The sequence below is a fragment of the Lagenorhynchus albirostris genome, unplaced genomic scaffold (assembly GCF_949774975.1).
Source record: "Lagenorhynchus albirostris unplaced genomic scaffold, mLagAlb1.1 scaffold_238, whole genome shotgun sequence".
NCBI classification, from domain to species: Eukaryota; Metazoa; Chordata; class Mammalia; order Artiodactyla; family Delphinidae; genus Lagenorhynchus; species Lagenorhynchus albirostris.
The window spans coordinates 9600-81688 of NW_026783627.1; the positions used below are offsets into that span (position 1 = coordinate 9600).

The 72089-nt window shown below is 43.3% G+C and overlaps 1 long non-coding RNA gene and 2 pseudogenes across 3 annotated transcripts; 1 reads left to right on the forward strand and 2 right to left on the reverse strand.

Annotated features, from left to right (window-relative positions):
* Positions 1-3075: 3075 nt before the first annotated feature.
* Positions 3076-3181, forward strand: LOC132514371 (U2 spliceosomal RNA; annotated as a pseudogene).
* Positions 3182-10024: 6843 nt separating this feature from the next.
* Positions 10025-17996, reverse strand: LOC132514368 (uncharacterized). Of its 3 annotated transcripts, XR_009538762.1 has the most exons (3): positions 17925-17996; positions 11337-11686; positions 10025-10279 (listed from the first exon to the last, which is right to left on the reverse strand). It is a non-coding gene; the product is annotated as an uncharacterized LOC132514368 (long non-coding RNA). The 3 variants fall into 3 exon arrangements; XR_009538763.1 differs by lacking the exon at positions 17925-17996 and having other exon boundaries at positions 11425-11914; XR_009538761.1 differs by lacking the exon at positions 17925-17996 and having other exon boundaries at positions 11337-11914.
* Positions 17997-19328: 1332 nt separating this feature from the next.
* Positions 19329-50833, reverse strand: LOC132514367 (UDP-N-acetylglucosamine--peptide N-acetylglucosaminyltransferase 110 kDa subunit-like; annotated as a pseudogene).
* Positions 50834-72089: the final 21256 nt, after the last annotated feature.

Below are 72089 nucleotides of genomic sequence, written 5' to 3' on the forward strand. Positions count from 1 at the left end.
GGCGGCACTGGAGGGGAGCCGCTAAGAACGGAAGTGCCCACACCATCCAGATCCTGCTGGGGTGACACCTGAAGTGGTGGCCAGGGCTGGCTGAGAGGGCCATACTTACCATATGGCCCAAAAACCCACTCCTAGGCAATTAACCAAGAGAAAAACTTTTCACAAAACACATATGTGAATGTTTTAGCTGTCTTGTCCACAATTCCTAAATATAGGACTATTGAGGTTATCCAATTTTCTTGAGTTTGTCATTTTTTAATTGTTCTTGGAATAACACTATGTATACGTATTGTTTCACAGTCTAGAGTTAATATTTTACCAATTAAATAAAATTCAGCAGGCTTACATCCATATAGATTCTTTTACCTTCCACTCTTTGTTATAGCTGTCAGACGTGTCACCTTTATATGACGTCAACGCCACCCTCTGAGACTGTGGTATCCTTTTTTCATACATATACAGGGAATTCCCTGGCGGTCCAGTGGTTAGGACTCAGCACTTTCACTGCTGGGGCCCCGGGTTCAGACCCTGGTAGGGGAACTAAGACTCCTTAAACTTAACCCCACTCTGGGGCAATGTCCCAGCCAGGCAGAAACTGCAGGTGGAGCTGGAGACCTTGAAGAGTTTGGCTATACTTCCAGCTCAGCCCAAAGCCCAAGGATGATTCTGGACTTTCATTCTGACTCGTGCATTTCAGATCTTTCTGGGTTTGGACCTGGTATATATGTCCCTCCCAGCCCGCCCTGCCTGCCCCTTCAGTTGTCACCCCAGCAGGATCTGGTTGGCTTGGGCACTTCTGGGGTTTTTTGTTTGTTTGTTTGTTTTTTGCACTTCTGTTCTTAGCGGCTCTCTCCTCCAATGTTACCAGGTGGGAGGGCAGGCGGACGCACAGGCGCTGATGCCAAATCTGCCACCTCGGGCGGCGGCTGCTGAGCCAGGTACCCTGCTCTCCAGCTTTCCTGCTCTGGTGGCCGGGGACCCATCCTGTACAGTTAGAGCCGGCCGGGGGAGAAGGGGCAGCTGCCCTGCCAAGAAGCTCATCACCCTCAAGGCAAACACCTCCAGCCCTCAGACCCCCGGGGAGATTCAGAAGCGCTAGACGGTCCAGGGGCGCGCATCCTCACCTGTGCGCCCCAGGGCCTGACGTGTACTCTGCGCATGCGCCACCCCTCCCTAAACTTTTGCGCCCCGCCAACGCACGCCCATTGTTCGCTCACAGGTTCCGGAGCTGCATCCCAGCAACAGGCCAAAGAGAGCGCACTCCGCTTTTGGCCGAGTTGGCGGCTGAAGGAGAGTGCTCGGAGCCCAGCTCTCTATCCAAGGACCGACCTCACCCAAGTTCTCTAGGGTCAGTTACTTAGGTAGGCCCTGCCCTTCACCCCCGCCCGGGCACTGGGGGACCAGCACCTGCCAGGAGGTTTCGGCTGCCCCCAGCCCGCTCCCCGCACCCACCGACTTCCCGTGGCTGGCCCGGGTAACCCAGCTGTCTATGGCCGGCTATCCACTCGCAGGCCAGCCCACAAGTGTCCAGTGACTCTGCATCTGCACTTTGCCACAGAGTCTCTGAGACCCCATTCTACCATCCCGCAGACGCTGCACTCCTTATGGGGATCCTTATCTCCATCTTCAGGCGAGGCCATCGGAAGAAGGCAGTGATGGGTGCTCGCACCTCCACCACGTCCCGCAGCTCAGTGTCCGCAGTGGACACAGTCACTCTCAGTGTGGCACGGGGGCAGCAGGTGCCGGCCACGACACCCAGCTGTGTCCTGAACTACAGCACAGAGAAGACGGTGTTGAGGGCCCTGGGAGAGAGCGGGCAAGGGATGGCCGAGCAGGAGGAAGTCCCCACAGTCACAGGGAGGAACGAAGACCAGAGAAGCGGCCCCGATGACACCGGGGGCGCACGATCTGCATTTAGGCCCCTGGGGGGCTCTTTCTTCGTGCCCAGGCCTGGACCTCTGCAGAGAGACCTCCACGCCAAGAGGGCAGAAGACAGATCCACCAGGAGACCGCAGACCACTTGTATGAGCTCCTGCTTCCAAAGAAACGCCATCACGAACTCATATATCTCCACCCGAGGTTTCCTACCAGTGAAGAGAAGGAGGAGTCCCGCCATACCGGAAGGGCTGCTCGAAATGTCTGCAAAGAAAGGGAGCAAGGAGGGCCCTCCGTCGCCCTCTGCAGCTCCGGTGGTTTCCCAGAGGAAAAGCCAGCCTGACAAAGATGTAGAGGCAACAAGAGGGCAGAAAGGGCCCTGGAGGAAGGGCTCCCGCACATCTGACAGTCCCAGGCCCCGAAAACGCAGGATTCCTCTGCTGCCGCACCGGCAAGGGGAGCCTCTGAGGCTGCCCCCAGGCCCTGAGCTGGGTTTCCCTGTCGCCACTGAAGACCTAGACTCCGAGAAGGAAGCAGTGTTCCGGCGCATCAGCAGTGAGCTGCAGGGTGAGACCTAGGCCATTGGGGGCCTGGGCACCATGCAGCCTTCCTGTCCCTTTCTGCTGCCTGCCACAGGGGCTGCTTCTCCGCAGAAAATGTTTCATAGTTATTTCTATTTTAATATGATCATGGTACATTAAAATGTATTAGTGCTTGCCTGTGAACACTAAGGTCACTTGTAATTTTCTATATTGTTCTATATTTTTGTGACTAAAGGCATTACTTGGGGGAATTAAAAGAATATCTTGAAGCGATTTTGGCTTTTGATCTGCCACTAATTGCTATTTAACCTTAATTCAGGGGTCGGATTCTTTGACCCAAGGAAACAGAATAGTATAAAAAGAAAGAATGTGAGTGTCAGATGGTGGCAGTGATTAAGTATAGCAAGAGACGCCTTTGCAAAAGTTACTGTTGGTCCCAGAAGACTCTCACTTAGCTGTGTGACCCTGGGCAAGTCACTTCACCTAAATCTCTGAATTATAGGGCTGTGCTGATGATTTAAAAGTGACTGAGCACGGTGGACACTCGGAAATCCTGGGTTCTCAATAAAGCCACTGCCCTGCTCTTTGGTCCTTTGGAATTACTAGATTAGTAAAATTTATACTTGACAGTAATTTTAGCTTAAAGCTTATTTTGTCTATTTCATCTCAGCCTTTCGGCTAAGATCAAGTGTAGTACCTGTTCTTGTCAATTTAAATAGCAAGAGAAAAGAAAGGAAAATAACGGGCATGCCCCCACACTCTTCAGACTATAGGAGCCTCTTAACCTGTTCCTTTGTCCAGAGACACAGGCCATTTCTCAGTGAAGGCCTCTGCCATCACTGAGGTTGCAGGGGAGATGTGGTAACTGGGGAGAAAAAGACCAATGGGGATGACCCCCTCACTCCTCAACATCCAAGCCCCCCACTTTCTCACTTGTCTGGCTAGAAATAAAAGGTTGATCCCATGGTTTTAACTTTCAGCTGTTGCTGGACTTTGCATGCCTTGCCTAAGCTGGGAGACAGAGGCAGGAAAAAAAACCCACCATAATCACCCTGTTACGGGCTGTTATTCAACTTTGGACTTCCAGGCCCCATCTGCCTGTTAGCGTTCACTTCTTAGAGTTTCAAGTGCATGCTGTTTGTCCTCTATCTTGCCCCACGCGGCTCTCAAGCCTTCGTAATATGACCACATTTCTCGTGCCACATGTAAACATTCTAACACTTTGCAGATACTGAATTAAAAATCTATTATTTACATTGACTTCACCATTTTCATTTTCCTGGTGTGTTCAGTAGAAAATTCAAAATTACATATGTGCCTGGCATTATGTATTTTTTGGTGAGCAGTGATCCAGAGGATGGAAATGTATGCCTCCTTCGACTCCTTAGTAAAAAAATTAGTAAATACAAACCTTAAACTTAACCTCACTCTGGGGCAATGTCCCAGCCAGGCAGAAACTGCAGTGTGTCTTGGAGAAGGTCTTTTGCATTGAGATAGTAGGATGCTCTTTTAGCTTCAAGAACGTGGATGTTGTTGAGTTTAACCTGGTATAAGTTCAAATTAGAGTGTTTTAATTTTAGGATGTTAAAGGTAATCCCCATGGTAAACACAAAGAAAATAGCTATAGAATAGTCCCAAAAGGAAGTGAGAAAGTAATTTAAATATTTTATTGTAAGAAATCAGCTAAACACACACAATGAAAGATAGGAATGCAGGAAATGAGGGGCAAAAAAGCTTTGGGCAGATGGAAAAGAAACAGCACAATAGCAGAAATAAATCTTTTTTTTGTCAGCAATTACTTTAAATGTAAATGCATTAAACTCTCCAATCAAAATACAGAGATTGGCGGAATAGGTAAAAACATATGACCCAACTATATGCTGTCTACAAGAGACTTACTTGAGATCAAAAGAATCAAGCAGGTTGAAAGTTAAAGGATAGAAAAGGGAATTCCAAACTCAGTGAGAAAACTCAAATAGTAACCAAGAGAGCAGAAGTGTCTATACCAATATCAGACAAAATAGACTTTGAATTTAAAAATGGATCAGAGTTAAATATAAGAGCTAAACTATACAAATTTCTGAAGAAAAAAAGGGATAAATCTTCATAGTCTTGGATTTGGCAATGAACTCTTAAATATGATAGCAAAAGCACAGGCAACAAAAGGAAAAAGAAATTGGACTTTATCAAAATTAAAATCCTTTGTGTTTCAAAGAACACCATCAAGAAAGACATAATACAACCTTCAGAATGAAGGAAAATGTTTGCAAGTCATATATCTGATAAAGCCTAGTATTCAGAATATGTAAAGAACACTGGCAACTCAACAATAAAATGTCAAATAACCAAATTTTAAAAATGAGAAAAAGAATCTGCATAGATACTGCTCCAAAGAAGATACAAATTGCCAATAAGCACATGAAAACATGTCCAAAATTATTAGTCAAAATTATGCAAACTGAAACCACAGTGAGATACCACTTCATACCCACTATTGTGCCATATAATTTTTTTAAAAACAAGGGTTGGCAATGATGTGGGGAAATTGGCACTTTCAAGCATCACTGGTGCAAATATGAAAAAGAAAATAGTTTGGCCCTTCCTCAAAAAGTTCAACACAGAGATACAGTATGGCCCAGGAACTCCACTCCCAGGTATATGTCCAGGAGAAATAAAAAACATATGTTCACACGAAAACTTGTACATGAGTGTTATATTGTCATATCATTATTCATAATAGCCAAAAAGTGGAAACAACCCAACTATTCGCCAACTGAGGAATGGAAAAATAAAATGTGTTATATCCATACGATGAATATTATTCAGCCATTAAAAGGGTGAAGGACAGATACATGCTACAACCTGGATGCACCTTGAATACATTTTGCTTACTGCAAAAGTCAGACACAGAAGTCCGCACATTGTGTGGTTCTATTCATATGAAAGGTCCAGCATAGGAAAATCAATAGAGACAGAAAGACCCAGGGCTGGGGTGAAAGGGGAGGACAGAATGAGAATGACTGATACTAGGTATGAGGTTTCTCTTGGGGATGATGAAAATGTACTGGAATTAGAGATGTTGATTGCAAAACCTGAGTACACTAAAAGCAGCTGAATCACACAGTTAAAAAAAATGTGCATTGATGGAATGTGAATTATATCTCAATCAAAGGATAATATGACAACATTTTTATAGTCATTACTCTTGATCAGTTTCAGGATGGAATTCTCACAGTGACTTCAGTGGAGTGGCTTGTATGGGATGATAGTTGAGGCTCAACCCTTTGGGACTAGATGTTCATTTTGAGCTGTTGAATGACGGTGGGGGCCAGCCAGTATATTTTCTTCACGGAGGATCAATCCCCATATGTATCCTTGGTTTGAATCCTTGTCTTTTTCTTTTCATATTCCTGAAACAAGTTCCTAGGAAATACATTCACAATAGTGAGAGGTGTTGACATCTTCCTGGCAAAAGTCTTAACTTATTCACAGGTCAAACTTCAGAGCTCCTTATTACTAGCTGCCCGGGGAGTCCCCTGAATCAAAGTAGGGCTTATGAAGATGGATCTTGCATTTTAGCGTGCACTTAAAATACCCAACAGGCTGATCACGTGGGGAAAATAACTTTATTTACATGAGACAAGTACAAAGTCAGCACAACACAATGAGGGAGAGTATGGGTGCTGGTGCCTGATGGCCTGAAATCAAATCCTATTTGAACACCACGTGTACCTGGGAAGGTTAGTTACTTAGCCCTTCTGTTTCTCAGTTCCCTGGCCAAGGATATGGAAATATTAGTAGGACCTGCTTATTCGTATTATGTTCTGAGGCTAAAAATTAGTAAATACAAAGCCTGAAGAAAAATGATGGGTACTTCATAAGTGCTACCTACATAAACGTTCAAGTATTAAATGCCTGGAAGAATAAGTAGGTCGTCTCCAGAAAGGGCACCTAGGAGGCTACAAACAGGAGGATAGAGCCTACTTTTTCACATTGATGACATGAGTAAGAAGTTTTAGAGTCATGGAAAGAATATTATTTCTTGTGATGCACTGTGGGGTGGGCAGAGTAGGGGCTGTGACCCATATTTTATGGTTCAGGGCACTGAAATTTAGACAGATTGAGTAACTTGCCCAGAGTCACAACACTGATGAGTGATGGGTCTGAGGCAGGGGAGGGATAGAGATTCCTGAACACATGGACATGAGATCATGCCCTGGATACACAAACCAAGAGCTCTCCTCACTCCCTTTCCCACATCCTCCTGCCCCAAGGATGCTGCAGGGAGACAGCTGGTACTCGGAGGAGGTGCCTGGCCCAAGAGAATGGCTCAAATCTGGACCTACCTCCTGGCTCTACGTTTCAATCCCTGACCCCAAATACAATGTCTTTCCCCCAAATGCAGACCCCCTGATGGACCGGGGTATCCAAATGTGTGTGCATCTTCCCTCCCTTCCCCCTCAGCACTTGATTCTGGCAGCTGATTTGCAGTGAGACTTCCTGGTGGTCAGGTGACCACCCTGAATGACCAGTAGTCTACTTGACTCCCTAACTGACTCAAAACCCAGGACAGTCCAAACCAACTGCCCACATGACAGTTGCACAGAGAATTAGCATCATCTTCAACTGATCAAACCTGGATGATGAGCAGTTAATATTCATTAGCTGGGAACAGGGTCTACTGGGCTGGTGTTTTGGTGGCTTAACAGATGAAGTTTACAGGCCCCCAGGGGCTCACTGACTAGAAACTGACCAATCATCTGAGCAGCTTGGACTAAGGCCTGGCTAAGAGCGGGCAGTGGCTGCATGGGCTCTGAGTGGGCACCTTCCCTGCCCAATCCTCCCTCAGCCAGATCCAGGCTCTGCTGTACAAACTACAGCCATTCTCCTGAATCTACTTGCTGGTATTATTTCCACAGTACCTTCAATGGAGTGGTTAGTGGGGGTGCTATTTGTGTCCCTACCCTGTTGTTTGGCCAGATGCTGATTCTGATGTGCCTGAACCACCGCTGCGGATGGCCAGCAGATTATCTTGATCGCAGATGATATTCTTGTGCATCCTGTGTTTGACTCCTTTATAATCTTCCTTTTCTGCTTGGTACCCGAGTCATGATCCAGGAAAACACAACAAAAACTGAGAGAACTATTGATATGTTGCTGGGAGAAGACCATGCAGAGGTGTCAATTCATTCGCAGGTCACACGTCTGTTCTCTTTGTTCACCAGCCTCCTAGGGGAGTCTAGGGGAGTCAAGTGAATCGAAGCTGGGCTGAGAAGAGGGTGTTGCAATGTGGTGTGCACTTAAAATAGCCAGCAGGCTGACTGCACGGAGACATGACTTTATTTAGTGAGATAATACAGAAAGGGAGCACAGCACAGTGACCGACAGAGTGGGAGCTGGTGCCTGATGGTCTGGATTCAAATCATACCAGAAGCCACATGAACCTGGGAAAGTTATGCAGACCCTCTGTCCTCAGTTCCTTGTTCTGTGATAATGGAAATGTCAATAGGGCCCACTTATTAGTATTACATGATGAAGCTTAATACAGCAAATCAGGTAGACCCTGATGAAAAATGATGGTTACTTCATAAGTGCTACCTAAGTGTGCAAATATTAAATGTCTGGAAGAATAAGCAAGAAATGTGGTAGTGCTGCCTCCAGAGAGGGGACCTGGATGCCACAGGGCAGGGGAGTGGGGAAGGTTATGGGTGTGATGCTTTAGAGCTTGTGAAGAATATCTGTTATCATCTCCTGTGATCCCCACATCAGCCCCGTGGGGAACTCATGGCAGGTGCTGTGAACCGTATTTTATGGTACATGGCACGAAAATGTTGAGATTGTAAGTGACTTTCCCGGAATCGCAAAGCTGATGACAGATGGATGTGGGACAGGAATGTAGTTGGTTCCCTGGGACAGAAATCCCTGAACCCCTGAATCCTCTAGATGGTGCTCTAGACCCCTGAGCCCAGGGCTCCCCTCCCTCCATCCCCCCAATCCTCCTGCCTGCCCCATGGTTGCTCCAAGGACAGGAGGGGTCTGAGCCAACAGGAGGGCCCATGCCTGACCTGCTGCCCCCCTTACATGTTGATCCCTGACCCCACAGCTCTTAAATATCCCTGAAAGAAGGTCCCTTGAAGGATCAGAGGGTCCCATCTACGTCCCTCCTCCCTCAGCGTCTTCACACACTGGGTGAGCCTCCTGGTGGTCTGACCAGTGGTCGGCTTGTCTCCACGTGGCTCAGAGCCCTGGTCTCTCCAAGCCAGTTGCCCACATGGCACGTCTCTAACAAATTAGCTTGGTCTTCAACAACCAGCCCTGGATGCACAGGTAGTGCTGATTAATGAGGACAGTGGCCTGCTGGGCTGTGCTTGGTGGTTTAGTGGGTGAAGCTGGCGTGATCGCCTATTGATGTGAGCAATTGTCTGAGTAGCCTGGGCTACGGCCTGGCTGGGAAGGGGCCGTTGCTGCACTGGCTCTGAGGGTGCACCTTCCCTGCTCATCCTTCCTCATCAAAATCCAGCCCCTACAAACTCCTCATCCATCCCTAGACCCTGCAGTGGCACAGGAGAGAGGCCCATGCCCTTCTAGAGGGACCCCTCCATAGCCACAGCCTAGAGACCCCATCCCAGGACTGTCTCTGAGGATGACCCAGGCCCTCCTAATCTCTGTCACCAAATGTTCATTCCACTAACCCGATGGCATTGTCCCTTCTCTCCACGTTCCCAGGCAGCGCCCAAACACCCAGTGATCCTGTTCACATCAACCACTGGAAATACCGCCACGAAATCCCAGTTTCCTTCCTTTCTGAAAACCTCTAGATTTAGACTGCTAATATTTGCTTTTGGATTTTGACATCGACATTCAGAAGTGTTTAGCCTGTAATTTCTCCTGTCCTGTAATATCTGCTGCTGGTATGACATCAGTATTCTCCTGGTCCGATGAAAGCAGTGTGGGTGTGTTCCCTCTGTATCTGTTCTCTGGAAGAGTGTGTAGGAGACGGGCATCGTTTCTGTCTTAAATGTTTGGTAGAAATCAGAGGAAGCCACCGGGCCCTGAAGTTTGTTTTGTGGGGAAATTTTTTTGGCCTCTCTTTCTAATTGAAGTTTCCTTGGTGTATTGTACAGGGCACAGATCTTAAGCGTAGAGCTTTATGGTTGCTTGTAAATATAAACACATCTGTTACCAACACCCAGTTCAATATACAGGACGTCCCCAGCACCCTGGCTGCCCCCTGTAGAAGGGGAGAAGAATAAGTGCTAACTTATTCAGTTATAAGAATGAAAATCAGTTACTCCACGTATATTCCAAGTGCAGTGATTTACACACAAATAACTCAAAATGAGTGTGGCAGCACAATCAGAAACTAGTGGAGGGTGCTGGAGGGCTGGGAGAATCCAGTCCCTTTGGGATTTCCGCTGTGGAGGTCGGGCCAGAGTAAGGAAGCTGAGAAGCTTCTCAGAAGCATCTGGGCTTTTACAGAGGGAAAAACTACTGCTCCCCAGAGTGGAGCGCCCACTGTAATTCACTGAGCCCTCCCTTTGCGGAGGGTGCTTTTCTATACTTGTGTGTTATCTTACATAGAAATGTTTAAAAGAAAAAGAGATCAATTTTGCTTGATGTAACAGCCTTTCACTGTTAAAAGTAAGACCTATATCTAAAATTTATGCTAAATCTGTACAGCTCCGACAGGAAGTAACCGGCACTCACTAGCTGACTCAGGAGCGGAGGGGGAGCAGAGAGGCGGCCCTCCTTCCTTGGCTTCGTGTCTCATTTAAGCTGCCAGACGCTGCACAGGCTCCATCCCCTCTGAGTCTCAGGCTGAGGCCTCCAGGTCACAGTCCTCACAGGTGTCAGACCAGAACCTGCCACACAAAGGCAGGGACTGGAGTCAGTGGGGAGGTGGGCTTCCTGGGGTCGGTGTGTGGGACCCAGGGGGCTACTCAGACCCTGCAAGTGACTTTGGGCCCTGACATCCCCCAGGGCTCACATCCCCAGGGCACTGGGGCCTCTTTGCTGCTCTTTGCCAAGTGTGTTCTGGTAGCAGAGAGACCTGTCCTACAGGGGCGATTTAACCTGGGCATTTGGCCGGGCGGCGTTCAAGTGATTGGTCCCCTGAACAGTGAAAGTGATGCAGAGGAAAGGGGAGGCTCTGGGGCTCCAGGGTGAAAAGTGTGGGTCCCTCCCACCTGGGCGCTGTGAGGAGTGGGAGGTCTGATGACACAGGTGGGAGTAGTGACCCTGTCCCTCCAGCCCACACGCAACACGGCCCATCATGAGACCAGCACAGTGGAAGTGGGCAGAGAACCGCAATGTTCCCTTTTCCCCTAATAATCATTTTTCTTTAACATCCCAGCCAAACTTGCCTGTGCTTTTTAATTTAAAAATATCCTGATGCTGTGGTCATAGAATCATAAATTCTATAGCTTTGCTGTATCCCAACATGAAAAGTTTGTAGAAGACACTGCTTTTCAGCGTGTAATAAAACCAGATGTATTTGTTATCTAATTTTAAGGTCATAATTAACTTGGAATCCTGGCCCTTTAACTCATCCTAAATTAGCATTGCTTTGAATTGCCTTCATTTTGTGTGTGTGTTGTATTCAATTTTTACACATCTATGAAAAATCTATAGAACCTCAGGTTGAGAAATGGTGCCATGAGGTGACCCAGGCCCTTCAGTGGGGCTCCACAGAGGCTGCGGGGTCCCCAGGGGGTGGGCAAATCCCAGCCAGGTGTGGATCCTGCAGTGTCCCCTACCGGATGCCAGGGCTACCGCGTGCCCACAGGGATGCAGCAGCGCTGGGCCAGGTGAGCTGTCTGCTTGCGTGAGAAGAAGCCCCGGTGCCTCTGTCCTCCTCACCCTTTCCCCAGGACGCCTGAACTGGGGGGTACCAGGGCCACTCCAGATATCTCACCACACCTGGTGATTAACTGGGGATGTTGCCTGCTGACCTCGGCGGGTTGGGAGGGCAAGGCTGGGTCCTGCAGAGGGAGATGTGGAACCTCACCAGGGACACTCTTTACAAAGAGTGAACAACACCTCCAGGAGTGATGTATGTGGTGACCCCACAGACGCCTTCGGCCCCCCCATCTAAACATAAGAGCCTGGCATCTTCAGGGGTTCTATGGAACAGGGACTGTTCCCTGGCGAGATGCACTCAGGTCACCCTCCAGTTGCCTGCGCAGATTACCACCATTCTCTTCTCTCCACCTTTTTGTTCACATGCAGTGGTGACCACCTCCGTGCTCTTCTCTGGCTTTTGGGTTTTCCTGAAGCGCAAAAAAAAAAAAAAAAAAAAAAAGTCAGGGATGGCAAGGGAAGCACATACACTTATTTGCCTTCTGCTCTTCCTCCTACCCTCTCCACGCTCACATTTCCTCTTCTTGTTCTTCCTCATCCTTTTACTTCATCCATTCTCTTGAATCCAGGACAAGAGAATTTCTTTTTTTTTTTTAATTGGATGAGTCAGTCTTCTTTTCCTTATTTATTTATTTTTAATGTCCTTATTGGAGTATAATTGCTTTACAATGGTGTGTTAGTTTCTGCTATATAACAAAGTGAATCAGCTATACATATACATACATCCCCATAACCCCTCCCTCTTTTGTCTCCCTCCCACCCTCCCTATCCCACCCATCCAGGTGGTCACAAAGCACCGAGCTGATCTCCCTGTGCTAAGCGGCTGCTTCCCACTAGCTATCTATTTCATGTTTGGTAGTGTATATATGTCCATGCCACTCTCTCACTTTGTCACAGCTTAACCTTCCCCCTCCCCATATCCTCAAACCCATACCGTTTTTATGCTAAGTTATATTCTACATGTTCCTGGAAAAATGTTAAAAAGATTTTTAAAGAACTGCGCATCTATTTTTGAAGCTGATTTGCCTGTTCAAGGCTTGCTAGCACTTTATCCATCTCAGTGCTATTTCACTTAGTAAACAAATGCAGTTGCCATGATTGCTGCATATGTGTCTGTGTTCCCTTCTAGGTTATATGTTTTTGAAGTTAGAAACTATATTTATATCACAGCCCCTATGTATAGCACAATATCCATTGCTAATTCAGATTGTGCTTTAAGATATGAGACAAAATTTAAGACTTTTATTATAGTCATAAACATCTAGCAAACCAACCAGAAAATAAAATGAATTTTCAATGGGTTGGCCAAGAACAAAAAAGAGAGGAATACCTAGTGCAAAATCATATCTCTAATAACTACTGTTGGATTTAGAGCACACACATGCTAAACTTATTTTAAAATATCTTCTCATCAAAGATTTGAGGTTGGACCTGAAAAAATTATATCAGATGTGAAAATAATTATGTGGTCTGACCAGCGTGGATCACACAAAGTAAGTGTATACTATGTATAAAGTAGATAAACTACGAGGTCCTGCTGTATAGCACAGGCAACTATATTCAATACCTTGTAATAACCTATAAAGGAAACGGATCTGAAAAAGAAATATATATATCTGAATCTCTTGGCTGTACACCTGAAACACAACATTGTCAATCAACTACACTTCAAGTAAAACAAGACAAAACAAAACAAAACAAAGTAACTGTAAAGGGAAGTATAGTTTTATAAATTCACCTCTGATATCCAACAGACCAGCTGAAAGACAACAGAAAGTACAACTTTCTAGGAGACAGGACATGGCCAGCAAACAAGGCCATTACCCTCGGTAACGGTCATACCTGCCAAAAGATATACAGACTAGCCTGCATTCATGAATACATAAGAATTCTTCATTTATCTGGCATTGTTAGGCAATGAGGTATTGTATGTTAGGAGAAGTTCTTTTAAATGACAAATTGAAGAGCAGTTATTTTAACCTTCACTCGGTAATTTTTTTCTAAAATTAAGAAATGTATCGACTGGTGTATCTAATGTTTCCGTGATAACTCGGGGTCATCAGTTCAATCAAGGTTTGCATGAATAATGCAAATGGAAACAAGACAAGCATGCTTACTGAAACTGAAAATGACATGGCACTGGCTGGAATAACTGATGAGTAAGAAAAAAGCAAAAATGAAAACAAACAGTGATCAAGAAACAATCAGTCAAGTTCTGACTTTCTGTACTTAGTTTCAAAAAGAGATACCACAAATCCCAGCGAGAGACTCCAGCATCAATAGCTGTCTTTCTCCTTTGTTTCCACCTTCCTTTCCTTTTCCTTCTACCCTAGATTGTTCCAGGCAGTGCTTATAGCTGCTTGCAAGACAAATTCTCATACTTGCTTTCTCTCACACAAACTTCACAATATGTCCATGTGATAAATAGTGTGGAGGTAAAAGACAATTCATCACAGGCACATCTCCTATGAAAATAAAATTAGAAACTAGCTTCTAAACATGCAGAGAGAAGGGCGTGGTGTCAGGCACTAATTTCCTTGCGAATTCCTCTCCATTTCTAATAGACGTTCTTCTTTACCAAGATCCCTTTTTATTGGTGTCCCGTTCCAGACTGCTCCACTCCGCCCATCCTCATCCTGTAAAACACATTCACACTCTTTTGTGACCCTACTTATTTGCCCATTAAATAATCAATCATAGAACTGTCGGAATTAAATACAGAGTGAAATTAAAATACTGGAGTCACTTGGAGGGTTTAAGCAGCTCCACCAGAAAATACTGGGCATGGACTTAAAAGAGGCTGCGTGGGACTTGCTCTTGTCCAAGTTCTTTCTCAAGAAGTATCTGAAATAAGCCTAAATTCAGAGTTAATCAGACTGGCCTGCTTTCTCAGGTGGACTGGAACTCATTGCTCTTTCCCCTCAACTCCCTGATGTCAGTGGCACTTTCCGGAGATAGGGTGGACTTCTCTGCCTACTGCAGAAGCTCAGTTCCCCCAGGAACCACTCCCCATCTGAATCCCACACTGGAGGCCAGATGCCAGCCTTCCCAGAACATTCGTGGTCTCATTTCAGGTTTTGACCTGCTCAGATTGAGTCCCTGTAGACTCTTTCTCAGCTTGAAACCTGATCTTCAACCCCTTTCCCTGACCTCGATGGTTACCTGCCTACTTTAGGCCTCAGGTGCTTTAGCTATAAAATGATATATTTGTCCTTAATTCTAAAGTCTTCTTTCTAAGGCTCTATAATGTGGTGGCTCCTTGAAAATGTTTCTCTTTGCTGGTTTTAATTTTGTAGAGAATTAAAACCCCAGCCACTCTAAAAGACAGTAAGTTGCATTGGATAAGGAAAGTGTGCTCTTGTAGTTAGATTAACAGGGATGGAAGACGACTTAGTATGTTTTAAGATACTCATGATCCATTCTCGTGAGAGTCAGGGGAAGAGAGTTAATAAAATACCAAACGATTGTGACAAATTAAGTTCACCAAGATGTAGCTGATTAGTTACTACTTGAATAAGCCACACAAATCCAATTCAAGTTGTCCTTTATTTTTCTAAGAAGGATCCCAGTGAACTGAGTCCCATGTTCAGTAACTCCACGTTCAATGGCTTAGTCTTTAAAAACTGTTATCTTGCTGGAAGAAGAAATATTGCCCATCAGTCCTAATTGATGTCTACCTATCACGCACATTTGAAATAAATTTATTACTTTGACTGATCTCAGTGTAATACATTCCAAAGGGGCAACGAGCACACGAAAAGTTATGAAGTCTCCATCTTCTACACTGAAGTGTGCAATAAATTACGTATTATTTGGCCGTGAAATTCACAAGCCATAGAAACCACGCCATTAGCAATGTATACAGTGGTAAAGAGCAGGTAATGAGAATGATATAAAACAAAATAAGACTGTGTATGTTGGCATTGCTGCCAATAAAGCAATTATTAAATGCATTCATATGCATCTACGCTAGATAAGCTCTTTGAGGGCAACTGCTATGAATTCTACATACCTGACAGGATACTATATATAGCCCACTTTCTATGGCCTTTATTCAAAGACGCTGAGAAAGGGTTACTCTGGGTAAATTCAGACCTTTTCTCAATATAGAATTTGGTCAACATGCATTCTGAACAGCAAAATTTCACAGTATTTTCCTACACTAATTGCCACCTCAGCAAATGCAGGATTAAGTATAATGGATTATAAGAAGTTAGAAAGGAAAGATGGAAGAAAAGAAGGAAGGTAGAAAAAAGGTGGGTATGGAGTACTTCAACATTTACGTAAAGAGTGGACCTAAAACTAACCTGAGGTTTCCCTGAGCTATTAGCATACGCTATAGAAACTTAAATGAAAAAATAAAAAAAACCAGCAAGGGAAACTCAAAGATTCTGTTTTTTCACTTTACTGCATACACACGTCCACCTTAAACAATCTATATGCTTATATCCAATAAGAGAGCATTGTTTTGCAAGGCTATTTGGCTTCTATCAGCATGTAAAGGTCAGACAACTCAACTACAGCAGAGTTAGCCTTCAGGTGAATAATTGCTTCTTTCAGGATGCGAGCAGTTGAATTTTCCAGAAATGTTTCCCAATTCCAGTTGAATTTTCCCAGAAATGAATTTTCCAGAAATGTTGAATTTTCCAGTTCATATTTTCCAGAAAATATGAAAACTAAAAGAAGGGTCCTAGGACAGCGTCCTTTAGAAGGTTTATAGTATCAAGGTTTTTGGAGGAAGAGAATCCTTGTCGATTATCAACACAGTGATTCCAAGCAGGTCAATTTTTGCTGAGAATATTATATAACAGAACCCACTTCACCTCCATTATACTGACAATGATCTTCCTTACTTCAACCTTGTGCTTCTTAGTAAAGTTGAAAATACTGAGCCAAGAACAGACAGTGACAATGCCAGAGACTCAGATGTACCTATAGGTGCCTTCAGACAACATCAGCCACCCAGGCTAAAGTCCTGGTTTAAAACATCCCAACATGAATGAATCTCAAAAACCATATGCTGAGCAAGTGAAGCCAGATCAAAAGGGCACCTACTGTATTATTCAACTTACATGAAATTCTAAACTGGGCAAAAGTCATCTCTAAAGATAAAAAGCAGATCCGTGGTGGCCTTGGGGTGGGAGATGGGGATACTTTTGCAAAAGCCTAGGAGGAAACTTTCTAGGGTTTTAGGATTGTTATCTATCTTTATGGGGGTGCTAGTTATACAAATGTATACATTAATTACAAGTCACTGAACCGTTGACTAAAAATGTCTGCATTTTATTGTATGTAAATGATACCTTAATAAGGTTGATTACAAAATGAACCAAAACCAAAACAAAGCAGAAGAGAAACCTCTCAAGACCTCAAAGGAAATACACTGTTTTCTTCCAGGGTACCAGATTGGAAATGAGGCATTGGTCTGTTCTACCCTCAGATTATCCCTAGGATCATCTAGTCTATTTTAAAGCACTAGAGTCCCCTATCAGGAAAACTCACCCCATGTTTAATTACTTTGATTTCTTCTGTGCCTGTTCTCCCAACACAGTGAAGCCATTCACAGAAGAAAAACCACCTTTTTCCAACTTTGCATCATCACATATTCTTTCCAAAGCTATTATGTATGGAATGAAATTTGGCTACACTTTGTAAAAATCTAGCTTTTTGAGCCTTACAAATCTTAACAGTTAACCTATTGTCTGCACTGGAATTTGCAAAAAAAAATATTTTGAAAAGGAATAGTTGAGACTTGACAATTTTGTTTTTTGTGATTTTCTCTTCCCCTAAGAGAGAAGTGAGTAGGAATGAGAAACACATACATAAAGGAAAAAAAATTATCTTGCTGCCTTTGCATGGTTATAATTTATAGGAGGCCCTTATCAACAATAATCTATTATCAGAATCAATAAAATATAATCTCCATGAAGGCCAGGCCAGGTTATTTGTCTCTTTTTCAGCTATTGCAATACAAACCACATTCATGGATATGCTTCTTGATGATCTTTGTAATACTGAAACAGTTGACCATTTCCTCATGCCTCTTCACCTTAACTTCAACCTGGTTTTTCACTAATGACCTCACATTTCCTTCTCTAACACTTGGTTGTGGGCCTCTTTTCCAACTCCAACTCGCATTTCACTCTGGAACCAAAGGAAGACTCACACCTTCCTGCTTTTTAGTGATACCTCAAGGTCATTACCATATTGTGATCACCCTGAAGAATAGCCAGACAATTGTTATTTCAGAGCCATCTGACAGTTTGTAGCTCTAAAAATTAACTAAGGACCGCATTTGTCAAAAATATCCTAGTTTAAGATTTTGGTAATACAGCAACAGTAATTCCAAAGTCATTATGCTACAGTTGCAGATTAAATAGACTAGAAAAAGGAAGCTTGCCAGATGGTGGTTTACATTATCTACAGACTGTCTCGGCTCAAGGTTAACTTCCCTGGGAGAAAACCCATAAACCCAGAATCATCAAAAATAACCTGCACGTGCAGAGGGGAGACAGCTTTGCTTGTCAAATTTTACATTCTTTCTGATCTCTGGGCCCTGGTGATTTATCTCCCATGGAATGGAATAAGGAGGGGAACAAGTAGGGACAGTCCCTTCGAGCAGCGGCCGCATGCCTGGCATGTCCTTACCTGCTTTCAAGGCTGACTGCTTCCCACACATATGTTGCCTTTTTTAAGCCTCAAGCCCTCGATCCTTTGCTGAAATACAACAATTTCATTCCTATGGTTTTCAATACCAAAAACTCAACCTCCAGGAGGGCTAAAGTCTAATTTGTACTCCAAACCAAGTAGCAGTGCAGTTCGCTACTACCGAGGCTGAATCCATAAAGACTTCAAGACCACGTCCAGAAGACAAGTTATTATATATAATACCCTAGAAGATCTGAAACATAATTATCATATACATAGCTGGTCCTTCAGAGCTTTTTACCTATAACATGTTTCTTTGATGAAAGTTATTTAATGTACTGGAGATAACTGTGACTTACTGATCAAATATTTGAATACTTATACTTACCTGGGATTTCATTTCTGCTGAAAGAAAAAGGAAGAACAGGACTCACTAAAAAAAAAAAACTTTAGAAATGAAAGTAAAAATCTTATCACACACTATGACTTTTGGAAGCAGCATACAGGGGCAGTCAACGGTAAAACACTGGTGAAATAGGTCAACACTCTAGGCCAAAAATCCATTATTATTATCATCAGTGACAGTACCACAACTGTGCCCTTCAGAATTAATAATCACTCCTAAGGATCTTCATTTGGAACCAGATGATGCGTTTAAGAGAAAAGCTCTGGGAGGTTTTGAATCAGACTTGGTTTTTTGTTAGCCAAGTTACAGGAGAATTTTTAAAGTGGGGGGACGGGAAGAAGGAAACGGACCAGGAAAAGAATTTAAGCCATCATCTATAAACCAACAAAGCACTGATAGTTCCAAACATTATGTCAGACACTAAAATGACTGATATAGGCTCAAGTGGTTTATAAAACCTATAAAAAGACTACACCAACAAAATCCCCATTTATCTGTAGAGTTCAGAAACTAAAACAAGGAATATTTTAGCTTAAAACCTTATCTCAAGAGAATCATATACACTTCACATGAATAAAAATACCTGAAACCAAACATTTTTAAAAGCTCCAATACCCAAAATATAGAGAAAAATATTAATTCAGAAGACTCAATCAATCCATGATAATCACAAAACGGCTGGGCAATCTCTATCTCCCTTCCACACTAACCATCCATCCCGTGGAAGACCAAGGGAGATCAGACCTTCCAGACTTACCTTCCAGACACCTGGCTGCTGCAAAATTCTATGGAGGCTCCTTGTGGAACAGCAGTTTCCCATCTCTTGTGTCTCTCCCTATCGTGATCATGATCATGCAGGAAGCAAGTCTGGCTGTGCTGTTTCTTATCATTGTCTGTCACCCATCTGCAGCATGGTATTGTACAGATAAGGAAAAAGTAGTTCCCTTTCCCCCAGAAGGTTGAGGCTCAGGTACAGGGTAATTCTCCTGTGCACACAGTCCTTATTTAGGCCGACTCAGTGACTTCAACAGGCTTAATCATGTGGTCAGGTCTGTTGCCAGCTGCGTAATGCTCCCACATCTGTAGATAGAGCCGCTCTAGGTCCATCGTGTATTGTTTGGTGTTGAACAGAGGGCTAGATGTTCTCTGCTTCCAGACTTTGCCACGAAGTTTCTTCAGGTAATCTAGATCAGTTCCCAGTTTCACAGCTATGTCTTCATATTCTTGTCTATTTTTAGCAATAAGCTCAAGACAGCCTAAACAAGTGAGCTGGGAAGCTGCAACTCGGGAAGCAAGAGTCTCTCCTGGCATAGTCACCACGGGTGTCCCTGACCAAAGGACATCCATCCCTGTGGTGTGTCCATTACAGAGTGGAGTGTCCAAGCAGACATCAGCCAGCTGGCCTCTCCGAACATGTTCCTCCTTAGGAGCAACAGGTGAAAAAATGATACGGTTCTGGGGAAGGCCCATATTTTGTGCATACTGTTGAATATTAGGTTCTCCTACTGCTGGAAAACGCAACAGCCACAGTACACTATTGGGAACACGCTTCAGAATATTTGCCCACATGTGCAAAGTAGATGGGTCAATGTTATATAACTGATTAAAGTTACAGTACACAATGGCATCTTCCGGTAACCCGTACTGAGAACGTGTGGTTACAATAATGGTACGGGGAACCTCCTCTCCAGTGGCAGCCTTAATGTTGATCTGGGTAGTTGCCAGTCCATGGCTAAGACTCAATGAATTAATTGTTACCTGAATTTGTCCTCTGTTAATCATTTCAATAACTGCTTCTGCAATAGTATTCATAGGAATGACAGGCATATTAAGAGCTGTATTACTGCTGTCTGCGTTGTCTCCTCCATCAGGACATTTCATCTTGACAATTTGCACATCTGGGGGACTATCAAGAAATGCTTTGAGGTCAATGCCATTCAGCACAATCCGATTGTCATAAATGTGCCCATTGGACTGAAAATCGATGACTGCTTTCTTCTTCAGGTGAGGGAACATATTAGCATGATCACCAATAAAGAAAGTATGGGGCATATAAGCCAGTTTCTCAGAATACTGCTCAGCAACTTCAGCAGGTGAAGTTTCCTGATCAGTGATGATATAATCCATGAAAAGCACGCCACTGGTCCCAGGGTAGCCCAGCCACATTGCCTGAATAGGAGCTGGCCTGAGAGCAAAGAGTTCATTTCGAGCACCCCTGGTATAACCATTCATATTTACAAGGATGTGTATACCATCTTGATGGATGCGATCAGCTGCTTTCCCATTGCATGGAATCTGAGAAAGATCAATGAAACGATGGGCTTCTGCCATCACCTTCGCTCGGAAGTTTGTGCCATCATCTGGGCTCAGGGCATAACAGAATACCTCAAATTTATCAGGATTGTGCATGCCTGGAATAGACTGCATAAGATGAGAAGTAGGATGATTCCCAAAGTCAGAACTCACGTATCCTACACGCAGTCGACCATCACTGAGCTTCAAGTCTTTTGGATGTTCGTACGGTGGTTTGTGAAGGACACTGATCTCATCCAAGCAGAGGTTCCCGTGGCTCTCAGCAATAGCCTTCCTGAAGCCATGAGAAAGAGGATAGAGCATACTATGATGAGGCTGCACAGAAGGCAACCTATTCTTCTCCAGCTGGTCAGCCACAATGCTGACCAACTTCTTCATTCGCTCATCATAGTCTGTCCAATCACCGACAATCTGCAGGCGATGAGCCAAATCACAATAAGTGTCAGGAAAATCAGGTTCAAGCTTCAGAGCAGTGCGATAAGAAGCAATTGCTTCTGGAATATTCCCTGAATACTTGTGAATGGAAGCCAGATTGCTGTGGGCATCCGCAAGTGCAGGGTTAATCTGAATGGCACGAGTATAACACTGCAAGGCTCCCTGAACATCCTGCATCTCCTTTAGAGTGTTTCCCATGTTACAGTAGGCATCAGCAAAGGTAGGACTGATTCGAACAGCCTCCTTATAATGCATCAGAGCTTCCTGCAGTTTTCCCTGCTGCTGCAACACACTTGCTAAATTTCAATGGGCAACAGCAAAGTCTGCGAAGACTTCTAATGCTTTACGATACAAGCGAACTGCCTCTTCAATGTTTCCCTGGTCTCCTTTGATATTGGCTAGGTTACTCAGAGAGTCTGCATGGGTGGGACACAGCCGCAGAGCTGTATTATAACAATCTTCTGCTTCAGCAACACTGCCCTTCTCTTCCAGAGCGTTGGCTAGGTTGCAATAAGCATCAGGGAAATGTGGTTGCAATTCAATAGCTCGCCTGTGTCTATTGCCAGATCTATCAGGACTTGCTGGTAGTATACACAAGCCACGCTGGCAGGTACCACTGCATGATTTGGACTCAAGCTTAGGGCACAAAGGTAAGCTGCCACAGCTCTGTCAAAAATCCGTGCCTCTTGCAAGACATTTCCTAAATTGATACAAGCATCCAGAAAATTGGGGTCAAGGGTGACAGCCTTTTCAAAGTGATGAATTGCAAGCCAAATCCCCCCTTGTGCATTGAAAACACAGCCACGATTACTCCAAGCTACTGCAAAGTTCGGTTGCGTCTCCATTGCTTTCAAATAACACGGCTTGGCTCCTTCCAAGCGACCCAGGGCCTTGAGCAGGTTCCCCAGGTCACTGCGAACACAGTACAAATCAGGATTGCACTGAAGAGCAGAGACGTAAGCTTGTACTGCCCCTTCCATGTCACCTGCTGCTACCAAAGCGGCTGCCAGGTTAATATAACCATCGATGAAATCTGGTTTGAGATGCAATGCATGCCGGTAATGCTCAATTGCTTCCTGCAACTGCCCTCTTTCCTTGTACACATTCCCCAAATTCGAATAGGCTTCTGCCAGAAGAGGGTTCTGTTTAATTGCCAGAGTACTAAAGTGGGCAGATCTGTCCAGCCTTCGACACTGGAAGTGTAGAGATGAAAGTAATAAAAGTACTCCAGTATTGTCTGGCTCTTGTCTCCACAGCTGCATGCAGTGTCTCTCAGCTGCCTCAAAATCACCTGATTGATATTCTCGATGAGCCAACTCAGCTAACCCTTGGGAGGAAAGCATACGTTTCGTTGGTTCTGTGCTGTCGGCCACGTTGCCCACGGAAGACGCCATCTGGAGCTTCTGCAGAGAGTGATAAAAGGGGGTAATTGAGTCCCGCTGCCGCCACTACTGGCAAGAATGTTTCTAGAGGTAGCAAATACGAGGGCAGCAGCCATACCACTGCTTTGGCAGGCTTAAGCGGCGGCGACAGTTACAGGCACCGAAACTTAGGAACTCTGGTTGGTCGTCTAACTCTCACGCTCTTGAAATCTTAATTCTTAACCCTGCCCTCTTCCACCATTTTTCTCCTAATCAGGGAATAAAAATTACCTATACACTTGCCTTAGAAGAAATCAAAAGTCAGTAGTCCAAACACTTTTCAAAATTTTGTTTTCTGCCCAGTTGGAAAGGAAATACATGATTGACTTTACTTCATCATTCATATAGTCAATGTGGAAAACATTAGGGTCGTGAATTTCAATACAGTAAGATTTTCAATACAGAAAATTTTAATTTTCTAATTGGCCTTCCCAAAATTTTCTAATTGGCCTTCCCAAACCACTAATAAGTAACCGATGTTGTATATAATGCTAAAATCTTAGAGACTGAGTTTGTTATTTTAAAAGTTCTGAAAGGATTAGCTAATTTCTCATATTTCTCATGCCTCAAACCTGAGTATTACTTTTTTAAAATTAAATTTATTTATTTTTATTTATTTATTTTTATTTTGGCTGCGTTGGTCTTCAATGCTGTGTGCAGACTTTCTCTAGTTGCGGCGAGCGGGGGCTACTCTTTGTTGCGGTGCCCGGGCTTCTCATCACAGCAGCTTCTATTGTTCTTCCACAACTCTATGGGTTCCTCTTTAGGTCCTATGAAAAACCCTAGAAATTAATTCACGTAATTATAGGTTTTTGCAAAATTGTCAAAAGTGAGATATTTTCACTTCCATCAGGTAAGACCAGCGTCTCTTTCTTTGCCAATTTTCCTTCTATCATATTCTGCTATGTTGGATCATATTGGAATGGCCACAGGCTTTTTTGAAATCTGGCTAAGGAGATTTTCTTTTGTTCTGTGGTTCGCGGCCCTCTCACTGTTGTGGCCTCCCCCGTTGTGGAGCACAGGCTCTGGACGCACAGGCTCAGCGGCCATGGCTCACGGGCCTAGCCGCTCCACGGCATGTGGGATCTTCCCGGACCGGGGCACGAACCCGTGTCCCCTGCGTCGGCTGGTGGACTCTCAACCACTGCGCCACCAGGGAAGCCCTAAGGAGATGTTTTAAGTGAGGCTATTATGTGATTTTCAGACACCACCATATGTAATTGACTATATACTATCCCATTACAGGAATAACTTCCAGTACTCATACTGACTACTCTACTGACTTAACTAGCACAAGACACAGAAGCATAAGGACAAAAACCACCTTACAATATAGCCATGTCTTGCACGTCACAGCTCTCAAAGCATGTGCGTTTGAAGAAGAAAAAACCAACTGAAAAGTACAAAACCAGAAGCTATTCTGTGGAAAATTATTTCAATCATCAGGCATGTGAAAGATAAGTCAAAGATTCAGTTTTCATCAATGCTTAGTCAAAACGGAAATTTTCTTCTGTCAAGAATATACTCCAGAGGCTTCCCTGATGGCGCCGTGGTTAAGAAGCCACCTGCCAATGCAGGGGACAAGGGTTCGAGCCCTGGTCCGGGAAGATCCCACATGCCACGGAGCAACTAAGCCGTGGTGCCACAACTACACTGCCTGCGCTCTAGAGCCCGTGAGCCACAACTACTGAGCCTGCGAGTCACAACTACTGAATCCTGCGTGTCTAGCGCCCATGCTCTGCAACAAGAGAAGCCACCGCAATGAGAAGCCTGTGCACCGCAACAAAGAGTAGCCCCCACTCTCTGCAAGTAGAGAAAGCCTGAGCACAGCAACGAAGACCCAACACAGCCATAAATAAATAAATAAATAAATAAATAAATAAATAAATAAAAGAATATACTCCATCAACAATGTGTGTAATGGAATGGTGTGAATGAGTATTTTATCAGAATTCCTGTAATGCACAAACCTATAGCAGTACTGAAATCAGTAATGCATTTATAATAGTAAATATTTATGAGGAAGTAACCCATAGAGGTTTTCTCAACGTTAACAATGAAAATTAATGTGACATTATCAATAATAAATTGTGAAGCTGAAATAAACTTTTCTAAACTATTAATAACTAGAAGCAAATTCTAATCAATCATGTTACAAGAAATCTATGCCTATACACTACAAAGTTTATTTCTTAAAATTTGATTTCGAAAATATATAAACTGTCGTATGAGGAGGCAGTTAAAGAATATATAGCTAAAAGAGTGGGGGAAAAGTTTTATAGAGACACCTCTGGCAGTAGTTCATTTTTAAATGTCATTTTTCTAGATTTTGTGACACCTATAGTATTGATATTTGAAAGCATTTAAAAAATTGTAATTTGAAGATTTGCTACTTCCAGGTAGAATAAAATATTTGGAAGCAAAACAACGTTTCCACTGAGAAAAACAACAAAAAGCCAAATAAAATAGCCAGCATTCAATCAAAAAGTTCTAGACAAACCAAGAGATAGAATCATATGACTAAACTTCTAAGAAAAGAACAGATAATACAAAAATATTTATATAAGATATTGTGTATCTTTATCAGGAAAAGTCTTTCTCAAGAAAAGACTTTAAAATCATCAGAATTAATATATTTTATTTATTTGTATATTATATTTATATATAGATATTTATATATTTATATAAAGAACTTAAAGATAAAGCCCTAGTTAAGGCAGTGACAAGAGCAGTAGCAGTGGGAGTGAAAAGAAATGGTTATATTCAAGCATATTTTGTCAGGAAAAGTCCAAGATCAAATGTCTGACTGCACACATGGGATGGATAGACGGAGTGGGAAAAATCAAAGTTAACTATAGAGGTTCTAGTGAAGATGGGGTTGCCGTCAACCAACCCAGGGGTTGCGATCATCCCCAAGGCCTAGGAGACTCAAAGGGAAGGTCATGGTCAGAGGCAAAGTTAATTGGTGGGAAAATAAGACTCCCAGTCTCTCCATCTCCTTATACCAGTTTTTTTTTAACATCTTTATTGGAGTATATTTGCTTTACAATATTTGCTTTACAATATATTTGCTTTACCAGTTTTTTTTTAACATCTTTATTGGAGTATATTTGCTTTACAATACAATGCTTTACAATTTGCTTTACAAAGTTAATTGGTGGGAAAATAAGACTCCCAGTCTCTCCATCTCCTTATACCAGTTTTTTTTAAACATCTTTATTGGAGTATATTTGCTTTACAATGGTGTGTTAGTTTCTGCTTTATAACAAAGTAAATCAGTTATACATATGTCCCCATATCTCTTCCCTCGTGCATCTCCCTCCCTCCCACCCTCCCTATCCCACCCCTCTAGGTGGTCACAAAGCACAGAGCGGACCTCCCTGTGCTATGTGGCTGCTTCCCACTAGCTATCTGTTCCTTATACCAGTTTTGTTTTTCTGCTCATATACGTAGCAGCATTTCATTCAAGGGGAAAGTCATTGATCTGACTGGTCAAATTAAACAACATAGTTCAAGGCACATTTACAGTGCTTAGTTCCTCCACAATTTAGAAAGTCACATTCACAATTTCCCTCTTCCTACGCCGTGGAACACATTGGCCATTCCTCCAAAGTTTCCACTCCACAGAGTGGACCAGAGATGACGTGAGCCCAGAACTGAGAGCTTGGCATGAGATGGTGTCAGCCCCACGTAGAGCTCTGGCATAAGTTATAACCCATCCCAGCTCTACAGAGAGCTCTGCATGGAATCCTGGGAGTAAACTCAGCCATAATAATGGGATTCTATTTTTCATTTGCTTTTCTTCCTTGCTTAACTTTCCCTGGCCACTCTGACAAACAAACTTTCAGGCATTCCTGGGCCACTCACTAACTTTATTCCATTTAATCTCATCCAGATTACCAAGAAAATTACTAACTATAAGGAGGGAAATTTGGAACATGGCGAGTTTTAGATGCCTGAAATATACAGGTCATTGAATCCAGTTAAGTAGCAAATTATCTGGATCTCAAATATGCCAGTAGAATAGCAGACTAAGCTCAATTTAATGTACTCTTACTGGAGACACACGTAAATTCTGGGTCAATTTTGAAAAAGTTAAAAGCACATAGCAGAGATTAAAAGAAAGAAAGGAACACCTGCATGTTTCAGAAAGTAACAGAGAAATTAAATCCAGAGAAAGAAGAGCGGACTGATGTCTGTGGGTTCCGTTCCTTAGAATAGGCCTTATGTAAATAGGGGCTGGAGCTAGGAATCTAACATTACCTTGAGGACAGGAATTTAGACTCAGGATGGAACAATATTGAGAAGTTGGTACAGATATCCTACAGAAATTTCATGAGGAACTGCTTAGTCCATTAAGAGGGCTAAGGGAGGTGGTGAGGAAGATTGATATCTCTTGAAAACCTTCAGGTACAGAAGACATCAACACTTCTGAAAAGTAGGCCTGTCCTTCCCAGCGTTGTGATGGCCAGGTTGTCACTAACCTGTAAGGCCCTGTATGAATCAGAAACTGCAAGGAGAGTAATTCAAAGAAAAACAGATGCAGGATGGGTGTGGCAATAAATCCTAGGACCCTATCAGAAACAAAATTAAAACCACTTTAAAGGGAAATTTTAAGAAACCAGAGCAGATAGTATCCTAACCAGAATAGAATAATAATTCTGAGGAAGTTACTTTAGTTATTTAAGTAATATGCAATGCATTTCCATGGCCAGGCCCTTTTGAAGAATTCTAAAACATATACAAACAATTCGTTTACATCTTATATATCCCACCATCCAGAGCCAAATTCACTTAAGTACTGTACTGGTGGAAACTGAGCAGCACTATGGAGACAATAAAAAGGTGTTTACCATCAAAAAATGTCAAGGTAAGAAAGATAATGTCTAATTTTTAATTATCTTGTGGTTTATTGAAATCTTTTGGAAACCCAAAATAGAGAAAACCTAGGAGGCAATGAAGACTTAAATCTTTAGAGATTTATCAACTCATCTATAAAAGCTTTATTAATCTCTTCTTTTAATAACATGCCTGAGAGGTATAAATGTGTCCAGTGATAGGGTTGAAGAAGCCTGAGAGAATTTCAATTGTTTACTATTCTTGGTCAGCTATTAAGACCTTTCAGGAGCATCTTGATTTTCATGGCATCATCCAACAAAAAGCAGGATATTTTACAGAAAGTCCTGGTCCACTTTTTGGCTTGCTTTTGTAAAATAGACTTTGGAGATTTAGATCAAATGTCATATCAATTGTCCTAGACTGCTTACTATGTGCTTTCATTATAGATTTTAATGTCAATAGAGAAAGGAGAAGGAAAAGTCAGAGGGAAATGAAACAGGTGTACAGACATTTCTCAGAATTCTGGGGGAAGTTGCATCTATAAGCGGAAAGTTTTTCACCATTGAACTCACAGTGGTTGAACTTCTCATGAAGAATTTTTTTTTCACTACTGAAGAAAACTATGTTTGATTTTACCATAACTGAAAAGTTCTCCTGTTTCTACTTCTGAGGTTTGTCCTCAAGACTACTGTTTACCTAATGGAAGTGACTCCTATGCATGGAGGAAAAAGTGCACCATTTGAAGGAAAAGCTAAAGGAGTGATATTCAGGTAGCTCCTCATTCCACCAATGAAAACGTACACATAGATTTTCCACTTTACACCTCATTTTCCACCTTATTTTCATGATTTTGAAATGAACATGTAGGGTCTGATGAGTTTGTCAATAGTCTATAATTATTAGTGTTATTAAAATAGAATACAAATGATAAGCCATATGTAAAAATGCTGTGCGAATAAACTGCTATACCCCAAATAATACAAATGAGTGAATGGCAGTAAATACTAAGAGGGGTTAACAACATAAAGGATATTAAAAACACACATAAAGGATATTAAAAACATGATGACCGTATTTCATATTTATGTGTCTTTTTCTCTCTCACTCTTTTTTTTTTTTTGCGGTACGCGGGCCTCTCACTGTTGTGGCCTCTCCCGTTGCGGAGCACAGGCTCCAGACGCGCAGGCTCAGCGGCCATGGCTCACGGGCCCAGCCACTCCGTGGCATGTGGGATCTTCCCAGACCGGGGCACGAACCCCCGTCCCCTGCATCGGCAGGCAGACACTCAACCACTGCGCCACCAGGGAAGCCCTTCTCTCTCACTCTTACTCAACTCCTAAATAACTAAGAAAATATGCTCACAAATGGTAAGCATGTTTTGGATGTTCGATGTGTGTTTGTGGGAAAGAACAAAAAAAAACCTGCCTCAATTAGGTCAAATATCATACAAGAGATGAATGAGATTAGAGATGGGATTGGGATTTGTGTTAGTTACTCAATAGCTAACCAATCACAGATATGACAGTGTAGTGCAATATGCAAATATACTTTTAAACAACTTCTCTTAAGTTATCTACTGTCTGTAAAGACAATCACATTCAACTGCTCTGCACTTAACCCCAGAGCTTCTGAGTTAGAATCTGTTAGAAATAGGTACACGTTTCATTGCTTTGGCAACATTTACATGGCTCTGCATCAGGCAATACAACTGCTAAGATCACACCCTGGGAATTCAGGAAAGGCTAGTGTCCAGTTCTGATCGTTCTACCACCCAACTGTGATCTAGGGTAAATTCCTGATTAAAAACAAAAAACAAAAAACAAAAAACCCTGAAGATGCTGAAACAGTATTTCCTACTTCACAGGGTCGTCATGGGGATAAAAGGTCATTAGGATAAAGTGCCTCTCACCCAGGAAACACTGATAAATGCTACTGATGCTACCATCATCATCATGACCGATCAAGGACATATTGCCACATGGAAATTCAACATTCCCTGGGCCATTCACAACTTTCCTTTAAAGGACTCATATTCTATGTGGGGTCTTAACACCTTCAAATAACAGAAAATACAAGTTTTTACGCCTTTTTTTCTGTAGCTAATTTTGGCATCTTTCACCTCTGTCCACTTAAGTGTTGGTTTAGCATATTCTTGTCACACAACGAAGCTACTTCCCAAAGAGAGGAACAATGTGTCAAGTGACAAAGACATTGAGTGAAGTCTTTCACATCTAGATTGTCCACGGTACCGCTCAGCTGGTCTCTGGGTTGGAAGGCCTGGGTCTACTTTGCTCGTCTGGTCCTTAGCACGTGGTCTGTGAAACAGAGGCAGCTGCGGGTAGAATTATAACACAAGCAGAACTGGCTTCAATTCTTCCTTCTTAGGTCTTTTTCTTCTTGTTCAGCTGTTCAAGGAACTTGCCTGCCCTCTGTTCCTGCCAGGACGATGTTACATCTGCCTGGATAAGTAGGGCACCATTGTATATCAGGAAAGGTCTTATTTGTAATCATCGGGAACCAGATATGGCTAATTTGAGCAGAAAAGGAAACTTTTGGAAGTTTATGGTTAGGTCTCAGTAACTAGAAGCAGACTAAACAACCGAAAGCCAAGCCTATGCTATTGCAATTATAGGATCAGGCCAAAGTGATGTTATAAGTCCTAGCTGGCCTTGCTACCAAGCAGGAACAGGAAACAGGAGATTGACCCAGCACTGCTGGCCTTGCTTCTTTACATCATTTATTTGTAATTCAAAATCCAAGAGAGGGGCTTCCCTGGTGGCGCAGTGCTTGAGAGTCCGCCTGCCGATGCAGGGGACACGGGTTCGTGCCCCAGTCCAGGAAGATCCCACATGCCACGGAGCGGCTAGGCCCATGAGCCATGGCCGCTGAGCCTGCGCGTCCAGAGCCTGTGCTCTGCAATGGGAGACGCCGCAACAGTGAGGCCCGTGTACCGCAAAAAAAAAAAAAAAAAAAAAAAAAAACCAAGAGGGGGTGCAGTTGGCCAACCCGAGGTCACCCGACTGTTTTCCATCTGTAAGGGAGACTGAGCATGTGAGTAAACAGTGTATCTGACATGTTCAGCTTGTATAACGAGAGGAAGGCTCTGTTTCTCACCAAGACCCACAAAGTGGAAAATTCCCCAAAGAGAAAGGAATTTCAGATCAGATGCTTGGAAAGTTAAAAACAACAACAACAAACAAATGCAGATGTGGAATTAAAGACATGGAGTCATTAAGAACCTATATGTGGAGTGATTCAGACCTGAGTTCACAGCTGGAGCAAGCTACTCAATCTTGCTGAGCTTCAATTTTCTCTAAAGGAAACAACATGGAAGATGATGTCCACATGTAACTTGTGGTACACATGAAGGAGGGTAGTACAGTATATGATGCCTGGCATATCCTATGCATTTTCTAAAACTACTACTAGTACTATTATTATTGTTACTTATTATACAATTTATTGTAGAAATTAACAGGGAGAGTATTAATAAATGTTAATACAGTGCTAAGTGTCACATTTATGATCTCAACTAATTATTTGTTGATTCAACAAACATTCCACATATCAGCAAATAACCTGTTAGTATATATATATATATTTTTTTTTTACAGAAGAAAAGAAACCGTGAGGCTTAGAAAGTGTAAACAATGTACCAAAAGTCACTCATTTAAGAGGTAATGGAATATTATTCAGCCTTAAAAAATGAAGGAGATCCTTTCATTTGTGACAATATAGATGAAACAGGAGTGCATTATGCTGATGACATAAGCCAGACAAGATAAATACAAATGATATCATTTATATATGGAATCTAAAAAGAAAAAAAGCCACACTCATAGAAACAGAGAGTAGAAAACTGGTTGCCAGGGGCTGGGGTGTGGGTGGGGAAAAGAGGGGAAGACTGGTAAAAGGGTACAAACTTTCAGCTGCAGGATGAATAAGGTCTGAGGATCTACTGTATAACATAGTTACTACAGTCAATAACACTGTATTGTATAACTAACATTTTCTGAGAGAATAGAACTTAAGTGTTCTCACCAAAAAAAGAAAAAAAGGAAGAAGGTGTCATGAGCGGTTAGATGTATTAATTAACGTGATGGGAAGGATCCTTTTGCAACGCATATGTATATCAAATCATCATGATATACTCTTTGACTATCTTACAATTTTGTCAATTATACCTCGATAAAACAGGAAAAAAAGAGGTAATAAAGATGAGATTCCAATCCAGGATTATCTAGCTCAAAAAACTACACTCTTAACCATTACAATATAGTATCCATCCATATGTTGTAACTGTAAAATGCTTAACACAAAGGAAACGTTAAATAAATGGTATTTATTCTAACTCTAATGCTTACTAGATATGTTATGTGGTATGCTTTACTTCTAACTACAAGGGTATAAGGTGCAAATTCTTGCTACAGAACATAAAAGCCCCTGTGGTACCCTGTACGATAAACACAGTACCTGTAAATCTCTCATCTCTCAGCCCAGAGTCTCCTCAAGTTGGAGGTCTTTACCCCCTTTATAATGTGGGAATAATGCCTTTCCCACATTTGCACTGGGCATGAAAATCCATACTTCCAGGTGTATACTGAACCTCCACTTAGCTCCTCGTCACCTTGGAATCACCAGACCAAAGATCATTTATTCCATTAATATAAATGATCTAGGGATAGAAGTACAGAATATACAGAGAGTGTTGGAGGAATCTAAACAACAAGTCCTCCACTCTCAAAACAAATTTTAGAGTTCCAAAAGTAAAGAGCAATGTTTGGAAATAAAACTAAAAATGAAACATCTACAATTAGCCAAGTATTTATTATGGGCCAGGCTACTTACCGGGCACTTGATAAACATTACAGCTCATCTTCCTGCAGTCCTTCATAGCATATAATATTGTTTCTATTTCATAGAGAAGAAAATTGTATCTAAGCAGGTTAGTGATTAGCCCAAGAACACAGGGCTAGGCTGTAAGAAAAGAAGGCCAAGTTTCAGTGGTCAAAATGGTGATGGATGTTATAACTAGAAGATTATGGCTAATCAAATAAAAATATTCAAAACGGTCCTAATGTATTATTAGGATTTCTTTAGAATAACTTGGGTACCTTAGTGAATACAGTAGTGGTAGGCACTATAGTCTCTTTAATTTGCTAATCATACAAATCTACTTTAATATTCTTGGTGACAAGGAGCTAACTACTGATAAGACAGCTTCTTCAGTTTTGGGGCTACTCCAGGGTGAAATGCCGGAACGTCTTACTGCCTGCCTGCAATGTTACCTAGTTCTACCAGGGGGAATAAAGCAGAACAAGTAGTCACTGTTCTTGACAAATGGATACAGTTTCAGTTTTTCAAAATGTCAGTGTCAGATTCATTCACTGTATCAGATAGATCTGTCAAATGGCTTTGCCCATTTACTAATGGATGGCACACTGCAGACACACGTTGGGTCAAAGGACTCAATGTCACCTCATTGATACTGTCATCAATATAATTTGTATTGGCATTTTGTCTCACCCTGACTTTAAGGACTATGTGGGGAGATCCAAGTCTCCAGACCATGGACTGATCACCTCTGCTTGACACAGTATTCTCTGCTCATTTCCAGAGGGGACCAAGGATGAGCTCTTGTACTTCTGAGTCTATTCACCCTACCTGGCAACACATACTAGCTGGGCTGATTGGATCAAGCAGGAGCCCCAGAGTTTACATTTCCAGCTGCATTGGAGGAAACAGAGGCTATGCCCCAATCCCATAACCCCTCACTTCTTACTGCTAGCCTATCCTAGGCTGTTCTTGCTGATAGGAGTATTTCATGCTAAAAATTAATTTTGCTTACCTGATGGCAGTCACACAACCTCAAATGCCATTTTTATAAATAAGGCAACCACCAATGGAGTGTGATTTAGGGTTTTTTCTTCTGTAGACCCTGCCTACCCTATAAAATCTCCCATTACTGCATCATGGAGACTATAATCCCTTTCCGAGGGAATAGATTCTTTCCAACCATAAGATGAAAGAAGAACCTACATTTCCATACTGCCCAAAAGGAAATACACTGATTACAAAATGCAGGAGAATGACTGATTTTCCACATTTGTTGTGTTCATTAAAGAGTTTTTGAATAGACTTGACAGTATTAAAGAAGTTCAACACACACAAAATAAAAATTAATAAATGAAGAGAAAAAAATTGCATTTACAACAAACAACAAAATAAACACATTGATATATAAAAGGTTGTTATACATCGATGAAAAATGGATGTCATAAAGTCACAAACTAAAAAGTATTAACAGCCAATAAAGATATGAAAATATGTTCAACCTTGCTATTATTAATCAAAGAAATACAAATAAAATAATTCAGATGTCATATTTTACAGAGCTAGAATGACAAAGTTTTAAAAAAGTTGATAATACTGGTATTGATATTGATAATACTGGTACTGATGAGTGTGTGTAAGAAACCACACTGGATGTTAAATTCTTGGTAGAAATAAAAAGCACGGTAACCTTTCTGGAAGACAATATGTCAGTATGTACCAGAACTGACAACCAGCCATTCAAGTTCTAGAAGTCCATTCTAAGGAAATAAACAAATGCTCAAAGACATATGAACAAGGATGCTTGTCTCATTGTTTAGCAAAGCAAAACAGGAATAATCTAAATGTTGAACAGTAGGGACTGGTTCAATAAATAATAGAATGCTGTTCAACCATTAAAAATGCTGCTGCAGATTTTTATTAGGTGATGAGTAATCATACTTATATTACTAAATAAAAATGTTATAGAACTGTTTTGTAGTTTGATATAATAATTAAAGGTATTTTATACTTGCATTGTATTTATATGCACCCCGTCACAAAAAAGTTTCCAAAGATACCCTCAAAAATGTTACAGAGATGATTTATCAGAAATAGGATTTTGAGTTATTTTTCCTTTTTTCTTTAAATCCTTTCAATTTTGGAGTTTCTGCAATGAGCCTGTATTATTTTTACAATTAAAAATATTTAAATTTACAACAAAAGGATCTAAATTCCTCCAGTTTTCCATCCTGGCTCAGGGTATTTGTGTAAAAAAAAAAAAAAATCAGCTTATTTTCTCTTTTGTATCAATCTAAATTTACTTTTCGTAAGTTAACTATTTTAGTCTGGCAAAAGTTTCACACAGGAAAATTGTTAAGGTCTGAGTATGCTATTACCTTTAAAAGCACTGGAAACTTTGAAATTATTTCTTTCAGAATTTTCATATAATACTGAAAGGCGGGGGGGAGGTAGCAAAATGAAGGGAAATAGATAGTAGTAGTCAACTTCAATTAAGAAAAAGCAACAAGAGGCAGTTTGTACTCTTTTGATACGGCAGAAGCCCCATGTGTCAACTCATGCTAAAAAATGTATATATACACACACATATATATGTTTGTGTGTATTATATGTATATGTGACACACATACGTAATTAATCCACAGCCTTAGGCTAATCACTCATTGTGGCAGAAACAACGAGCTGTTGACTACACTTTAATTAGCTCCTCCAGCCTGTAGAGGCATCACTAGGACCAAGATAGGAACAACATTCTCCATCTCCGCTTGCATCTGGGTATGGTTCTATCCCAAAGAATGTGACCAGAGGTGACCTGAAGAGTTTATGTCTGAAGGATAACGAGTTGATAATTGTAGCTTGCAGCTTCCTCTCTCCTTTCCTTTTTAGGACAAACGTAGAGCCACTTGATGAAGGTGGTGGGTCCCTGAATAACTGAGCAGAAAACTGACCCTCAGACCACCAAAGTCCATACTACACTCCTGAGTGAGTGAGAAATGAACTGTCCATGTGTTGCTCCACTGAGGTTTAAGGTATATTATTTAGTGTTTAACTAACGCATTTTTTCTTTAAACCTCAGTTGCCTTCTCTGTAAAATAAAGTCTTTGAAAAGGATCCACTGTAAGTTTTTTCCCTTGCTTATGTTTTTACCTTAGTTTTTAACTCTCAGAAACATTGCGCGCATTCTACCTTTTAAGTTAGTAAGTCTACTTTTTTCCCACAAAGACGGGTTCTTCAAGTTATGGAGAAGTCATAGCAGACTGTTGCTTCAGTTTAAGATACGCATTCACATATGAGATGAGAAGGGTGAGGACCCAGAGAAACGCCTTTGACAGAGGGGAGTGAGAGCATACTGAAGAATGTTTAGTAATAAAGAATTCAGATGGGAGAAACGGATGGGTTACATCTAACAGATTTGCTCAAAGGAATTCTGGAAAGGCAAGTATGTGAAAATGTATAGCAAAGACATGAAATGCCTTTTGGTCCCTAAATGGATTTCATTTCAAAGACGTGCATATTGCAAATACATGTACCATAACACTTCTCTGTCCACTTCTAGAATCTTCTAAAGCCTGACAGAACATCTGCAGAGAGAGGATGTCATTCCAAGATAATCGACTGCAAGTGACTAAATTAAGATAAAAATGTCCTTAACCTTGAACAGTTTTTAAAGAGATTTTAGAAGAAAGGAGCCCTCCAGGGGGTTGTATAACTATATAATTGTACCCTTTCTAAAAGGCTATTTACAGATACATAATGTTTCCCCTCCATTCTTTAAAGTAAAACATAGGATAAAAAAAATAGTTTGGGGATAATATTTGTTTGGGACAGCAGGCACTGCTAATCAGTACCACTCTCTCCTTATTCCTTACTATCAGAGCCCTGGTTTAGGAGACCCCATTATCCTTAAGGCTAAGGTGGCCAGTTTAAAATCCGAGCTGATGAGATCTAAGTGCAAGTCTGCTGACCATCTGTGGTAAAAAATTTGCTGAGTTAGACACTGCCTTTTTTTTCTTACTTAATTTCTTTTTTTTTTCCTTTTCTTTCTTCCTGCCCCAATTGTTGGAACACTATTGGAGATTCTGGGGTCACTTTGAAGCTATGTGGACGTGCTAGAGATGTGGAAGCTGGAAGAGCGAAGCAACCCAGTCCCCTGGTGATGCCCTTCAGCAGCTGGACTAACGCTAGAGGGACTATCTCCAAACTTCCTGCTACCCGTGGAAAGTAAGGTAAATCACTCATTCACTTTCTGGTACCTACTAACGGATCCAGAACCCTAACCTCAGGGTTCTAGAACCCTTCTCAGTATCCCATAGTCATACTCATGTTCCGGACTCCTGATCATCAGACTTGCTTATAGCAGATGTATGGGGAGGGCAGGCTCTTCTGGAAGCCCTCATACTTCCTCCCCTACCCCCACCACACACAAATAATGATCTTTATGTCCACTCATCCTTCTATCTACACTCAGAGGCCAGGGCCCCCAGGAAGGCTTCACTGACAACCCTCTACTCCTCTCTACATGCAGAAAGGGTAGAGGTGTGGGCTCTGGAATCAGACTTCCTAGACTTGAATTCTTAATCTGTTACTTACCAGTTTAGGACGTGGGCAAAGTAGTTACCTTCTCTGGACACCCCTGTAAAAGAGGAACACTAAGTAGCACCTACGTACCTTACTGAAAGGATTAAATGAGCAAATGCAGGTAAAGTTCTTATAATTTTTTCTTGGGTCAATCAATTCTAGCTGCTATTGTTACCTTTGACTAATTTAGGGCAGAGTCCCTTTGCCCTCCTTTGGTTCTCTGGGCCCGTCTCATTCACAACACACACAACCGCATACTGCATTCACAACACACACAACCGCATACTGCAGTTTTGAAAGGTGGTTCTCAAAATGTGGTCCCTGGGCCAGCAATATCAGCCACACCTGGGAACTGGTTAGAACTCTGGCACTGGAGCCCAGCAATCTGTGTTTTAACAATATTCTCAGGCATATCTGATGCACACTAAAGGTTGACGACAACTGAGAACATCTGGCTCACACTCTCCTGGAGGCATTCACCAAAAATAGAGTTACAGGACCTTACACCTTACCAGTTGGAGAAGGGGTCTAGTAATTGCCCTGGTTCAGGCTTGTCATGATTTCTCAGCACATAAATGTTTGAGAATCACTGCCATTTTGAATGTGTGTTTCACTTGTCTGTTTTTCCAGTAGACTTTACTTCCTTGCAAGGAAGGTTTGTGAAGATTTGCTGCTGTTGTTTGCATTATTAGTTTTATTATGCTAATTCTAGAATCTCTGGTGCATAGTGCAATCTCAGGCAGGAAGTAGTGGCTCATTAAAACAGGTATCCCAAAAGTCTTAGTAGAACTTCAAGATTAATTCCTTCAGGAAGAGGTAAAATTGTCATTAGATGCAGATGATATGATACTATATATAGAAAACCCTAGAGACTCTACACGAAAACTACTACAACTGATAAACGAATTCAGCAAGGTAGCAGAATACAAGATTAACATACAGAAATTGGTTGCATTTCTTTATACCAACAATGAAATATCGGAAAGGGAATGTAAAAAAACAATGCCTTTTAAAATCACAACCCTCAAAATAAAATACTTAGGAATAAACCTCACCAAGAAGGCAGAAGACTTATACACTGAGAACTGTAAGACATTAATAAAGGAAAGTGAAGATGATTCAAAGAAATGGAAAGACATCTCATGTTCTTGGGTTGGAGGAATTAATATTGTTAAAATGCTCATACTACCCAAAGCAATCTACAGATTTAAAGTGATCCGTATCAAATTACCCATGACATTTTTCACGCAATTAGAACAAATAATCCTAAATTTCATACAGAACCATAAAAGGCCCAGAATTGCCAAAGCAATCCTGAAGAAAAAGAACAACGTTGGAGGCATAGCCACCCCAGACTCAGACAGTACTCCAAAGTCACAGTAATCAAAACAGCATGGTATTGGCACAAAAACAGACATATGGATCAATGGAACAGAATACAGAGCCCAGAAATAAACCCACACATCTCAGTTAATCTTTGACAATTAATCTTTGACAAAGGAGGCAAGAATATATAATGGGAAAGAGACAGTCTCTTCCGCAAGTGGTGTTGGTAAAGTTGGACAGCCTTATATAAACCAATGAAGTTAGAACACATCCTTTTACCATACACGAAAATAAACTCAAAATGTCTTAAAGACTTAAACATAAGACATGACACCATAAAACTTCTAGAAGAGAACACAGGCAAAATATTCTCTGACATAAATCATACCAATGTTTTCTTAGGTCAGTCTCCCAAGACAATAGAAATAAAAATGAAAATAAACAAAGGGGACCGAATCAAACTTACAAGCTTTTGCACAGCAAAGGAAACCATAAACAAAATGAAAAGACAACCTACAGAATGGGAGAAAATATTTGCAAATGATGCGACCAGCAAGGGCTTAATTTCCAAAATATACAAACAGCTCATACAACTTGATGACAATAAAAGCAAACAACCCAATCAAAAAAATAGGCAGAAGACTTAAAAAGACATTTCTCCAAACAAGAAATACAGATGGCCAATAGGCACATGAAAAGAGGCTCAACACTGCCAATTATTAAAGAAATAGTTTGCAAATCAAAACTACCATGAGGTACCACCTCACACCAGTCAGAATGGCCACCATTAAAAAGTCTACAAATAACATATGCTGGAGAGGGTGTGGAGAAAAGGGAACCCTCCTACAACACTGTTGGTGGGAATGTAAGTTGGTGCCGCCACTGTGGAAAACAGTATGGAGGTTCCTCAGAAAACTAAAATAGACCTACCATATGATCCAGCAATCCCACTCCTGGGCGTATATCCAGACCAAACTATAATTCAAAAAGACAAATTCACCCTGATCTTCACAGCAGCAATATTCACAATAGCCAAGACATGGAAACAACCTAAATGTCCATCAACAGATGAATGGATAAAGACGATGTGGTACATATATACAATGAAATACTACTCAGCCATAAAAAAAGAATGAAATAATGCCATTTGCAGCAGCAACATGGATGCAACTACAGATTATCATACTAAGCAAAGTAAGTCAGAAAGAGAAAGACAAATACCATGATACCAGTTATACGTGGAATCTAAAATATGACACAAATGAACCTATCTATGAAACAGAAACAGAATCAGAGACACAGAGAAGAGACTGGTGGCTGCCAAGGGGGAAGCAGGTGGGAGAGGGATGAACTGGGAGTTTGGCATTAGCAGATGCAAACTGGTATATATAGATTGGCTAAACAACAAGGTCCTACTATATAGCACAAGGAACTATATTCAATATCCTGTGATAAACCATAATGGAAAAGAATATGAAAAAGAATGTATATACATATGTATAACAGAGTCACTTTGATGTACAGCAGTAATTAACACAACGCTGTAAACCAAGTATACTTCAATAAAAAATAAGTTAATTAAATTTTTAAAAAGATTAATTCCTTCAGAAGAACAAGTACTACACATTCACAAAAAAAGCACCCTTTGAAAGTTTAAATTTTTGAATTTCTTTGCCACTTCCTTAGTTTTGATCATCTTGGACAATATATTTTTAATATTGACTTTTAAACAGACTTGTGTTTCAGTGTTTGCTATCCTTAGAGAGACAGAAACAGATAAGTACAACTAAATACTTATTTTTCAAAAGTCTCAAAAGTATAAGGGAAATGAAAGTAATTATATCTTCAAATGATTTTGGGGTATGTTTCTAATTTCATACTTCTGATGCGATTAAAGATTAAAACTGTATTAAGACATTTGAGACATGCCGCATTGGTATTAAATGAATTTAATTTTGTGTAAAGTGGCAGAAATATTTTCTTCAGCAAACATACCTGCAGATATAAAATCACAACCATAAATCTACAAAAAAGCAAGCTATTGAATGAAATCTGATTGGTTATTTCCCTGCAGTATGGATCTGCTAATAATTTAATTTACTACTTGCTAACAGAAACCAAAATTTAAATATACATATATATGTGTGTGTGTATATATATATATATCTTCAATTTTAAATCATTCATATATATGAACAAGTATACATACACATATATAACAATTGTTCATATATATATATACAATTTAAATTAAAGAAAGTACATCTGGTGGCCTATTTTTTCCCCCCGATTTCTAAAGAACACCATATTCTATTCTACGCAGTGGAATGTCAATCCACCTTAAGGGTTGTTCAATGAGCATATCTGAGAAACCACTGGTTTAGCCAATGATGTACTTATTGAGGGAGGCCCTAGTGCCACTGTCAAGAGCTTATCCACAGGAGAGATAAGAAGGTACTTGTTTGGTTTGTGAAAAGAAGGAGTAGTGAGGAATGGCAGGTAGCTGCAGGCTGATGACACGTGATGTCCGTATATATGTAGAACCAACACGCCCATAATTGCACCCGTTTTCCATACCCAAATCCAAAGCCTCTGTATCATTAATACCAGGCAAAAATGGTAAGATTCATGTGTGTTACTATCCCACGGCTTCAAGATGCCTCTAAACTCATATGAGTATGTCTTAGTTTTATCAGTGGAGGATAAACCAGGCTTCTATCACCAAGCCCCATTCCATAACAGGCAAACCAGTCCAAGACTTCTCTGAGTGCTGCAGGAGAGTCTATGGAAGGGGCGCTCACTCCACTGTGATGCCTAAAATGCCTTTCCACAGAGCAAACATTCAATACATGCTGAGTGAATGAATCAGTGAACTCGTGTCATAAAACAGGCTTATTTCAGGGAAATTCCATTCAACAGGCTGGCATTCCTTCCTACCCATCTTAACTGTTAAGCTTGCCATCAGACAAAAATTTAATTATAAAATGTTAGAGCTGAGGAAATTTTAGAAACTATCTACTCTCCAGAGGTATACAACTTTAATTCAGTGGTAAAAATCACTAGGAGTGATTTAGGAGTCTATCAGACCTGAGTCCACATTCCACATCTACCATATTTTTGTGAGCAAATAACTACTTCTGAGGCTCTGTTCCATGTATGCATTATGGGATATCATAATAATACATACATTAATTGTATGACTATCAGGGGATGAAATGACACAATCCATTTGCCATGGTCGGCTAAGTAATTTGCACCAAGTAAGCACTCAAGACATTAGCCACTATTAATAGCGGAGAGATGAAAACAAAACTCTGGGACTGAGGCCTACCCTAGTGGCCCCAGTGGTCATAATGACTGTCTTCCATTCAGCCTGCTCTCTTCTCACTAAGACTAAGGAAGAGAAGATGAACAAATTAGGAATAACAATTTGAAAATGGTTTTATACTCCCTGAATGAATGGAATTATAATAAAATGATTCATGAGTTCTGCAGAAATATGATGAGACTTTAGATCTTTCTGTTAGTTCTCTCCAAAACCAATTGATGGCCCTAAGATGTACCTTCCCACCCAGCCCCATCCTTACCAGGATCAAATATCATTGTAAATGGAAAAGTCAATAACACATAATCAACAAGCTAAGTTACAAGCCAGTGAAGTCTCGGAGCTTTGATAGAGAAAATTCAGATTTATCATGATATGTAAAAATAAGATGATATGAAGAACTCAATCTAAAAAATACTACCTGGAGATCTATAATCTCTACAATAGTGCTATAAAAAGTAAAGAGCTAGAAATCTATTTAGATGGTTTTCCTTATAAGAAAGCACTTTCTGTATAACTTTTAATATACTTACTATTGATGAGAACAATTCAACAAAATTCAAATAAATATCTGCAGATGTACTACAAGAAGAAAAGAACAGAGTTAGATGTGACAGGGGATAACTGGACTTCAGGATGAGTAAGACCCTATACTTGACCTCAATAAATTAACATGAAATACAGTGGATGAGTCATGTACAGAATGTCAGAATTCTAAAAGGCCAAGCTAAGTACCAAAAGGAACACGTGGGGACTCTTACGAAGGAAATAAAATATTGGTTAGTTGATTACGACAAGGCAGAAGGGAGTAGGTTCCCTTTGGCTGCTCTTTGAAGAGATCACTTCCTTTCCCACCTAGTCCTGAGGCTAGGGTGGCATGGGCAATAGAGGAATGTGGGGACTGAGAATCATTTCTACTCTCACCAGAGTGGCTGGAAGCAGATTTTCTTACCAGGATGTAGTAGTATGCTAATATTTAAGGGTTCTTGAGGTCAGAGAGAAGGGTTTGAATACTCCGGCTCCATCTCTTGCTGTGGGTCAAGTTTCTTACCTTTCCAACACCTCGGCGTCTTTATCGGAAAATTGGGGACGATGATAATGTCTCCCACCTGAGTGTGAGAACTACATGATATAGTGCATACGCAGGGCTAAATTTGGTGCCTGGCAAACAGAAAGTGCTCAGTACGGCAGGCGAGTGTAGTGACAATAAAGGCAAAGATGACGGGGGTAGTGCCGGTGTTGCTTCTGCCCCCAGAACAGGCTCTGACTGGGAGACAGTTAAAGCACCTTTGGGTTCACGGGGGTTTATATATAAGCAACGGTTGATCAATGTGAGCTGGTTGTCCAAATGATTATGTGCAATCTAAGAAAAAAATGGGCCTCGGATCTGCTCAGCTACTTAATAATATTAGCAGCGGCAGTAGTCAAAGAAGCTAAATTTTATTAAGTGTTTATATGCCAAACAACGTGCTGAACATTTTAAAAGGATTTACTCACTTATTACAACGAGGCTATATGCCAGGTCCTGATAATGTTATTCGTCTCTTTCAGATGTTGACTGAGCCTCAGACGGGTTACAAAAGCACCTAAGATCCCGTTGTCAGTACATGACGGAAATGAGTTCAAATCCAGCCTGTCTGACTTGTTCTTAATCACTAAGGTATGAAATTAAGCATGTTGCCCTTTGCCTGGTTCTCCTTCTGAGGCCTGAATATTTCACTTAGCTCTCTGAGTGCAGAAGAGAGAAAATTCTCTCTCCTTGACCCAACTTGGCATCAATATCCAACTCCCCTTCTCAAAATGGGTTGCTTCAACGAGCAGCAATGAATGCCGGGTCGTGGACCAGTCACCTTGATGACTAAGAGTCAGACACTAGGGAAAGAAAATGCTCTGTGACAAACCTACCCTTGTACAGAAACAAGACAGAAATGGGGGGACAGGGCAGAAGATAATGGAATAAGGCATAGGAAAAATAGCACCTGGCATCGTGACAGTAATAGTAATAATAGTATTAGTAGTAGTAATAGTAATAATAATAGACTTTACTATGCTCTAGGCATTGTATTAAGTGCTTGGTGTAAGTGACTTCATTTTAACATTGAAAACAAGTCTATGAGGATGAAATATTATTAACATCATTTTATAGGCAGCAGTATTGAGGTTCAGGTAATCAGGTAAATTGCCCAAGCTCATATGGTTAGCAAGTGGAAAGCAGAGATTTGAACCAGCACCTACACTCCTAACCATTATGCTATAACCATTATGCTGAAGACATAAGAATTCCAATGGTCTTTCCCCATAACCCACTCCTGCACTCCAGACTTAAATAGTCCAAGATCAAGAGAGAGCAAGCTTGGAGTTGCCACTCTTCAGTGAGTGTCAATCATTTCAAAACAGTGTGTTTGCTAACAAGATGCAGTTCCTGTGATAATCTTCTCAACCAGCTATCAAGAAACAGGAAGCAAAGATTCAAGTAACAGGATGTTCCTACTTACGAGGAAGGTGGGACAGCATAGTGGACACTGGGCTTAACTGTTCTGGAAAACGTGGTCCCAGTAGGCATACACGCTGGTACATTTTCCCCACCTACCAAATACAAAAGAAGTATTTCATTTCCATGTTGCTCTTCAAAGTTCCACCTCATTCGTGCCTGTCATTCATCCTCTGGCCTCTTCCTGTCTCCATTTCTGTACAGAAAGGTGCTGAGTCTCTGCTCTCGGATACAAAAAGGGTGTGTTAGGAGAGGGAGCCATGGTACCTCGATGTCTTTTTTTTTCATCTTAATTCTATTATGCCAACTCCACTGAACTTAATTAGAGTGAATACAGAATTACACAATTACCCTCTGTTCTATTCTTCAGATGTTATATTTTGATAAAATTTACGACATGCTGCTCTCCCCTTGAACACCAGATGAACACTAGAAATGGATGTGTGTTGACATAAAATCTGTTATAATTACAATTAAAGTATAGCTTACATAATGTTAGTGTTAACATAAAATTATAGATGTGTAGAGACAACGTGGTCATGCATTTTTTAGTATAAGTACATGCTTAGACCAATATCTGTTAGCGGAATGAAGATGGAAGAGAATTTTGGTTAAGCCACAAAGGCTGTTTAAGGACTTGCAGATAGCTAAGGGGAACTCAAAGACCAGTAAGATAATATTTCCCCTGCCATGTTTGCAATTGCAAAGTGAAGGGAAGATGTGAAAGTAAGTACCCCTATGGAAATTACAAGACAAGTACATTTTTTTCCTTGAGTACCTGGGTAAATGCTTAAATTCTAATGTATATCAGTGATGCAAATTTGCAACTGAGTTTGATAAATCATAAAATAATAATTATACATATATGTATATAAACCTGCATGGAACTAGGCAGTTCAGAATTACTTCTAATTAAAGAGGTACCCTATGACAACTAACTTAAACCTTACAAAATATGGTTCCAAGTACCCTATCAGAGTGAAAAGCCGGAGACTGAAAGGTTTATTGTAAATGTTTGTAGTCATGGTGTCTTAACTAAAACTACTGTGTCACAAATACTATTAAAATAATTGTGACATTTTATTCACTTTTACTGCAAACAACAAAACAAACTATAGGTATTTTTTCATTTCAGGTAATTATTTTAGCTAACAGTTATTAAATGTTTTGAGAAGACAGAGTGCTAATTGCATTACTTCATTTTATCTTTAAAATAGCGCTTCCATGTAATTATTCTTAATATCTCCATGGTATTAAAGTGTATCTCTAGTTTAGACCTTTCTTCAGAACTGCAGACTTGTGTATCCAACTGTGTACTCAGCACCTCTACTTGGACGTCACGAAAACATCTCAAATCTTATACCTCCAAAACTGGTCTTTAATCCCCCAAACATGCTCTACCCCAAACTTTTTCCATCTTAGGTGACAATAACCACACCTTTCCAGTTCCCCAGGCCCTAAATCTCAAATTCACCCTTGACCCCCTCTTCCTTTCCATTCTTGCATTCAATCTACCACGAAATGCTGTCACAACCTTCCCAATGTGCCACTTCTGAGAATTGCCAGCCACTAGCAGCCTGGTGCAGGCCAACAACATAGACCTCGAGGATCCTGTAGTCGCCTCCTGAGATTCTCCCTGACTCCACTCTCTCCCCACATCCTCAAGACCACAGATAGAGCTAAGCTTTTCAAACAAGAGACAGTTCATGCCACACCTCGGCTAAAATTCTGTCCCTGGCTGCCTACGTTTAGAGTAAAAGACACAATGCATGTGATGGCCTCCCAGGACTTACCCAATCCATCCCGTCACATATCTGACCTCCAGCCCTCCTGCTGTCTCTTCCTCCCCACTGACTAAGTCAGCCAGGGTGGCCTCCTTGATATTCCTCCAAGCTGCCCGGCATATTTCTGCCTTAGAGTGTTGGGACTGGTTATTCTTGCTCCCAGGGAGTGGTCTCCCCATCATACATTCTGACAACTCCCTCACTTCAAGTCTTTGCTCAAATGTCAACTTATAAAATCCACCCTGACTACCCTATTTAAAATCAGAACCTACCTGTACACCCCTCCAGCACTCCCAACCCAAGCCTCTTCAGTGAGCTTCACATCCTTTTCCTTATCCCGTAGCGCCCATCAACCTGTGACAAAGCATAGAATTTATTTATAACATCCGTTTCCACACGAGAGTGTAAGGAGGGAGAAAGCATGCAAGAAGGAGCACGCAGGCAAAGGCTCTTGTCTAATTTATTCATTGATACGTCCAAGCATAGAGAACAGGAAGATGCTTGATAAATAGTCCTGAAAAAGATACAGATGAGGAAACTAGTAGTAAAGCTCAGAAAGTTTAAGTAACTTCCTCAAGGTTTTAGAGCTAGAAGAGGGTCACAGTAGAATTCACACTTGGGGATGTCTAACTTCAAATCTCTTAGCCTCTCTGCTATCTTTTTTTTTTTTTTTTTCTTCGCGGTACGCGGGCCTCTCACTGTTGCAGCCTCTCCCGTTGCGGAGCACAGGCTCCGGAGGCGCAGGCTCAGCAGCCATGGCTCACGGGCCCAGCCGCTCTGCGGCATGTGGGATCTTCCCGGACCGGGGCACGAACTCGTGTCCCCTGCATCGGCAGGCGGACTCTCAACCACTGCGCCACCAGGGAAGCCCCTCTCTGCTATCTTAAGTCCATGCAATTCAGGATTTGTTTTAATCAGTGCCATGGAAATTCTCACTCCACTGAATAGGATCACTAAAGTGTTCTCTGTCTAGATCTATATATATATTTTCCATTTAAACAAAGGAAACAGAAGAGGGGAATTCATCATGGGTTATTGTGGTAATTTTACAGCAATTTTAGCAATAATGACATTTAAGTAATAGTGATATTTAGTGATAGCATAATAATAATAAAATAATAGCTCTTAAATGTATTGAAGACGAATCGCATGCTAAACTCGGTGCTAAAATATTTCCATGTACATTTTGTGCAAAATCCTTATGAATATTCTATCAGATGAGCTTTATGTGTAACTCCACCAGGCATACTTCTCTTATTCCGCTTTCAAAGATAAGGAAATTGATGAGAAGTGTGGTAACCGTTTGATCAAGATGAGACTGGTAATAAGTTGTGAGTATGCATTTAAATTCAGGTCTAACTCCAGAATTTGATTCTCAATCCATACATGAAAATTCTGATAATTCCTTTGATAAGAGTATGTTTTCTCCTGGAAAACATCCCCCATTATGTCTGCCTGTGCTCATACCTTCAGAACACAGTCAAGTTTAAAACATGATAAAAATGTTTAAATAGTGTGCTTTAATAAATGGAAATATCTTCATCTCAACAATAACACAAAAAGGCAGGCTGAGCCCTTTGAAGTGGCTCTCTTCCATCCAGAACAAGAGAAGGAATCAACAGCTGCAGAGTAAAGAAAGCATGAAACCCAGAGATGGAGGATTCTGTAAATGACCAATTACAAGACTATTAAGCCGCACTTTCATAGCAAGAGGCAAAATATTCCATTAAACTGAAAATTCTTCTACCCCTCACTCCAAGGCCCACACAAACATTAATGTTGCATTTATTAGGAGGTATTTCCTGTGCTCTATCAACTTGACTTTCAGCAACTGTATTAATACAGTCCTTTCGCTTTGCACATATATCTGAATGATGGATTCCATTACTGGAGTTTTGTAGAAAGAGTGGAGTGAATGAAGTAAAGTTTGGGAAGAGCCATCATAATCTATAATGATGGGCACTGAATCAGGACAAGAAGAAACCTCTCTTCTCATTTATTTGAATGAAAATTCTACTATATATTTATTGCCTCTGTACAGGGCCATGTGTTGAATAATGGAAAACAAGCATCTTTCATTTGGAGGTAGGATTTGTGTGCTCAAGTTTCGATGGGCCTGCAGAATTAATCTTGTTTTAGAAATGAAATAAAATGTAATTTCTTACTGTAAGTAGATGTGGTTAAGCAACTGGCAACTTTGATGTCTTTAAAAATCACTGCAGTTTCGGGGTAGGCAAATCTATAATTATTTCAAGCACTTCTTTATTGGTGCAACAATTGAGCAGTGTACATAGTGGTCAACAACCTGGGCATTGTCAGACGACTCTAAGTTTGAATCTAGACTTTGCCACTCACCAGCTATGTGACTTTCAGCTATGAGAATCACTTTCTTCAGCTTTACAGGGTGGATTATTATATGCCCTTTGCAGAACTACTGTAAGAACTAAATGTATATGGGCACAGTGGCTCATAGTAAGGGCTCAAATTAGTACTGTGGTCACTACTAGTAGTACTGAAAAGAAATTAGAACTTCTATTCTCATAAAGGGGGATATGTGTCCCTTTATCATTGTAATTTCATATCATTTTACTTTTGACCTTATAATTTAATAGCTTGATCCAAGAAACATTTAGCAGTAAATATAATTGAAAGAAGGTTACCTGTCAAACATGAAATACTGTAGGATCAAGTGTGCTAGCACAATACTCTTCTCAGATAATTAACCTGTAAAATATGTTATTGTCTTCTTTTTAATTGAGCACATTGAACATATATATTGACTGTGCCAATTGGCGAAAGGTCCATTAATTCATCAGTCTAACTATATGTTGCATAAATGTCTTCTAAACATAATCGTATATGTATTTTATTTGTTGGGAAAATGTGTTTGAGATTGTTCTTTTCTGCCTATTTAAAGTAAAAGAGGGTGAGAAGTAGAGTTAGGCTTAATGTACTTTGTACTCCATTATGCCATGAAAATGCTTCTGTGCCCTGGAGACAACAACAAAAGATTTGCTTTAATGACAAGAATCAAGTATGTTCTAAAGCTTCCAGGTAGGAAGCGTATAGGTTGCAGTTTATATCAGAAGTCTTTGCTCTCTCTCTCAACTGCGTCTAGATGGGAAAGATGTGGTCATAAATGCTTCAAGGTGATACAGTAAATGTTGGAAAGAGGGGGGTAGGAGGCAGAGTTTTGAATATCTCAAACCTGAGCTAGAAGGATTTTATTTAAAGAAAATAGCGGTTATGATTTTTCACTTAAGGAATGCCAGTCAGCAAACCTGACATTAATGTAGGAAATTAGCTCTTTTAGCTATGATGCTTTCAAATGCACATGGCTGAAAACAAATTCAAAATAGTCAAAGGAAATTTAAAAACAAAAACCAAACAACAACAACCACCTCAACAAACAAGTACTAGAAATTCAGGGATGCAGCCATATTCAGATACAGTTGGATCTGGACGTTCCAGAGTATCAGCAGGGTTCCAGCTCTCTCTCCATCCCTCAGCCCTGCTTACCTCTGCAAGACTTTATTTTACAGAAAGTCTCTCCTTGTGCTGGATGGTCACTGGGAGTCCCAGAGTCATAGCTCCCCAGCTTAGAAATTCCAGAGAGAAAAGACAATTCTTCCATTTTGCTCTGAGACAAAAGTCCTGGAGAGCAGTCTGATAGACTTAGCCGAGGTCAGATGCCTACCCATGAGCCAATCACCTGCTTTACTGGAGTTCAGTCCCTGGGCGACTCATCCCCGGGGCCCCTGAGGAGGCAGGATGGCATTATCTGGCAGTTCTCCAAGAAAAGCCTGCTGTTTTTTTGTAAGATGAAAGGGGAGAGGACATGGAAAATGAAACCTGTATCTGCTTCTGTAAAATCCACAGAATCTTACTCCCTGTCCTGTGTCGATGACCATGCAGTAAGCTGACCCAGGAGGTCATTTTTCCCACAACAGTCTTTGTATATATGACTAAGGAACACACTGGTAAAAGAATATGAGAGAAAGTCTGAGTATGACAAGTCAGCTAGACTGATATTAACTAAAAAAGCTGTGTGAAAATATCCTTAAAAAGTTGCCCCCAATTCACTCAAAGTCCAAAGTTGGAGCTGGAAATACAATGTCATGGAGTTTGGATAAGAACAGGTTTTCTCCAAGCTGAACTATGACACAGAGATTAGCGACTTCGAGAAACTATACTTTTCCAAAGAAAAAACATCACATGAGAAAAATGAGGCCTAGAAAAATTAAATGACTTAAGGTAACAGAGCTAATTAATGGCAGGACTGAGACTAGAGTATATACTTAGTGTAACTGGCTATGGTTTTTTTGTTTGTTTGTTTGTTTTGTTATCAGTTCAAAACGAGACAAACTTAAAGAAAGGAAACACAACCAAAACTCAGTGGTTGGAAAAGAGATGGATGTGAACGCCCACTTGTTTCTTACGTATAAAGTTACCCCTCGCAGTGTTTTGGAGGAGAAAACGCTGGCTCTTCCCAACGTTGGTTATATACACAAAGATTCCAAAGACAAGACAAGTGCTTTGCAAACAAAGTAACTAGAACCAGCTCAGGCTTCCCCGCGCCGGGTCCTACGTTCCACGGTCAGAACCACCAACTGTATCCCCTCGGGGAACAAGGTGATTCAGAAAAGCTGGCGTCTTCAGAGAAGGGAGAACACTTAGCCGGGAACACAGGAGAAAACTTGCTCAGCTTCTTGCTGGGGTCTGAAACGATCCCAACAGAGTCCTTAAACCCCTCAGGTTTCCCCCATCAAGCACCCTCGCCTCCAACCTGGGCCACCCCAGATCTGACTGTCAGACGACAGAAGTCTGCGGACGCACGAAGAGCTGACCACCCCACGAGAGGAACCTACGCGCGGCCGCGCCCACTCACCCGCCGCTCCCCGGGAGACGGGAGACGAGCCCGGGGTCCAAGTCCTGGGCGTGGCTGACTCACCCCTCTCCGGGCCCAGCTCCAGCTCACCTCGGCGCGGCCCGCCTGGGCGCCGCCATCTTGACCACGAAGGGGGCCTCGCGCCGGAGGCCCCTGAGAGGGCGCCCTGAGCGGAGCCGGAGCGCCGGGGAGCCCCAGGTCGGCGCCCTACGTCCCCCGCGCGCTCGCGCAGCGTCCACGCGCGACGAGAGTCCCTCACGCAGCCCCCGACCCAGGCTTCCGCAGACCCGGCGCCCCGCGCAGCCCGCACCGCGGCTCAGGCGGCGCCGAGGGCGGCCCGGGCGGAAGAGCGGGCGGGGGGCACGCGCTCGGTAACCTGGCAACGCGGAGCAACCCGGCGTCTCTGGCGAACCCCAGTCTTCCACCGCGAGGAAGCACGGACCCCTGCACCCGCCGTCCAGCCCTCGCCGCTGCTCGGTCGCTCCGCCCGCTGCTGCCCGCTGGCTATGGTCTTTTCAATCCATGATACAACGTCTACATGTAACGAATCTGTTAAACCCTAAATGTTTATGATATTCAAGTAATCCAGTATCTGAATTATTCTTGAAGATAAAACATCCAAAGACTTCTTAATTGTATGGGTATACATACATAAAATACACGTGGAGGTAACTTCAAATATAGTATGTGCCTGTCTCTATTCCTTCCCCCTCCGCTCTTTAAAAAATGCCCCTTTAAAAATTGCCCACTCACCATCTGTTAGGTAAATTTGCTGAAACACAGTAAATGTGGAGACAGAAATTGTTATAGAGACTATTCCAAATGGCACTGACACCTGTATTTATGAAATGTTTAAAAGGGTAAGTTAGAGTTGTTTTTTTTAAAAAAAAATCCCACTATAGTAACACCACATCATCCTAGGTGCCCAGTTCTATCCAATTACATAAAATGGAGAGAGAGAGAGAGAGAGGAGGAAGAGAAAGAAGAAAGGAAGAAAACCAAGTACTTATGTATAAAATGTTGCTGCCAAAGTTTGAGATTATACTCAAGCATCAATGAACAGAAGGAAAACACTTACAAATTTACGAATGTATTTCATTTATGGTGTGAGGGACACAGGTTTAGATTTGCGACACGCTCCCACAAGGGTCAAATTGACCACTTTTTTCTATCTAGTTGCTCTTGAGAGAACAAAACAATTGAAACAGATGCCATTCAATTCCAAGTCTATAGCTTAGACCATGTCACTGCACATGAAATATTGTTCATTCAGAGTCAGCACACAGCAAGAGTAATTTATACTCTCAGAGTGTTTGCTCTCAAGTCAATAGCAGAGAAGCCTTGAATAAAAACGTTCCCATTACTTTCCATTGTAATAGATCTTACTTATAGCCCATGAAACAGTGGTCAGAGGAGATTTATTCTTTGGTCACCATATTATATAATCTCTCCACTTTAAGCCATCCCCCACTCGGCGATTATTTTTTAAATATGTTACTCGTAGTCAATATTAATTTACATTTAATCTTTCTTAGCATTAGGAGAGTATTATTTTGTACAGGCTCAGAAACAAATCTCCCGAAATTCCTCCCTGATGCTCCCTTCAGGCTGAAAATGCATTGCAGGGTGGCTGCAGTGACTTAATTCTAGTTGGCAGAGCCCTGGCCTCACACTAATTTCATTAGCCTCAAACTCCTGGATTTGAAAGATCCACTGAATATGATTCCTGTCCTCTGACATGTCACTTACTAACCAATTCAGTGTGCATACAGAGGAGAGAAAGGACTTGCTCAGCTCTGGCCCAACGGCAGGCAGATGAGAATTCCCAGTCAGAGACACTGTTTACATCTGAGTGGTCATTCTTGCCCGGGTCCTCATTTTCAGGAAGGAAGTTCAATCCAGGCTTTGCTGGCAGCTGCAGCATTTGTTACATCCATTACTAGCTCCTTGTTCCTTCCTGCCCCCCAGTGCTTAGCATCCCCCATTTCAGTCACTAAGTCTTCCTTCCCCCAGCCTAGAAGCTTACCTCACCATAAATTTTTATCTCAAATGATAGGTTTGACACATTCCCCACAGCAACCCACAGGGACTGGGGAAAAGAAAACTCAAATCTCTGGAGAGCTAAGAATTCAACCATTTAGAGGAGTTTCTTTTATCCAGGACAGTCTTCATTGAGCTGAACCCTGCAATCCCAGAGAAGATTCACCTACCCGTTCTTTTCCTCTTTCCCTAAAGTGACTGTGTCTTTGAACAAGGGGTCTGTGTTCCACTATTCTCTCTATTCCTTTTGCAGGTTTACAGAGGCTGGGAAACTGGGGACTGGACTTACATGCCAGGAGCTTCTAAGATCACACGCAAAAATAAGGCTACGGGAAGAGATTGTTGGAATCTATCTCTGTATATTTGAACATGGGCAGTGGTTAACCAGGATGCTCACACCAAGCTTATATCCAGCTTGCAGCACGAGCTACAAGTTGGTGCATCCCTCCTACTACCAGCCTCTTCTCAATAAATGCAGGTGAAAACTGGGGGCTCTTTTCCCTCAGCTGTTCAATCCAACATGAATAGCTGCAATTTGCAAATTAGAGGAAAATGACAGTGTTTTCTCTGAATGGTTTTGGTCCCAACGCACACTGCTAATGCTGGCATTCAGTTCCTTTCCTTCCCAGCCCAGGGAACGGGGGAACTAAGCATAAGGCAAGCGTTCTCTTATCTTGCAAGTGCCTCAGATCCACACACCAGAGAAGGAATCAGCTCCCCCTGGAATCTTTTTCAGCAAACACAATCCTTCACCTAGTCTGCAAGCTCTCTCTTGACTTTAAGATTTCACTCTTTTTTCGACAGGCAGGCCCATCTGCAAGCTCCCAAGCTCCAAGTGAAGGCACCAAAATAATTTTTAAAATGTCAAACAGCAAATGTGCCTTCAACCCCCAGAGCTCCAGTAAAAATACTGTGAGTTGCCCCTGTGGTTCTCAGGTGACCTCTGGCCTCATCCTCCCTGCAGCGCTGCCTCCTCAGGTTCTCTAGTTTAAGCTCAGAGGTAAAGGAAGTGCTTCTGGGTTTTGCTTCCAACAACCCAGGCTCTTCCTGAAAGCATTACCTCAAAGTGAAGGCTGCCCAGAAGCACTTTTGGCCTTGCAAACATCTAGAGGTGGCATACTCAACAGGTGCTAGGGACGCTCAGAGGCTCAGAGGGGCCATACCAGGCTGCAGCTTTAGACAGGCACCCCTCCTTCTGGCACAAACACAAACTTCATACCCCTGGGTGCTGATGTAGTGACAGCTTGAATCTCACAAGGAGTCCCCTCCAGAAGCCCAACATGCTTCAGGAAAGGCACTTGAGAGGGAGCCGACCTTTTAGCTACGGGGAGCATAAGGGTCAGCCAGAACATCTGGAGAAGGGACTAACTGAGCTTGGGTCCTACCAGGCAGGGAGAGAGCTGTGCATTAGGAAAGGATCACTTCAAGACAGAGATGAACAAAAAACTTGGAGATAGGGGTAGAGAAGGAAAAGAGAGGCAGAAATGGAAAGGGAGAACATAAAAACAGACAGACAAAAAAAAAAAAAGCAGGGAGAAAGAGACACAAGGAGAGAGACACACAGGAAGAAAGACAGAGAAACAAGAGAACCCATAGTCACGCAGACCCTGAAACTCAATTTCTTCATCCAGAAGCCATCCATCTATACCCAGGGCGGCACAGGAGCCTCGGGGCCGAGGCTGCGGGAGCAGGCGGTGAGAGAGCACTGCAGCACCGCCCACCGCTCAGCGGGCCCGATCCGCCGTCCTCGCATCTTCCGCCGTCCTCGCATTCTTCCGCCGTTGCCCGCCTGCACCCGGAGCTAGAGGACCGCCCGGCCTTGCTCAGCGCACCCTACTGCCTCCCTCCAGGCGCCTTCTTGTCTGGCTCTGAGAATCGTCCTCAAAACCCAGGACTGGGGTTGGGGGCTGCGTTAGAGAGGTCGTGGGAAAGGATGGGCACAGGGTGGGTGCAGACAAAGCGACTGTGTTTCGCAGTTAGCATGAGCTCACCTCCGGGCTCTGAGCTGGCAGGAGTAGAAAGCTGATCGCCCGGCTCCTGCCAGTGGCCGGATCGCAAAGGCAGTTTAGACGGTGCAAACAACTGCCCAGAGCAAATCACCTGGGGGCACGTCTGCGGGTGGCTTCTCCCCGCTTGAGGACAGTCCCCACGCCTTCCGCCCCATGCCCTCGCAGAGACAGGTTACAGGTCGGGAAATCCAACCCGAGCGAAATGGGCAATTCACGTCCAAATGTAGGTGAAGACCTAGCCTTCGGTTTAAGAACTGCCTCCCTAAGCTCTTCTCGAAATTTTCCAAGGGAGCTGCAGCTTGTCGGGCGGCTTGGGGCAGGGAAGCTGGGGAGTTGAGAAATGCCTAGTTTCTAGGCGTCTTCTCATCTTTCATATTCCTTGCGCCTAAGTGGCTCTCACAGGAGCCCGGCACTTTTACAAGCCTGTTTTGGAACCATATTTCACTCGAATGCAAACCCATTTAAATCATCGCCTTGTTTTTCGGAGACTGTTTCTTGTCAATGGGGCCATAAATCCAGAATGTCAAGCCGGATGGAGTGGAGCGCGGACAGGGGAGAGATGGAAGGGAAATGAATCAAGCAGGGAAAGTACCTCCTCGGGTGAGGTGGGAGGGATTCGGCAGGATCTCCAGGGTGGAAATGAGCGAAGGCTGACCAGACCCCGCACCCCTGGAGTCCAAGCCAGCCTTCAGGATAAAGAGCGCGGGGAGCTACGGAGCGCTCTGCCCCGGAGGGAGCGCCCCCCTACCTGGAAAAGCCTCAGGATGTTGGCTACCATGATGGAGACCGAACTCCCCGAAGCCCCAATCACTCCAACTACTTTCTCGGGCTTGACAAAAACCGGAGGCTCGCCGTTGGTGCAGCGCACTTCGGAGGTGTCCTTCTGGATGAGCGCCTGGACGAAAGTGAGCGACTGTTCGAGCGCATAAGTGTCCCTGGAACAAGTGTCCAGGACCCGCGCTCCCAGCCTCACATTGGGCAGCAGGTTGGGATCGCTGTTGATCTGGTCCAGGGCGTAGAGCATCGCTTCCAGCCTGTGGATCCCGTTCTCCCTCTTGATGTCGCCGCAGGGCACTCCGCTGGGACCCTTCGCGTGCACCGGGAACAGCCCCCCGAGGGTGACGTCCCCTTCGATCCGAATGGAGTGCGGGGCGTACATCTCCTGGCCGCGCGCCGCCGCCGCCAGCGCGCACAGAAGCACCTCCAGCACGCAGCAGGGAAACTTCATCAAAGTCAGGGCGCGGAGCAGCTTCCCCAGCTGGACCTGCTGCTCCCGCGGCTGCGGTGGTGGCGGCGGCACTCGAGGGGACGGTGGCGGGCTCGCCGGAGTCCTGGCCCCTTGGGGTGAGCTCCTCCGGGGAAGCCCAGGGTCTCCTGCGGGCGAGGAGGGTAGGGGCGCCCGGGAAAGGGCAGCCGGCGAGGGTGGGGGGTGCCGCGGCGCCTGCCATCTTGGGGCGCCGTGCGCTCTTGGGTTCCCCGGCCAGCGCGCCGCGCTCGAGCTCGCGCTCGGTGGCTTGCAGCTCGAGCTCTCCAACAGCCCAGCACTGGGGAGAGAGCGAGCATGGCTATCGCTTTAAATGCGCGTTCGGCTCCCTCTCCTCCTCCGCCCACTCCCTCCCACCCTCGCTCGCTCTCAGGCTCTCCCCACCCTTCCCAGCGCCCACCCTCACCACGGTTTTGCATCATCACGCAGGGAGGGGCTGCGTGCTGAGGTAAGGGGGGAGGGAATAGGTGGGCGGCTGTGGGGGGGGGAGTACCTCCGATTGGGAGTTTCGAGGTCCCCAGGGAATCTGGGGATTGCAGGTCGCAGGCGAAGGCTGAGCTCCTGCTTCGGTCTCACTGTAGAAGCCGCTCGCTCGCCCGCCTGCACCCACACGCACATTCTAGGCACAGGGTGGCATCAGCCCCGGACAGGGCGGTTCTAGCTGGGGCTGACTGCTTCCAACCCTGAGGTCCGGAGCCGGGACTGTCAGCGCCGAGAGAACGCGAGGTAGTCGAAGGTGATGCCGCCAAGCATGAAGGGTAGTAGGGAGACCCCAGTCTGTACTGCTAATTCGTCTGTGCCAGTTTTTCCTAAGAAAAACACACATACACACAGGAGCCTGATTTATGACCTAAAGAACCTTTACGCAGAGACTTCTCCGGGGCCAGGCACTGGGCTAGCCTGTAGGGAAAGACGCCAACAAGAACTGCTGGGAATGGAAATGCATCTTTGGTCTTCAGGGGTTACTGCGGCCGGAGCCGGATGAAGTAACCCTGGTCTCCAGTAAATCTGTGGCGGATTCGCTCCTTTTCTTCCTTTCATCGCAAGAGATGGAACAACTGAGAACTCTGCAGAGCGCCCTTTCTTCTCTGGCGCTGACAGGTGTAAGGCTCCCTCCTAGCCATTTCCAGAGATGCTTTTGGGCTGATGTCAGGTTTCCTCGGGCAGGAAATAGCAAGAAAGAGGTGGCAGTAGGAGGAGCAGACAGAAATCTCCCCATCGATCCAGTGATCCATTCTTCTTTTTTTTCTGGCTGAAGATTTGGGGGGTTTGGGGAGTGGAACCAGGATGCCAGAGCAGGTTGTAGTGCAGTTAGGAAGCTGTTTTTCAAAGGTGTCCCCTCCTGCAGGTCCAGCCCAAACTTGGCCCATTAAAGCAACAAGTGGCCCTAGTTCCTACACAAGGAAGGGCAATGTATCTGCCCTTGGTGCCCACATGTACTGCTTATGGTGGTCTCTACTCTTGCTGAGCCTTTCTGTTGGAGGGCAGCGAAACTGTCTTATACAGAATTGAGGGCGCAGAGAAAACCAAAACAAGACTATACTTTCTGTTGTAATGTTAGTGTACTAAAGAAAAATGTCCTTGCACATAAACAAAACAACACACACACACACACCTAAAAAGTCAGAAGTTGGGAAGTTGGTTGTCTCTTCCACCAACCACCTGTATGACCTTGGCACTTCTGTTCCTGTGCGTGAGTTTTCCTTTGCCCATCTGTAAAATGATGACATTGAATTGAATGTTTTACAGGTTAACGTTTAACTTTCAAATCCTCTGTTGAAATAGGTCATGCACCTTGGGCCATGGTGTTCTTTTTAGACCAATATCCTTTGTTGCTTTATGTGTAGGGCACCCGTTTTTTGATACCCAAACAACACTCCAAACATTTCCTGGTACAGAGGATTTTATTTTTTTTCTTATTGACCACCCATTTATCTTCCTTTTAGGGAGAGTCCAGTCCATCATTTTCTTTTCAGACATGCCCCTCCTCCAGGTTTCAATACTTAAGGTTTGAGGAGGAAAACAACCTTCTGGCTACAGTGTTCAAGGAAGGGAATAGAGGCTAACAAGAGTTATGCAGGGCTAATCCCTGGACTTCTGCTGGAGTAACGAGGTTGATGACATAGGGTTACCACTGTCCAATAGACAATCCGTGCCGGAGTTAAAAGAAAAAGGAGTCTCCTTCCTCTAAATGCTTTATGTATATCTTTTGGACAACGTTACACTATTTGATTTTGTAAAAACATACCATTTTACTGCCATCTTCAAGAAGAGTGATGTAAAAACTATGCGAAGCTACCCCTGTATACAATGTGATCATCAATCACTCATAGATGTGATGCCCTGCTATATAAGTGCACACCTTGTGCAACCTGATGCTGTGATGCGCCCGCCCCTTCCAGCCAGCCCTGGAGCTGCGAGGGTATAAGCCTGCAGCTGTGCCAGAAGCTCCCACATAAACAGGGAAATATTTGAATCCCATAATGAGAGATACCAGAGAGGAGAAAAGGCAGAGAGAAGAAGGGGTGGGGAAGAGAGAGAGGGACCTGGTTAGAACATGTGAACTCCTGGATCCACATGTGCCTGAAAGATTGCCTCTTTTTTTAAATTATATAGTATTTTATTTCTGTTGTTTGAAGTCAAAATATCCTCTTGTAACTCACCTATTCTGCTATTCAATACATTGGATCAAAAAGGCTGGAACAAGTGAAATAGATATCCTGGTAAGGCAGCATTAGCTAATTTGGAAAGGGGGAAAGAAGCAAAGCAATAGAAAGGCATCCTTGGGAACACAAATACTGTGATCCTAGTATTTAGGCATCAGTACCTCAGGCTATATTTGATAGAGACTGTATCCTTATTTAGTTTTTAATTTAAGGCTATTTAGTAGGCACTTGGTGCCAAAAAATATATTTGAAGAGCTGTGTTACAAGTAATAACACTTGATTTTTCACCTGCCCATGTGAAGATCTATGTTCTCCTCTTCCATTTCCAGGTCACAGCTTGCAATTGCTCAACAAATAGTTCTTGGCTGACTGTTGAATGTTGCCTTATTCTGTGTTCTCTCTTTGCTCTACTCATTCTCCCCAAACGTCTGGCAGCAATCATTATCTTCTTTTTGTTGCAGTCATCTGTGTGCATGTTTTATTTCCCTTGCTAAGCTGGAAGATCCTTGAGGGTAAGGGGCTAGGTATTATTTATCTTTTTACCTCGGACAATGTTCAGAATGGTGTTTTGTACCTAAGAAGCACTCATGTGTTGAATGAATCAGAATTGGTTTGCCATTCCCCACTGCCTTTATCTCACAATAACAGAAACATAAAGTGGGCAGAGCAGAACCGACGGCAAATAAATTGTCCTCTTAGTCACAGAATGCAGTTTCTAGAACTTAAAGAATAATTAGTAGATTTTGAAATAATTCTGTTTTACAAAAATTTCATAAGATTGAAATACTCTAACCTTCAAGCTCTCGATCAACTCTAAAGGAGGGCTTTAATTGGCTCTTCCTGAGTCAAGTGTTTATTCCTGGGCCGATAACTGGGGCCATTGTCATAATAGAAAGTGTGATTTGTTACCAGAGAAAGAGGAAAGTGACGCTGGGCTTGCAAGATATTTATATCTTCAGCCAGAGTGCATAGGATCTGGAACTTAATTGGTGACGCAGTATTTGTTTGAGATTATATGAATGAAAAATCTTTGTGTAAGAGTGATTAATCTAAAACTTGGCCAGTCATTGTCCTAGTGTCATATTAAATTGCAGGTGAATCTAGTTTTAGGCACAAAGATCATAAATATAAAATGTGTTCCCAGGCTTGGTTCTGTGTAGTCAGTAATCTATACTCACCCACTCATTAATAAAAATGAAAGTTAAGGACTCAGTCCTAACTTACATGCTTAGCATTGTATTTTGCTAACAATCTCAGTTTTATTTTCTTTGTTCTCCCCTGTCCATCATCTTCTGCAGAAAATAATGTCTCCACTTTCAATTCCCTGTCTATTTAAATCCAATTTGTAATTTATAAAGTTGTCCTCCTTAAGGGCTGCTGCTTCTGCCACAGTAATGTACTCTGGCCATTATTATACTCTTCCATCTTTCATGTAGGTCTCCATCCATAGGTTTTGTTTTCATAGCTTTTTTTTTTTTGGCGGTACGCGGGCCTCTCACTGTTGTGGCCTCTCCCAATGCGGAGCACAGGCTCCGGACGCGCAGGCTCAGCGGCCATGGCTCACGGGCCCAGCCGCTCCGCGGCATGTGGCATCTTCCCGGACTGGGGCACGAACCCGTGTCCCCTGCATCGGCAGGGGGACTTTCAACCACTGCGCCACCGGGGAAGCCCTATACTTATGATTTTATATTTGCTTATTTACTTTTGTCTCCCCCCTCAGCTCAAGAGAGACTATATTCATCTGTGTTAATCACTGCTGTGTTTCCTGAACATGCCTATAAATCATACTGAAGAATGGTGCCTGAAATTTGGTAAGAGATCAATCAATTTTCTTGGCTGGATGAAGAAATGTGTTCATAAATTAATGAACAGATCTTCGGGGCTTCTGACTTGAGGACTAATGGGAAGAGGATGGCAAATGGTTGGGACGGGGTACTGCAAGAAGTAGTATTTGGAGTACTCTGATAGCTATCCTAACAGATAAGATTGTGTTCATTTAAGTAGTTCTAATGAGAGAGCTGGGAACTAGGGACACACAGCATTAAGGTTTTTATAATGCATTCTGTAGAGTTCTTTTTAAGTCTGTACAAATATCATTGAAAATATATGCATACATATACACCTCTGTTACTTTACTTAGCGCTTTACGAGAGCCCCGCAAGGAAAGAGTAGTAGCAACTCTCAGTATCCTTCCTTTATGATGAACTTAATTTATTCAAAGTTACATCATAATTTATTTGTAACTGTGAAACTAGACTTAGTTATTGAATAGACCCTCCCTAGGAACGTATGACATTAATAAAACCAACAAAACTTTGTTCAGTTTCCAATGATAGACACACTACAGACTCAATTATGGGCCATCCAGTTTAATGAAGGGAAGAAGTGATTGAACAAATATAGAGCAAACAGAATATGAAGTTTTATCCTCCATTAATATTAGTAACGGATAGTGTGGGCTCCAATGCCTTCAAGATAGCTTGAGACCATCATCTCTGTGTCATGGGCAGGGGGATGTTCAGCCAGGATGTCTTTCACTGTCACTGAGAAAAATTTCCATAATATATAATGATACCTACTGAAACTGATATGGGGCATTTGGGTAATAAGGAATCCATTAGCATATTTTTCCGGAAGCCTTGACTACAAAATGAAGACAGTCGATTTGGACACTTTCAGCCATGAAGAAGTTGTTTGGATATTCATCCTTATGCCTAATGAAATAAGCTCATTTCATCTCTGCAGCTTCCCATATACCATTTTCCCACCTCTGTTTTATGTTTGGAAAGACTTTTAGAAATTGAAAGTCAAGTTAAAAAGTGAGTGACAACTTAAATGATATATGGAATGTTTTGCTGACTTACAAGAGCATGCAGAATTAAATATGACCCAGTTCAAATGTTTATTTTAACGTGTATGTTGAGGTGGCGTTTTCAAGGTGCCAGAAAATGAGAATTCACCTTCCAGTGTGTGTTACCAGTTCTGTTCATTGCACGGAATCATCTTCATAAAACACAGTGTTTTCTATGTACCTGGTATATATCTCAATTAGTTTGAAGAATTTGTCAGATACCTCTTAATATGTAGTGCTCCAATTCCAATCTTGCCATGTCCTGTACCAGTGACACAGCACACAGGAGTTTTATTTCTCTTTATTTCTCTGGGTTGTTCAGAACCCAATGAAAGAACAATGGAATGGGATCCAAGAGATCAGGGTTCTTGTCCCAGATTTACCATAAAATAATTGTGTCCTCTTGGGAAAATTATAGTCATTCTAGGTCCCTTTTCTTTACTTTGACAGAGCTGCACTAGATGACCCCAAATAATATAGCACTCTTTCAGTAGTCGCTTAGATGTTATTGGTATTCTGAAACAAATGACGACAATGACACATGGAGCTGTGCAACATCTCTGTAACTCTGTTGTCTTAGAGTTGCCTCCATTTTACAGATGATAAGATGACTGTGCATAGAAGTAGATGTTTGGAACCAGCGGTTCCAAAGTAAGGGGAGGTAAACCGCAAATTTCCTTCCTTCCTGAAGCTCACTTAGCCAAAACATAGGCTTCTGAATATTAAGCTGTAAAGCATATTATCAGTACATTTTAAAAGAAGCTATTCTTCTAGGATTTCCAATTAATAGCAGGAGGTTTTGAAATTCTTAAACGATCATCTAATTTTGTGAGATTTACAGCTCTATTTCCCTGTCAAGCAAGTTGTATTAGTGCCAGACAATCATCTGAGCTTCTGGATGCTTCTCTGAACCTCTTGAAGTTTTCTTCTTGCTATCTGAAATTCATGCCAGATAAGCCTTTTTCTAGAGCGTATGTACAGACTTGTGTATTTTTATATAGGAAAGCGATGCAGTGAGTCAAATCGGGGGTTAAGCCCACATTCTCAGAGTGGTATTGAGCTCCTGGTGAAATATAATCATCATTTCGTCAGAATCGAAAAGCAGTTATCTCAGGTGTATAATCCCATTAACTATTTATACATTTACATATGATACATGTATTTATTGTACCTACGAGGTGTGTTCTCTTTGGGAAGTACTAAGCTCTTTGAGACATAGGTTGTTCATTTTTTTGTTTTCCCACAAATACTGTGACCCTTTGAGCAGGAAGGTCTATATTTTACTAACACCTAGAACCAGCAGTTAACACGGTGTCTAAGATGTAGTCAATAAATATGAAATAGATAAATGAACACATTTTTATGTAAGGGCCAGGACGTGGACAAATAGAAATTTTTCGTTTTCAGTCACAAAGCAACAACAGACATAAAAATGATACAACAAGTGCTACGGTCATTCAAAGAAGGCATAGAATAGATAGAAGGATCTCCTCTATGGCACAGGGAACTATACTCAATATTTTGTAATAACATATGTATGGGGCACCTGCTCCACACCAGGCCCTATGACAGGTGCTTACATACTTTCCCTCTCCCCCATCCTATGGGGAAAGTACCTCTGCTATAGATTTAACATTTGCCTCCCCCAAAATTCATATGTTGAAATCCTAACCCCCAAAGTGATGGTATCAGGAGGTGTGGCATTTGGGAGGTGATAAGGTCACGAGGGTAGAGCCCTCATGAACAAAATTAGTGCCCTCATAAAAGAGACCCCGCAGAGGTCCCTCGACCTTTCTGCCATGGCAGGTTACAGAGAAAACACGCCAACTGTGACCCAGGAAGAGGAGACTCACCGGACTGTGAATCTGCTCGCACCCTGATCTTAGACTTCCAACCTCCAGAACTATGAGAAATAAATTTCTGTTTTTCATAAGCTACCCAGACTCTGGTATTTTGTTATAGCAGTCCAGATGGATTACGATAACCTCTGTCCTTAGGTTTCAGACCCAGAAACTCAACTTTGTAGAGGTTACGAGGACCCTAAAGCCACTCAACCAGGCAGAGGCAGATTTGAAATTTAAGTCTCCAGTTCCACATGGAAGTCTATCAGACCCTGCCTCCAGACATGATGTCATGAACAAGAGCTAATGCAACAAAGAGTTTACATGCAGCAAAACAATTAGCAAACAAAGTAAGAATATAGTAGACCGACAGTTTTGGTCACCCAATAGCCATTCACCACTCTTCCAGTTGAACAGAAGCCATGCCCCGTGGGCACATTCAGCCCTGCTGTTTTCACTTCCCAGATTTGAGGGGTAGGAAATTATCATCCCTCCTGGCCATCAGCACCCTGACCTCCACCACCCACCGGGCCAGCTTCAAGAACAGCTGGATCCACCTGTTCAAGTGAAACAGGTCTGCTCTCTGTGGTGTTGGCTTCTAGTTCAAGCAGCTCTCCCCACATGATAGCAAAGCTGGCTCCCAGCGGTTGCAAGCATGAATCCTACCAGCCTAGCAGTCCCAACAGATACCTTTTAAGTATTTTTTCCCCAAAGCTCCAGTTAAAAGTCCTAGGCTGATTCCAATTTGATCTGCTCTGGACAAACATTTTCTTTAGAACCTAGAAGGCTGCCAGACAAAATACAGGATGCCCGCCTCGTTAAAGCTGAACTTCAGATAAACAGTAGTTTTTTTAGTAGAAGTATGTTGCATGCAATGTTGAAGACACCCTAAAAAGTCGTGGTTTTCACCTAAGGTTCAGCTTTAACTGAGCGCCCCGTGTGGGCTTTGCCGGCTGTGGTGGGCGCCGAGCGGGGTCGGCGGGGACGGGGGGGGGGGGGTGGTGTTGGGACTGTGGCCCGAGCCGGGTTGCACATCCAGCCCACAGCGTGCAGGGAGAGAGGGGCAGCCTCGTCTCCGCTGCAGGAGCTGAGACGGGGAGAAGGGGAGTGCCCCAAAAGGAAACCAGCTGCCCCTCCCAGGAGAGAGGAGATGGCTGTTCAGCAGCCAAAAACAGCAGAGGAGCCCGAGCACAGAAGCGGCGGCCTCTGAGGACGCGGCGCACATATTTCTGGTGGGAGAGGGGCACGCGGGCCGGTCGTGGGAAAGAGGGGAGCCCGCGCCGGCCCCTCCGCCTCCCGAGCTTGTGCGTTTCCCTGAAAGAGCAGCAGCTGTGCAAACTGACCGTTCACAGTTGTGATAAATCGCCTTAGGAAAGCACTTCGATTAAAGTCACATCTAAATAGAACGCAAGAAGTCACCCCTGAACAAATCAATTGCGAGAGGGGCAGCTCTGGGCGCGCACCCACCCCGCTGCTGTTTTGCTTTCCCCGCAGGACGAGGGCCGCTCACTGGGTCGCGGGGACAGCGCGCTGTCTCAGCTGGGGAAGAGGCGCTTCCTCAGGACACATGCAAAACCCAAAGTGTGAAAGGAGGCCTTTATGCCATTCCTTTGGGGGATTTCTTAATGACGTAAAGCCCAACTTGGTTTCAGATCTGCCTGTCGTTTCCATGACAGAACCTTCCTGGGGGGTCCACCAGCAGCGGGGTGGCCAGGCGCCACAGGGCTGTGCTCTCCTTCCCAAGCCAGTTCATCTCCATCTGTAGCATTTTCAGAGAAACTCTCGGATAGGTTTTCTCCAACAGGTTCTTTTTCCTTCAGTTTATAAAGTCATTCTCCTGAACAAAATAAACGGCCTGAAGACATCACTGAGCCTCTTTTTCTCCCAGGGTCAGGGCCAGCACGGCCCCCAGACCACAGGGGCGCAGGACCTCACAATGGGCTTCAGGCCTTCCCCTCCCCTCCCGCCCCTCCCACCCCGCCCTACCCCTCCCTTCCTCCCCTGCAGAAATCACATCCCTTTCTCCAGACTCCCCACTTCAGCTTGAATTCCAGCAGATTTTTACCCTGCCAGTTAGTAATTCAGGACTAATTAGGTGATTGCTTTCATTTATGGTAGCAGTTGGGGCGGGAGGGGGGGTGGGATGAAATGGCTTTGCCCCTATTCTTGTTGGAAAAATAAATCACACCCACTGTCACTTGAGATCTTATTTTTGCCCCCAATCAAGCAAATTAGCAGCGTGGTTCATTTTCCCAGCATTCACTCCTGAACAGACGGCAGTGCCCTGGAACATGGCTTAGAGCTGTGTGGTCAGTGCAATTGTTTGGGGCTGTTTGTGCCGACGATGAGAGGAGACGCCTGTCTCCCAAAAGAAGAGTGGCCCTTGTCTTTCTTAGGCCAACGAGCTGCCCGGAACGCTGCCCGCCTGGCTTCTGAGGAAGATGTACACCGCCATCTAGTGGATATGGGGGCTCACTGCAGTGTGCTCGCTCTCCCGCCTTTCCTTCTGGCCGGTAAGGACAAGCAACAATGCTTCTTGTAAATTCCTAAAAATAGGGAGGTCTCATTATATCACCAGGAGTGAAATGTTTGCCTCGATGTCTGTAATGAAAGTGCAACCGCATGTTTGCACAACGTCTGTCTTGTCAGTAGCCCTCTTTCATCCCGATGTTTAGGTCCAAGACAGGATTGTCATTGTCTGAGCAATGGGTATCTCTCCGAAGCTGGGTAGTTCTCCCCTGTCCCAAGTAGTGTGGGAGGAGACAGTCAGCACCTTCAGAGGCGCCTTCATCTCTGCAGCCTCGCCATCACTCCTCATCTCGCCCACAGCAAGCCCTATTCCAAAGTGCACAGGGTAGAGGCGTTCGAAAGTTGGCTTGTTCAACCAGGGGCATTGCCACTTCCCAGAGGGAGCCACAAACACACCCACATCCTAAGACTCTTTTCAGTCTTGGTGTTGAGGGGGTTCCCACTCTGTCCCCTGCCTACACACAAGTCAGCGTCTTTTTCCTTTCCACTCATTCTACCTACATGAAGAGCACGTTGATCTCCCCAGTTTTAACACAGGAACCATGATTTTCTTGGGTTTTGTGTACTGGGGGGTGGGGGGAGATTGAGACAGAGAGCAAGTACATCCCAATATGGAAGGGCTTGGGGCCGTGGTTCTCAAACAGGGGCAATTCTGCACCCAGGAGACATTTGAAAGTGTCTTGGGACACTTTGGATGGTCACAGCTTACGCGAGGCTAAATGTCCTTCCATCACAGGACAGGCCCACAGCAAAGAAGCATCCAACCCCACCCAGCAGTCGTGCTGAGGCTGAGAAAGCCTGGTTTAGGCTCTCAGATATCGTCCTCCAGCAAGCCGGTGAGAACACTGATTGTCCTCAAATGGGCCACACTGCAGAGGCTGTGGATAGATAATGCATCCTCTCCCAAGTCAGTACTGACCACCGTTTTTCTTCTTTTAGACTCTTCCATTTTAAACATAATTTAGCTGTCTCTTTCTTGTCCCTCTGCTCTGCTGGGAAGAGAAAGGATTGGAAAGGGGGAGGGGAAGGTGACAGAAAAGGAGGATTAGAGGCCTGACCTGTTTCTCCTGCAGAAGCTGGGCACATTCCTCTCTCACAAGCTTTGTGACCCAGCAGGGTACAATTAAAAGCACAACAATTTGCTTGTTATTCAAGTCAGGCATTAGTCCGGGTAATGGCATGCTTGCTAGAGAGATGGATTTCCTTGTTTGGAGCTAAGCACAGGACTAGCTGAATTCTCCATGGAGAAATCTTGATTTGTTCAGGTCTTTCATGTTTTCTACAGAGAAGGGATTATGTCTTCCTAAAGAGGGGCCTTGCTTACAAAGCTACAAAAGTATAAGAAAAGGATTTAGGGCAGAGGGGCCTGTGGTTACGTAGCTGAGGGGTACAGGGAATTTCAGAGCCAAGGATTATTTAAAGCCATAAAGTTAAAAAATAGTTGGTTTAGGGACTCCCCTGGTGGTGCAGTGGTTAAGAATCCACCTGCCAGTGCAGGGGACATGGGTTCGAACCCTGGTCCGGGAAGATCCCACATGCCACGGAGCAACTAAGCCCGTGCGCCACAACTACGGAGCCTGCACTCTAGAGCCCGCGAGCTACAACTACTGAGCCCAAGTGCCACAACTACTGAAGCCCACGCGCCTAAAGCCCGTGCTCTGCAACAAGAGGAGCCACCCAATGAGAAGCCCGCGAACCACAACGAAGAGTAGCCCCTGCTCACCGCAACTAGAGAAAGCCCGCGCGCAGCAACGAAGACCTAAGGCAGGCAAAAATAAAAATAAATAAATTTTTTTAAATTTATTTTAAAAATTAGTTTAGCACTACTGCATCCGTGCTGGCGAGTACGCTGTAAAGGCAATTAAGCATGAGCTAAAATTCATTTTACTTTGGCTAATTACTGCATGGATCCAGGAGAGGGAGGGGAAAGAAAACATGCCCCCTCCCTGGCAATCAGGGAGGACGTTGGTTTTGGTTTCTTTGCCTTATCGGCACGCTTATTAGTTGGGGTGCCCAGAATCCAGCCGTCACAACGGCCTTATTAGTTAAAACACAGGAAAATTGTTCTCTCAAGGCAGAGCAGTGAATGCTCTGCTGTCCCAGTGACCAAGCAGAAGCCACTATTCGTTTTAACTCCATCGATTATTGTTAGCCAGAGAGGACATGACATACACAGTCCTGACTTCACCCATGTGCCTGCTGAGCCTGGGTCAGGGGCTCTCAACCCAGAGCAACTCTGCCGCCCTCCCCCCAGCTCCCCGCCCCCGGGACAATTGACAAGTTCAGGAGGCATTTCTGCTGTCACAGCTGGGGAAGGACTGCCGGCGTCCGCTGGGCGGAGGCCAGGGATACTGTAGGAGTATCCCACAATGCCCAGGACAGCCCACAGCAAAGAATTATCGGACACAAAATGTCACCAGTGGCAAAAGTAAGAGGTCCTGGTGTAGACAGAGGCAATTTCCTCTCCTTGGGTAGGTGAAGGTCTTCAGAATCTCCGCTTCCTCAAATACATAATGGACAAGTCATCAGATGACCATATTTCATGCTAACTAACACGCTTTTCTTCCCACTTTTCTACACTGGGTATTCATTCTCCCACTTCAGGAAATCGAGTGACACTAAGAAAAACTTGCCCTGGAAGAATGGTCCGCGGGGGCGAACCGAGACCCAAGTCGGTGCCCGCCCTCTCCTTCCCCGATTCACACACAGGCACCCAAGAGAGAAGACAGCGAGCTTCTCCGCAATCCCCCGGTTCGGAGTTTTGAGAAGTTTTATTCCCTTCTCTGAGATTACCCACTCCTCCCTGCATGAAGCATGTTCAGTGAGTCATTTGTCCTGCAGCTTTATAGGAGTTAAGAGCCCGCAGCAGTGAGATATCCATTTCCTCCCTGGAGAATGAGGACTCCCGCTGAGGGAGGTTAATGCTCAGGACAGGAGCATCCCTGGAGCTGGCGACAGCCAAGGGGCTGTGACTCAGGACTGTCCCAGGCAGGCCATCAACTCTCTGGGAGAGCCTCAAGGATGTACTTAGCCTCCGTTTACAGGAGGTGAGGAGGGCAGAGTGCTGCAGACGGGGAGCGGGGCGGCCACACCCAGACTAAACCCTACCCGGCACCCTGCAAGAGACAGAAAACCTCTCCCCTCAGGTCCCACCAGCCCTGCTCTCCCCTTCTGTGCACCCCTTTCAAATGCGTTTTTCTGCTTTGCCCCCTCCCATTCAATCCGTTCTAGGTACAGTGGTCACGGTGATCCTGGTAAGTCCCAAGTCAGATCGTGTTGCTCAGAGCTCAAAACCCTTCAGAGGCTCCCATCTGGATTCGAATAAAAGCAGTCTTCTCCCTCTCTCCCCCTCCCCATCCCCGCCCTCTGTCTCTGTCTGTCTGTCTGTCTGTCTGTCTCTCTCTCTCTCTCTCTCTCTCTCTCTCACACACACACACACACACACACACATGCACGCACGCGCGCGTGCGCACACACACACACCGTCCCTCCCCTTCCCTCAAGCCCTTCCAGAGACACTGGTGAGCTGTCCCTGGCTGTTCCTAGCAGCTCCCTCCCCATAGCCTCCTGCACTTACTATTCTCTCTGCCTAGAATGTTCTTTCTCTCCGTATCTACAGGGGCTGCTCTCTCCGGTCTGTCCACATGTCCCCTTCTAATTAGGGTAGCCCTCTTTCCCTTTGATGCTTTATTGTTCCCGTAACCTGCATCATCTGGTAACATGCTAAAAACTTCCATGCTTTCATTTGCGGGTCCTTCCCTACCCCACCTCTCACTCCCAGATTGCAAGGCTCTCTGTATAATTTTTTCACAGCTGTCTATCTCGAGGACCAAGTACAGTGCCCGGCTCCAGCAAGCACTCAGATATTCGTTGAAGAAATTAGGCAATGGACCAGGCTACTTAGCTTCAGAAGCTCTTTCATGGAAGTTCCCATCCCCTCCGTACCAGTTCTCAGCTAGTTGACTGAAGACTAGCACCCTGACAATGAGGCAGCTCTGAACTGTGAATGGCAAAAATATTTACTGTGTCTCCGAGGGCCACTTGTGTTTGGTGTTTTATTTTTTTAATAATTTTTTAAATTAATTTTTAAATTAATTAATTAATTTATTTTTGGCTGCTTTAGGTCTTTGTTGCTGTGCGCGGGCTTTCTCTAGTTGCGGCGAGCGGGGGCTACTCCTCGTTGCAGTGTGTGGGCTTCTCACTGTGGTGGCTTCTCTTGTTGCGGAGCACGGGCTCTAGGTGCATGCACTTCAGTAGTTGTGGCACACGGGCTTCAGTAGCTGTGGCTCGCAGGCTCTAGAGTGCAGGCTCAGTAGTTGTGGCATACGGGCTTAGTTGTTCCACGGCATGTGGGATCTTCCCGGACCAGGGCTCGAACCCGTGTCCCCAGCATTGGCAGGCGGATTCTTAACCACTGTGCCACCAGGGAAGTCCATGTTTGGTTTTTAATTGTAGTGAAATGCACATAAAATTGTATCATCGTATCACTTATGAGTGTAGAGTTTAGAAACGTTCAGGAGATTCACGTTGTGCGGCAGCCAATCTCCAGAACTCTTTTCTTCTGGAAAAACTGGAACTCTCTGCCCTCCAGCAACCGCTACCCCCAGCCCCTGGCACCCACCATTCGACTTTCTGTCCGTATGAACTTGACCACTCTAGGTGCCTCATACAAGTGGAATCGAGAGCATTTGTCTTTCTGTGACTGGTAGGTTAGCATCATGTCCTCAAGATTCATCCATGTTGTAGCCTGTGTCAGAACTTCCTCTTTAAGGCTGAATAATATTCTGTTGTGTATACATCCCGTTTTGCTTATCTATTCATCTGTCAGTGGGCAGTTGGGTTGCTTCCACATTTTAGTTATTGTGAACAATGCTGCTATGAACATAGGTATACAAAGTATCTTGCAAAACCTGCTTTCAGTTATGTTGGGTATATACCCAGACGTGGAACTGGACCATATGGTAATCTTACTTTTAATTTTGAGAAACCACCATGATATTTTGCACAATGGCTGTACCATTTTACATTCTCACCAGTAGTGCACAGGGCTCCAATTTCCTACATCCTCATTAACCCTTGTTATTTTTTCTTTTCACAGTAGCCACCCTAATGTGTGTAAGGTGGTGTCTCACTGTAGTCTTGACTTGCATTTTCCTAATGATCGCTGATGCTGAGCGTCTTTTGAGGTGTTTATGGGCCATTTATGTATCTTCTTAGCAGAAATGTCTAATCAAGTCCTTTGCCCATTTTTTACCCAGGTTGTTTGCTTTGTGGTTGAGTTTTAGGAGTTCTCTGTACACTCTAGATATTAATCCCTTATCAGATATGTGATTTCCAAACATCTCCTCTCATTCTGCGATTGCCCTTTTCCTCTGTTGATAGGGTCTGGATGCACAGATTTTTAAACATTTTCATGAAGTCAATTTCTCTATTTTCCTTTTGTTGCCTGTGCCTTCGGTGTCATATTCAAGAAATCATTGCCAAAATCTAATGCCATTAAACTTTGGGGCACTTGTGCTTTTTAAAAGGACCTTTTAATGACAAGTTCCCCAGTTTGGAGAGTTCAGAGCCCTGAAACCTAACTATAAGTGTTCCCAATGCAGAACGTACATAAGAACCAGAGTGCTTAATCAACATTTCTGTTGGCAAGCGAGGTCCCAAGGAGCGTGTGGAAGCACAGCAGAAGTAACATGGAGGACTTTTAGGAATGTTCTCTGCCACCTTAGTTTCCTCCCTCTTTCTCCATATATCCCTCCCATTTTCCCTTCTTTCCTTCCTTTCAGATAACATGTCTGGGGCAGGATATGGTGAGGAAAATGCTTTTACCTCACTCCCCTATAACAACACTGACCACTCCATGAGCCTTGGAGAAACAATTTGCCTAATTTGGAGAGAAAAACTCCATTCAAGCCCTGCTGGGATGCAAGTTCAAATCTGCATGACCACAAAACCCACGTTCATGGACCCACTTGCCTCTATTGCTTTTTTAAGCTATAGGAATGCTGGATGAGGAATATTGTCTGTTATTAACTAGCAAAACACGATCCCCCTTTGAGCCTTCATGTCATTATCTATACGATGAAAATGGACAAGCACAGAACATTTCCAGTGTTACTTTTGAAATTTTCAGTGCTATCTTACATGAAAATAACATGAAGACACAGAAGCAAACCTGCCTGATTCCCCCTTATGCCTTGACTTCTTGGCCTCCAGAGAGGCCTCCAAGACCCTCCTTGGACGATCCAGGGTTCAGCCCAGCACTGAGATAGACGACCACAGGCTCCCCTTCCAGCCCAGTGAGTCTTTGCATGACTGTTTTGGGTTTT